General features: G+C 43.7%; 1 protein-coding gene across 2 annotated transcripts; it reads left to right on the top strand.

Annotated features, from left to right (window-relative positions):
- Positions 1-23,180: 23,180 nt before the first annotated feature.
- UBE2H (ubiquitin conjugating enzyme E2 H) lies at positions 23,181-67,968 on the top strand. Of its 2 annotated transcripts, XM_083183301.1 has the most exons (8): positions 23,708-23,811; positions 23,950-24,089; positions 43,988-44,073; positions 47,096-47,170; positions 48,169-48,208; positions 50,675-50,727; positions 62,606-62,734; positions 65,971-67,968. In XM_083183301.1, exons 2-8 carry the CDS (start codon positions 24,064-24,066, stop codon positions 66,093-66,095), a joined length of 534 nt encoding a protein of 177 aa, XP_083039427.1. In that variant the 5' UTR covers positions 23,708-23,811; positions 23,950-24,063; the 3' UTR covers positions 66,096-67,968. The 2 variants fall into 2 exon arrangements, with proteins under 2 accessions (XP_083039425.1, XP_083039427.1); XM_083183299.1 differs by lacking the exons at positions 23,708-23,811; positions 23,950-24,089 and adding an exon at positions 23,181-23,536 and having other exon boundaries at positions 43,997-44,073.
- Positions 67,969-72,089: the final 4,121 nt, after the last annotated feature.

Below are 72,089 nucleotides of genomic sequence, written 5' to 3'. Positions count from 1 at the left end.
TCCGAAGAACGGATCCAAGCACGGCACTGATGGGTCTTGTAAAAGCAAACTTTTATTCGTCTCTACGTTTCGGGGACTGATCCCCGTCGTCAGGAGAAAAGACCAAGTGCCGTGCTTGGATCCGTTCTTCGGATTTCCTACCTGCTTCATATCAATATTTGCAAAGGCACGAGGGCTATTATTGGAAGTTGGAGTGAGTGCCGATCCGTTCCTGGGTATATATATATATATATATATATATATATATATATAAAACTTCCTACAGTTTACATAGAATTTTAGGACCTTATTATATTAGGCGAGTTGCCACTTGTTTGCTTTTTTATTATTGTACTGTAGATCTCGTTTGACAGGACTTTTAGTTTGACCCTTTAGTTCAAGAATAGCTGGTTTTATATTAGTGATTAATACTAACAAGCATGACAAATATGTTGTTGATATGAATCAGCATAAAGACTACGTAGTACTTTAGTAGATGTTTTGAAGGGTAGTAATTAAGCAAGGAGTGTAACACTCATTAAGGACTCTTGCACAATATTCAGGATAGCACGTCATTGTTACAGCATTAATCATGCAGAAAATTCAGGTTACAAGGCTTACTTAAAGGAACATTAAACTTAAATAACAAAAATTTAAATCACATGTAGACCCCTGTAGTGGGTGATGTTAGGAAAGACTTGAAGGGCTATTTCCTGGGGTGTAGAATGTTAGGTCGACAGCTATTAGGTCAACAAGAGAATATCAACATGGTCGCAATATCTAAAAGAGGAAATCTAAGAAAAGGTTGTGACAGTGCTGATAATACGTTTTAATAAACAATATATTTAATAAAAATATTTAAAAACAGAATTATTTGTGCACCTGTACTCAATACTAATGCGACCAACATATGTACGTAATAGTCACACTTTGGATCAATGTAGGGTGGTATATATGGTTAACATATGGGGTGAGATTTAATAGGATGAGAGATTCAGAAAGTGAGAGATTTGGTAAGAAATCTCCAGTTTTTGTAAAGTGGCAATCATTTACACCTAGTTTTACAACTGGTTTTGCAGTGTAAATGATTGCCGCTTTAAAAAAAATGGAGATTTCTTACCAAATCTCTCACTTTCTGAATCTCTCATCCTATTAAATCTCACCCATGGAGTTCATTCCTAGTATACCCTGGTAGTATAATGTTCCTCAAATAAATAGCAGGATGTTCCAGCTGGGGGGGAAGGGGGGGGGGGGTAGTGGCACACCCCAATCTTTTCAGTGGATAACCTTTATTCCTATCGAGGAAAGGCTTATCAGTAACTTTGATGAGGAAAAAATTTGTGGGAGAAATGGCATTCCCATAAGGTGAATGAGATAGGTCCAGGGCTGAGAATGTCAACATGGTTGAATATATCTGCCTACAGCATGCAGACATTCATCATGTCTATGCAGATGACATGTCCACAAGATAGAAAAATATCCATGGTGTCCCACCGGTGAATTACACTGTCCCAGGCGTCCATGTGGCTGTCATTTCCAGGGGCAGACCTCTCAGGGCTGCAGGTTTGGTAAGTATTATAGAAAAGTTTTAAATCTGCGCTTTGAGGAAGGAATTAACACAGTGGGCCTTATTCTAGTTCACTCTTAGAACACAGCAGCCTTTATTAAACACATGCTGCATAGGGTAAAGGGGGACGGGGAGTGGTATGGGGGGGAGGGGGGGCGGTGTTGGTGGTCAGTTTTGCCTAGGGTGTCTAGCCGGCTTGCACGCTTTCACCAGCCCTGGGTATACCCTAGTGGTATTACACACTTTGTTTTTTCTTTTGGTAAGTATTATAATCCTAACTCTAATCCCCAGTCCCCAGGTACGAATAAGTAACATAATCTGTAATTAAAAGTAACATAATCTGTTTTTAAAATATCAGAACATACTATACAACAAGGGATAAGCTACTATAAACCACCTCCTAGTACCTAAACCTGGGTACACACTGGAGTTGTGTTGGGACAATTTGCCGTTTCTTAACATTATATTATCTAAATCTTTTAGTGTTTTTTAAATTGTTCTGGTGTGTACTGGCATTTGGGCTCAAGCAAAATCATCAAGCAAGACATGCCTCCCTGTTTCTGTCAATCAAGCAGCTTCGGACTCCTGATTTTTAGACATCTGCCTGATGCCCTATACTTGCAGCCTGTCTGAAACAGGCCCAAGTTCCCATTTATTAATAGAAACTGCTGGGACAGCTGAGCGATGCTTGCCTGCAGTAGTAAGCAGTAACATAGCATTGCTGGTGTTCCCTTTAAGTATGCGGGATACCACATGCATTCGCACCTGGAGTCTGATCTCAGGGCTTCCAGATGTAGACTTATCAACAAAATAAAAATAGCAAAATACAAGAAGTCACGAAAAAATGCTAATAAATTGAATTGTGATTTCTAACAATAAAAAATGCCTTATTTTAATAGTAAACCCTTTTATTTTATTGAATTGCATCTGCTATTGTCGTCCTGAGAGGATGATAGAACAGTTGATTAGGAAAAGAGAAAAAATAAACTCGGGTGGGGTGCATTTTTTTTATCTTTTATTTTTTATTAAGTTTTTGTTATGTGTATTTATTGATCTAAGTCTTATATCATTAATTGTGAGGCTTTAATATCTCAAAATTATAAAGAATATATACATTTAACTCAGTTGCCTAAATCCATGCAAATTTTTGATGTTTATATTAATATTGATAAAGGACTGGTATAACGTACTACAACTGCACCACTGACCATCACACATATAACGTAAGACCCAAGGGTCAATGTTGGGTTGTGATATTAATACAGAATTAATTTAGCAAAGAACAGTCAGTTATGTCCCCAAATATATTCATTTAATATAAATTCTTCCTAACTACATAGTGCAGTTTCCCCCAAAACCCTCTCTAGGATGATAGAAAAGGCAATGTTACAGGTTCCGCTGCTGTTATGCTTAACTATGCAACAGCCAATTTCCTCATGATTGACATCAGAGCCCTTGCAGTGTCCACCGCCAGAGATTCCACCAATGACCATTGCATTCTGCAGCCTTTCAAAAATACAGATACCTAAGTCTGGTGAAAATCCTTTTTATAAACAGGCTCCTGAGACAGGCTTCTCTGGGGAACAAAGATTTAGTACACTTCTTCACAAAATACAGTGAATGGTAAACTGGATATTTATAGGAAGCACACTATCCCTCTGATACTAACTTTTATTACATCTTTTCCACCTGCATAATTCTTGGTTGCCGTATCACAGTAACATGACATCATATAGTTGTACCCCGTTCTTCACAATACAGCCCACAGTACACACTACCTGATTTCTACAGAGACCCTGCAGGGTTGGAATGATCAATGGTGAGAGGTAGAGCAGGGGCTGTGCAGTAGTCACAGCATGGCCCGTGTTAAGGAGGTCCTGCCTCATTTGTACATGCTCAGACGAGGGAGAGGTTTATTAACGAGTGCACGAGAGCGCGCATCATTACCTATATTGACTCTACACACTAGGGGCCTTATTCTAGTTTATTGTTACGCCACTGGGTGGAAGCGCACCTGTATGAGCCCATACTGAGTGAGGTAGAGTTCAAAACATTCAAATGAGAACAAATAAGTCGAAGTGTATTAAGATCAGAGTGAGGATAAAGCCCCTGATATCGCTTAAGCCCCATACACACTCAATGAGAAAGAAGGGCCCTTGTAAGCGAAATATTTTACTGAGCGAAATCATCTTTTACTTTGTCATAATAACTCACCCAAATCACCCAAATCTAATTCTCTCTGCACATTTTACATCTGCCCCCTGCAGTGCACATGGTTTTGTCCATCTAAGAAGGATTTTGTCAGAAAGAGTGAACTAGAATAAGGCCCTAGATGACAAAGTAAAAGATGATTTCGCTCAGTAAAATATTTCGCTTACAAGGGCCCTTCTTTCTCATCGAGTGTGTATGGGGCTTAAGCGATATCAGGGGCTTTATCCTCACTCTGATCTTAATACACTTCGACTTATTTGTTCTCATTTGAATGTTTTGAACTCTACCTCACTCAGTATGAGCTCATACAGGTGCGCTTCCACCCAGTGGCGTAACAATAGCCACACAGACACTGCGGTAGCGGGGAGGTGCTGTGTAAGTGCAGGTGCCAGGGGTCTGCAGGGCTAATGTAACGCTGCTGCCGCATCTGTGCTGCGGTTGGGATCAGCAAATTTACTTGTCTGCGCTGCGGTCCCGGCTCCCCTCCTGGCTTCTGCTGCTATGAAAACAGACCTTAATAAAATGTCCGCCCCCTTACAGCAGACAGTTCTCTGAAACATTTTGTGATGGTCCATTTTCATAGCAGCAAAAGCCAGGAGGGGAGCCAGGACCGCAGCACAGACATGATCTGCCGGTTCCTGCTACGGAAGCTCTGAGTAGAGGGGTAAGGCCAGTGGCGTAACTAGATACTTGTGGGCCTCATAGCAAAATATATTAAGGGCCCCTATTTATCACCTAATGCTGAAAATGTATACAGCACATGATACTTTGACAGACTAAGTGGGCCCCTCTCAGCTCTGGGCCCCATAGCAACTGCACCCCCTGCACCTATTGTAGTTATGCCCTTGGGTAAGGCACAGGGGGTTGTTAACTTTACTGGGAGGTCGCAGCCAAAATTTTCGGTGGGAAGGGCGCAGATATGATAGTTACGCCACTGCTTGCACGTGAGACTATTGGAGCAAAGTACTATTTTTGGTACATTCACACATATACAGGACCCATTCTGCGAGTGTGCGAATAGGACCTACACCATAGTGCGAATAGGACCTACACCATAGTACGCAGAATGGTATCAGACTGTTATCTGATGCTGTTTCGGGGATGTGTTCTTGATGGGCTTTATTACTAATTACACGGGCCCGGGCTTGCTGGCTAAGATTGATGAGCAGTGTCCATCAATATCGGCATCGCCAGTGTTCACTCACCGGAGAACACTGGAGTTGTCAGCTCACTCAGCACACAAAGCTGACAGCTTGCTATGTATGTGTGCTGTCAGCTCTGTGTGCCGAGTGACAGAGGCCCAGAACTGCCCGACCTAGCACAGCTAGGTCACCCTACACACATCGCTATGTGTTGGGGCCCATTATTCTTTATTTTATCAGTGATTAGTGTCCTGCCTGCCTGTTATGTATTCATTTTGCTTCAATGTGTTTTCTTTTTGTGTGTATTTTAAAAATACCCCAACTATCGGGAAGGATTGTGAGTAAACTTTTTGAATATTACGTTGCGAGTACACCCACATTTTTTTTGTTTGGCTTTTGTTAAGACCATTGGCGAAGGAGATTATAAACCTGGTGGAAGAAAGAAACCAAGATAGGAGCAAACACATATTTGATATTTGACATATTTGATACACCTACCATTAAATACTACTTTATACAAAGGTGTTTTAAAGAAACCTTTATGGCTCTGATTTTTCCTTTTTTTTAAGTGATACCCTTTTTCCAACGACGTCCCAGGTCTATCCTGAGATTTGGCACACAGTTCCAAACCGGATTAGACCTGACTGACACTTTTTCACTGCTGTTCTGATATGGATTATTCCCAGGTCAGAACCATTACACTGCACACAGATGCAGTAATGCCAGGTGTCTCAGCAGCAGTAGAGATTTTAGTAGGAAACTCTGGGCAAGAATACAGATAACATGTGTCACACGAGATCCACTGGGACAGGATTGTTTTTCGCACGGCTGCCAGTAGCGCACGCAGGGGGGGTTTCTGAGTACCCAGAACCCCCCCAGGAGTCTAAGGGCTGAAAGCTGAGGATCCCCTCTTTCCATGGATACAAGAATTGTAAAAATCGGCCCTTGGGAACCAGAGATATCTGACTTCAAAGCAGTGGTCCCCATCCAAGCATGTTAATTGTTATTCCCAGTCAGATATTTCGGGTTCTGTCTGACTTAGAGTTTTTCTGAGGGTATATTCCAAAAGCTGGGACTCTCCCCCTTTAAAGGGCCCTAGTAGCTTGTCTCTACTGTTCCCAGAACCAGAGATATCAGCCTTCCAGCAGCTGGTTACTGCTCTAGCTCCACACACCTGGTATGTAGTTTTATATACTCGTTGGCGGAATGCTCTGCCTCCTGAACTCTGATCCCCTAGTCCCCAATACCATTTCGTAGGTGGGATTCTCTCGTTTTTAATTCCATTAAAATTTAAGAAATCTATTTCTGGGAACTGGAGATATCTGCAGTCAAGCAAGCTGTCCTCGCACCAGAAAATTATGAATAATAAGCCCACTCCACTATACACCCCTCCTCTGCGTATTAAACATCCTCTACCACCCTGGAAGTTATGTATCAGGGCCCCTTTATTCAGCCCAATGCCCCCTTCTCCCACCCCATCTCCCACCATCTGTGCAGTAAAGGGGTAATTAGTGGAAATTACTGAGCCCTACATGCTGAGCAGTTTATATTAACACCCCCTACCACCCGCGGGACATCAAAGCTTACCCCACCCCTACCGCTGGAGGATCGGTAGGGGCCCAAATACATTGCTATTCCCAGGGGTCTACACTGCTGTTGACGCCCCTGTATGTATGTATGTATGTATGTATGTATGTATGTATGTATGTATGTATATATATATATATATATATTTTTTTTTTATTATTATTATTATTATTATTTATATACATTTGGTCTATCTATAGTACTTTAACTGACCCGGTATACACTGGGTCACCTAAGTGTCCATCTCCGTGCTTTGCTCCGCCCCTCAGGAAACCCCCTTCTGAAAATCCTGCGTTTGCCACTAGCTGCTGCCAATTTGGACAAGAACAATCTCTGTCCCGTTGACAGTCTGTTTTGAGCGGGTGCTATTGATAACCAAAAGTGATTAACTTCTGGCCAAGTCCACATAAAAGGGTAGAACACCTGTGTCCGGCATAGCACATTTAAAACATTTAGGGGGTTATTCTAGTTCACTCTTTCTGACAAAATCCTTCTTAGATGGACAAAACCATGTGCACTGCAGGTGGGGCAGATGTAACTTGTGCAGAGAGAATTAGATTTGGGTGGGATTTTACTTCAAAGTGAGATCTATATTGCAGTGTAAAAATAAAGCAGGCAGTATTTATCCTGCACATAAACAAAATAACTCATCCAAATCTACGGTAATTCTCTCTGCACATGTTACATCTGCCCCCCTGCAGTGCACATGGTTTTGTCCATCTAAGAAGGATTTTCTCAGAAAGAGTGAACTAGAATAAGGCCCTTAGAATCCGTAGAGGTGCCCATTGATAGCTTTGGCGTATAATATTCCCGATGTTAAAGTTTATATTGCATTTCTATATAACTAGCTGTTACCAAAGTATTATAGAGACGTGTCTGTCTGACCATTTTAGCTTAACCTGGGTGCTTCCGAGAATGAACTCTGCAAGCTAGCCAGCTTGTGTTCCAGGACACTGGACCTGGACTAACCCTTTTCCACTGAAACCGACCAAGGTTATCACTGCAATAACCCAGGTTTTAGCAGCATTGGAAAAGGGGTATGATTGGGGTATGCAAATCTTCATTGTTATCTATTGGAGGAGTTGTGTGTCTATAACCCTTACTGATTGGACTTTGTTCAGGCTGCAACCCACCCTCTGCAATTTCTTACCTTATATAAAAAGACTTTAGCTGTGCGATTTGGGCTATCGATTTTGACTATATAGCAATAGCAATAATCCCAGCAGATGAGCGGCGGTGGCTGGCGATGATGCGGGAGCATGCATCAGCCCTCACCGCTTACTGGGCGACTTTCCAGCTGAAAGCAGCACAAACAACAAAACTGAGCTGCTTTCAGCTCAAAATCGCCCAATGTGTATGGGCCTTTAGACTATCTTGCTATTTGGCCCAATATACAACAAAATAGTCAATAGTCAATAGATTTGCATGCACAGCATATTTTTCTTGTTGATACTGACTAAACAGGGGCGTGCATCAGCATTGAATGTGGCTGAACACTGTGCGATGCAGACTAAGGGTGAGATTTAATAGGATAAGAGATTCAGAAAGTGAGAGATTTGGTGAGAAATCTCCAGGTTTTTTAAAGCGGCAATCATTTACACTTCAAAATCAAACTGGTTTAGCAGTGTTAATGATTGCCGCTTAAAAAAAACTGGAGATTTCTCACCAAATCTCTCACTTTCTGAATCTTTCATCCTATTAAATCTCACCCTAAGTTTCTATTCGATTTTGACTATATAGTCAAAATCGATAGCCAGAATCATACTGTGTGTCTGTGTTTAACTCCTCGGTAGCAGGTTCCCCACTGTTCCCTGCTCCATTTCAGTATAGATTGTAAGCTTGTGAGCAGGGCCTTCCTACCTCTATAGGGGTGTACAGACAGAGCGATCCTTCTAAGCGATTTTGACTACATAGCCAAAATTGCTTAGAAGGTTAGTAAAGATTACTGTTAAGGTTGGACAAATCGCCCTATAATATCGCCTAGTAAAAAAGGGTTGCCAGGCAAGAATATTTTGACTAGATTGCTGGCTGTCTAGTCAAAATCGCTGGTGTTCACTGCTGAGGGAGATATTCACTAGGCGATCTGCAATGAATACCAACCAAGTATGTTAATTCTAGTATAGTCAAAATCGCCCATAGACAAAATCGCTTAGGTAAAATCGCTGGTGCATTTAGTCAAATCGCTTAGTCAAAATCGCTGTTGTATCTAGTAAAATTGCTTAGTCGAAATTGCTTAGTCAAAATCGCTCCCTAGCAAAAATAGCTCCATGTGTACACCCCTTATGTCTGTCTGTGATTACCCCCAGTTTGTCCTATCACTGTTGATTCTAATGGAAAATGCAACAGTTCACACTCCAGAAGCCACCAAAGACAACAACAGCAGCAGCAGAGCACCCAGCACCTTTCGAGATACATGCAATGCTCTAGCTTCTCCTGCCTGTCGCTGGCCACCTTCCCTCCATTATCCCCATTGTTGCTGCTGGCAGCGTTCGCAGTGGTGGTGGCTGCGATGACCGCGCTCCTGTCTGTTTGTCAGGTGCAGCAGTGGATAGCTATGTATGAGGTCCCCCGTTAATCTGGCCCTGGGAGTAAAGGATTAAGGAAAGGGGAAAAAAAGGTTGGATGGAGGCCGGACACTAAAACTAAAACTTTGCCCCAAGGTTACAGTAGAGGATTCCTTTATAATTATAAGATAGTACAATCATTTCCAGTACAAGTGAGCTGACAGGAATAGTCATGGATTATGCTGGCATATGTTTCAATTTACGTATTTGCCAAACTTTGTTAATAAGTGTGTAAAATAAAGCATACTTGCCTACTTTAAATTTCCCAGAGAGGCAACACGTCAGGGGGGCGGGGGCAAGGCTGACATCACGTGGCCCCGCCCCCCATGCCGTAGGTAATTTCCTGGATATGTTTTGCTTGGATATGGTATAACTTACCAACAGTCGGGATTCCGATGGTCGTTTCTCCAACATCAGATCCTGACTGTCAGGAGCCCGACAGGGGGGGAAGCGCATTCAAGCCCCTTGCGGGCACACTGCTCTCACCACGCTGCAGGCTCGGTGGTGAGCTGCGAAAGGTTCAGGAAGGATATAACGGCACTAGATATATATTCAGAGTATATCAACTTTCTGTTAAAAATGATAGCATGTAATAAGTAAATATAACCAAAGAAACAATGCATGCAATAAGTTAAAATAATCATAAATGACAATTAATAAAGGGGGGAGATAAAAAAAAGTTTTGGTAAAGACATTCATAGTAATATCTCCTCGTGAGCATATGGATATCTCTTATGACGTGAGCAAATGGATAGTCACCGTTTTCTGTGTCCACCAGTACTGGGGAAGTCCAAGTGTGTTATTGCTGAGGAGTTGATATGATATCCAGTGAGTATGAAGGAAAAAGTCTCTTCCTTAACTTCATGGAGTCACCGGGTCCTTAAGGAGGTGGCGTGCCTCCAAACCATTTACTTGCCATGGTAGAAGGAAGGGGTCAATGCCGCTTGCTCAGATGGTATTGCGATAATGAACCTCCACTGGATTAGGGATCAAACACTTCCGGACATGAGATGGGTGACTACTCCTGTAGGTAGAACAATGGATGGGCAAGACCATCGGTGGCGAGCTGCGCCTGAGACCTATTCTTTTCTCATTCTATAGGGGTCGTGTTAGTTGGGATTAGTGTTAGTTGGGATTCCGATGTCGGAGAAACGACGATCGGAATCCCGATTGTCGATGACTCATCCATTACATTACATGTGTGGTGCAGGCTGCACCTGGGTGTCACCCACCTGTGTGTTGACACCAAAGTTCCAAATCCCACTCCGTGACAGGAGTCGGGTGCTGCACTGTAACTTTATGTGCAGCACCTGGTTCCAGTCACTGTGAAGATGCAGGCACTACATACATGGAAGTTGCCATGGGCAACTTGCATCTCCCAAAATCCTCAAGTAATAGAAAATGGGGTTGGATGTGACACCAATGCATGTCTACTAACATTTAACAAGCTAAAAATGTAAAATGCATGAGAGTGTAGCTGGGGGACTGGATACAAAGAGGGATCCCAGTTCTGCAGCTGAGGATCAGCACCCAGTCCCGGAGGCTAAGATACTGGGGGTGTTTAAAATATCCTTAAGCTGCAAGGCAAACATTGTTCTTGAACCAACAGCCAATCAGAACCTTCTCCTTGCTACAAGTGTTTTCGCCTGCAGGGGTAATCGGCAATACTGTGGGGGTAAAAAAGAGCAACCGAAAAATGGAGAAAGATGACACTACTGGTAAGTGTCAGAAGATGGCTGAAAAGGAGAGATGACAGGATCAGCAGAAAACTGATCAATATCCACTGAAGGAGACCTAGGGTATCATGAGCAGAAAAAATATTGTTCCAATAATCCATACCTTTGCTTGTAAATGAAGACTTTGCTCAAAATGTAGTAGAATGTTCAGAATAATCATACAGTTTATGACATAATTTGTTTATTTTTTTTCTTCAGTTGAATGTAAAGGTCAAGGTCTGATGTCTGAAACCAGTCCTTTTGTGGTGTGAAGTGAGTCTGCACTCTTCAGTCAATTATACCCATTGAATACCACCGCTACAAACCAGGCTCTTGCCAGGTTACCTGGGTTGCGACACGGTGTGAAGAGGTTCCAGTTACACAACATTCCAACCCAGGAAGCTTGCAGAATTGGTCCCAGAAAGGATCCATGTTAAGGGGTAGTGTGATTGGAAAACCTGATCCTATTTACAGCATAGAGAGCATAGAGCAGCATTCCCGGCACTCCAAGTGCCAGAAGACCATTTCCATTACACCCTTGTGCAGTATACATGGTACACATGTGCGATATACACAGTACATGTGTGGAGTGTACACGGCATCAACCCGCGAGCATCCTTTATCAGATGCAGTGAGAATTGGGTCTGTCTTGGGCCTAACCCAAATTATAATTCAGACCTAATCACTGGGTGCGAATGTTCTGCATAGATAAGCGCCACCAGTTTCCCCCCACCCCTATGCATGGCTGCGAATATGGGTGGGTCAGCGGGGTGTCATCGGGGTGACGTCATGGTGCAACGCACTGCAGACCTGCATTACACTTTTGGAAACACTGGCCCTTATTCTGGTTGGTGCGGATATGTCCGCGTGCGTTCGTTCCGCCGATGTTTTGTGTTTGCGCATGTGCAGAGGCATATCTGCGCATGTGCAAAAGGGACATACGTCCAAATTCCACATGAATTGTTTACACTACGAACAGGGGGAGGAGAGGGGCGTGAAGGGCTGTTTGGCCTCATTAACATATGCATACGCCCCGCGTTTCATGGGCGTTCCCATGCAAACGCTGGGCGTACGTATGGTAATGCGGCTGTGACGCACGTGTAGGGGGCAGACATATGGCATAGCCGGATGTCAGCTGCCCGCCCAGATCCCTGCTTTTGCACGGAGAAATGCCCGAGTGGTCTGAGCTCGCGGGAGCTGCCTGACCACTCGGTCCTGCATTCGATGGTCTGCGACCATCGAATGATGGGGGAGGTTCCCAGAGATGGAGGAGGTGTATATATGAGAAATCCACTCATGCTCCATGCGGTCAGCGGCTTACCGCATTCGGACAGAGTGAGCGATCCGTACGGAAGGCGGGGTTTAGGACGCACGGTCCTGGCCGCATATTCGGCTCCGGCCGCACAGACCAGAATAAGTCCCACTGTGAGGGCCAGGGTTGGATTTTCTGGAGTCCATCCATGGGTCCCTTGGAACCCACCGGGCCCCAGGTGAGCGCCTAGTTTGCCTAGTGGGAAATCCGGCCATGCTCCCACCCCACGGCCAAACTCGACTGCGTTTTTAGGTGACTTTATTGGCACAGACATGTGGTGCTCCACACTTCACATTTTGCTTATTCCTTAAAACATTCCATATACGTTTTACCAAGCTGAATCAGGAAGAAATGCTGATGAGATGTATTAAAATACAGATTAGGCGTAGCCCTGACCCTAACAGACACAGCAACTAGTGACACTGCTGTCCCTGTTGTGGTGATGTGGCAATGTCAGCTGCAGCTGCCAGAACGAACAGTGCTACTGTCCGTTCATGCATTGGTGCGCTATCTTAAAGACAGCAGCGCACGTTATGACAGAAGAGCATAGTGTAATAGATGAAATACAGCTCATAATGAGTGATTGACTTTTTAATTTCAGCTGCTTGCCAATTTCACCAGTCTGGGCAGTGAAGCATAGGGATTCCTTTCTATTTTCAGTAGCTTCCACTCAATGGTGCACAGCTTATGAGGCTCTTTGCCAGATTCTGAAGTTGGAGTAAAGCAAAAAGTAAATACGCACCTTGGTCAATAGGTAAATAGGTTGACCACCACTATTGGTCAACATTTAAAAGGTTGACACATCAAAATGTCTACATGCATTAGGTCAACGTATTCAAAATGACTTTTTCTCATTTAAAAAAATAAAGGTGATTTTCCATACTTTACTATACAGGTGGGTATAGGGTGAGATTATAATAGTGAGCCTGAAGCATGTTGAGTGAAGCGAGCCATGTAAGGGGATGCGGTACACTTATATGTTGTCCATTTCGACTTATGTCAACATAGACACAAAAACATACACAACTTATGTCGACCTTTTCATGTAGAGCTTTTGCTTTTGTCGACCTTTTGACCATGTTGACCTCATGCATGTTGACCTTTTGACTGTCAACCAATAGTGGTCCACCTAATTACTGTCGACTCTATGACCCGTACCCAAATAAACATGCTGCACTGCTGCTGGGGTTGATTTAAAATATGCTGATAAACCAGGGTCATATGTACATACTAGCAGCTTGGAGGTGAGACAGTTGTTGCTGTATTCACTAGCAACACCCTGTCCCAGCTACACACTCTCTTCTGCATAGATATGGGGGGGGGGGGGGTCATCTTAATTACCTGTAGCCAAAAAATACGGCTCTTTACATCCATGTATAGATTTTAGACAGTTAAACCGATACTTATATGTTAGTTGGGCACCCACTATAGTTAGAATGCTCATACCCCCACTATCCATGTCGCATGGAGTAGATTTTATATAGTGTGGTGAGCGCAGCGAGCCACCGAGCCCGAAGCGTGGCGAGCAGACGCGGAAAATTAAGCAAATAGCTTAGTGGGCGCCCAACTAACATATAAGTACCGTTAAACCTCATTACAGTCTAGAACTTTTACCCCCTGCCCTTGATTTCTGTCTTATTTGACCAGCTTCGCACAGCAAACATTTTTTATAATTTGAGGCAGGTGACTAATGGTGACTAATGGAAGACTGCTTTTAACACCCATACTGGGCACCATGAGTACCTTGTCATGCCGTTTGGGTTGGCCAATGCCCCAGCAGTCTTCTAAGACTTGATTAATGACGTATGTACTGAGGGAATTTTTTGGGGGGTCTTTGTGGTTATTTGGACAACATTTTGATTTTCTCTTCTTCCTTAAAACAGCATAGGGGGCATGTGCCAAACTTGAGAAGTGTGAGTTTAAGGTCACCAGTATTTCCTTTTTATGATACATAATCTCTCCTGATGCTTTTCAAATGGACCCAGCTAAGGTTCAAACTATTGTGGACTGGGTCCAACCAACTTATATCAAAGCTGTCCAGAGGTTTTTGGAGTTTGCGAATTATTATCGCAGTTTATTTCTTCTTTTTCTTCTATTGTTGCTTCTATTACCAAGAAGGGAGCATGTTTTGCATCACCCCAATCCAGATCTTCTGTTTATTTTCAAGATAAATGCCTCAGAAATTGGGGTTGGGGCTGTACTATCTCAGGTTGATAAAAAGTTTTTTACTCCTGAGTGCAATTACGATGTGAAGAATAAAGAACTTCTAGCTATCGAGTGTGCATTGGAGGAGTGTAGGCACTGGTTGGAAGGAGCGAGGTTTCAAGTAACCATCTTTATTGACCATAAGAACCTCTCGTATTTACAGTCAGCCAAGAGACATAACGTCAGGCAGGCCAGGTAGGCTTTGTTCTTTGCGTTTTAACTTCATTATCACCTTCAGGCTGGGCTCTAGAAACACCAAGGCCGATCCTCTGTCCAGGAGTTTTGCAGCTGTCCAGGAGGTTAACTCCTTGCAGGAGCCTATGATTCCATGTTCTCTGATTATTGTGGGAAATACCCAGGGCTTGTTTGACAAGGTTCTTCTTGCTCAGTCTGTGGCGCCTAATGCCACTCCTTCTGGCAAATTGTTTGTACCTCCTAGACTCTGGGAGAATTTTTTTTTTTTGTTTCATTCTTCTAAGACAGCGGCTCATCCAGGTACTTATGGACTTATTGTCCCGGGTGGTGTGGTGGCCGTCTTTGTGCAAGGACGTGGAAATTTTTTTCTTGTCATGCGACTTGTGCCAGAAATAAATCTCCTCATACTTCAGGTCAGCTGCTTCCTTTGGTTGTTCCTTTATAGCCTTGGACACATATCTCAATGGATTTTATTGTGGACCTACCTCGTTGCTCGGGTCATGATACCATCTGGGTGGGGGTGGACCGCTTTAGTAAGATGGCCCATTTTATTGCCCTGGTTGGTCTTCCTTCTGCCAAAAGGTTAACAGATTTGTTTCTTTCTCATATTTTTCGTCTTCATGGCTTACCACTAGACATTGTCTCAGACAGAGGCGTCCGTTTGTGGCTAGGTCTGGAGGTCTATCTGTTCTGCTTCGGGAATCAACTTGAGTCCATCCTAGGGTTATCATCCACCACAGCCCAATGGGCAGACGGAATGGGTCAATCAAACCCTTGAGAAATTCTTATGGTGTGGTCCATACACACTAGGAGATTTTTTATTTCAAAAGACTTGAAAGATATATCTGTCACCAAAGTAGTGTGTACACACTGAGCTATTTTCCCAAAGAGTGAGAGATTTTCAGGAGGCGAAAGACTTTCATATAAAAGGCTATTTACATAATGAGCTGGGTTTGAATCCCAAGGGTGGGAGCAGGGGCTATTTTATTCAATGCATGTCTGCTCTTGGGGCCTGATTCAGTACTGATCGATGGCCTGCATATATTCAGAGCCCAGCAATCAGGTAAACTCTGCCTCAACCAGGGTGAAATCCTGCCCATGTGCATGGCTGCGATTTGATTTGCAGCTGTGCACGTTGGGAAAACCATTCACCACTGAACGACTTTTTCCTTGTGCGCAGTTCCGATTAAGCCAGGACTACTCAGCACTGCGATGGGGCCGTGGGGGGACCTCCCAGAAAATGGCAGTGGCACGCCCCAAAACATCCACCTGCTGTCAATCAGACAGCAAATGGCCATCGATCACAGGTGTTCGGCAGTGGCGGCGGTAACGCATATATTGCCAGCCATGTATATATTGCTGGCTAATCAATATACATTGGTGGGCAGGGGGACCAGTAATATCTATATTGCTGGCATGTGCCAGCAATGTAGATATTACTGGCTAATATTAAAATGAATAAGCATTGTTGGCCAATTTGTGCACTGCTGCTGCGGGTGGGGAGTTGGAGCCGCCGCGGACAGGGGAGTTGGGGCTGCTGCGGCTTCTCCTCCTTGCTCCATGCAGCGTGAGACGGTAGTGAACAGAGCAGGAGGAAGGAGAGGAGGTGCTGCGGACGGGGGCAGGCTGACAGATGGGGGCAGGCTGATGGACGGAGGGGCGGACGGTGGCGGCATTTCCTTCCTGCTCCGTGAGTATACGCAGCAGGGGGAGGGAGAAGGGGAGGCAGTGGGGCGGTCGCTGGGCTAAAAGTAACTAAACTTTCAGCCCAGCGGCCGTAGGGGTGTACAGACACAGCGATGATGGCTGATAAACCAGCCATCATCACTGGCATGCTGGTTATCTCAGCAGACAGGAGACTATGCTAGCGATGATGCGAGAGCACGGATCATCGCTAGTCTGCCATCGGTGGCCCATACACACTGGGCGATTTTCAACTGAAAATTGCTCAAAACAGCCAAAATGAGTGATTTTCAGCTGAAAATCGTCTAGTGTGTATGGGCCTTTACATCTCCAAATGCCAAAACAACTGGGTTGGGAATTTTCCGTTAGCAGAGTTTGCTTATGATAACGCATGACATGTGTCTACCAAGATGTCTAAATTTTTTTGTAATCTCGGTCTTCATCCCAGGGCTAACTCTTTTGAGCCGGTTGCTTTTGGAGCAAGTCCATTTGGGTGACGGGTGAGAAAAAGATCTGGATTAGAGTTCGCAAGGCTCTTCTCTCTGCGATCTTGGCCGCTAAAAACAGTTTTTTTTGTCCGTCATAGGAAACCGTGTACCTTTAAGACAGGAGACAGGGTATGGCTACCAAAAATATTAGGCTCCGTCAGTCCTCACAAAAATTTGGTCACTGTTTTATTGGGCCATTCAGAATTGTGAGGCAGATTAATCCAGTGGCATCCGGCTCCAACTTCCGAGGACACTCCTGGTTCATAATACTTTTCATTGTTCACTGCTCAAACCGGCATTTCGACCTAAGTCCCAGAGACCAGCACTGGTGATTGAACAGGGCCATAAAGAGTTCATCATTGATAGAATCTTGGATTCTAAGATTACTCGTAATCGGTTATTCTTCCTTGTCCATTGGAAAGGGTATGGACCTGAAGAGAGGTCATAGGTACCCGATAATAGGCTTCATTCTTCATGTTTAAAGAGGAGATTCTTTAAGGATTTACCGGAGAAACCGGGTCTTAGGGGTCAGTGGACCCCTCCTCAAGGGGTGGTACTGTTAGGCAAGGACTTGGCCGCCGTTGCCTTTCCTCTGTTCCCCCGAGCTCCGGTGTTGGTGGTGATGCCAGAGTCTCGGCGACGGAGGCAGGCGGTGGCCATCTTCTTCTGGCAGTGCGCTCTGCTGCTTGTGTTGGGAGCTTTGTTAGGCGAAACCCAAACTTCCGTTGCACACTGACGGCCGGGCACGCAGGCTCTGGGACGGCGGCTGATGTCACACGCCAGTGGGTGGGCCTTTTGAATAAAATCCGGCCACTGCAGCTGTCAGATGCAGGTTATAGTTCTGTGCAGCGTTTTGTCAGCTTTGGCATCTTTTGTTCCAGCGTCTTCCTAGTCCCAGCCTTGAGCCTTGTCCAGCGCCTCCACCTGCCAACCGCAGTGTCTTCCTGGCCGTTTCTGTCGCACCATCTTTCAGATAAGTCAGGGGACATTACCTTGCAGCATTTTCTTTGTATTCTTCGTGGTAATATGTTCTGCATTGTTGCAGTTACCTGCAGTTACCTGCACAGGAGGGTTAGCTTGTCCCCAGGGTCAGAGGTTGTTTGTCCCTGTGCTGGCTACAGTTTCTGTTTGTTATTTCCATTCCAGCCGTCCATTATTGCACTTTTAGTATTGGGTTTGGTACTGTTTCCCAGTTAACATCTGTGCATTGTTGCACCTGTGGGTTCCATCCTCACACAAAGGAAGACTGAGTGTGTCCGCATCATCACCCTATCTTGCAGTATTTCAAACTCCTGTAGGTGTGTATTAACCCTCACCTTGATAAAGCTGTGGAAACAGCTAAATGCATCGGGGATACATTAAGGCCCTTATTCTGATCTGTGCGGCCGGAGCCGCATACGTTGCTCCGGCCGCACAAACCAATCCCCGCCTACAAGACGGATCGCCACGGCCGTCCGTACGCGGACGGCTGGCGATCCGCATGAAAATGGTGGGGCGTACGCCTCCACCATGGTGGGAGCTGCCCCCTGCATTCGATGGTCGACGACCATCGAAGGCAGGGCCGCACACTCCCCCCGCTCACGCAAGCTTAGACCACACGGACAATCGTCTGTGTGAAAGCTTGTATGGGGGCGGCGAGCTGACATCCGGCGATGTCAGCTTTCCGCCCCCATCACTGGCGTCATAGCCTCATTACCATGCATACGCCCCGCGTTTGCATGGGAACGCCCATGAAACGCGGGGCGTATACATAGGTAAATGAGGCTATCAAGCCCCTCACGCCCCTATACGCCCCCTTTGCGGCGTATAATTTTTGTGTGCGGCGAATTCGCCTGCACATGCGCAGAGTGACCTCTGCGCATGTGCAGAGTGAAAACATCGGCGGTACGGCCGCACGCGGGCCGTACCGCACAGATTAGAATAAGGGCCTAAATGTGGCTACTGAGTCCAGGGTGAATATATTCTGTGCCAATGCACACCTACGTATTGTTTTTATCAAGTATACTTTGAAAGTATTTTTTTTTTTTTTTTTTATTGTGTTATTCAGAGTAAACAGTAGGGTGACCAACTTTCCAATGGCCCAACCCGGGACAGGTCTGGGCGGGCTCGACACCCCCCCGCGCGCGCGCACCAACCGCCGCGCCCCGCCCGGAATGTCGGGTAAGACACTGTAACGGAAGCTGTTGCGCTATATATAAGACACTGTAACGGGATATGCTGCACACTATATAAGACACTGTACCAGAATCTGCTGCTCTATATAAGACACTGTAACGGAAGCTGTTGCGCTATATAAGACACTAACGGAATCTGCTACACAATATAGGTCACTGTAAATAAAATAAATAAATTTAATGGGATTTCCATTCTAGGTTTTGTATGGAATTATGTAATAAGTTTACATAGTGCTGTGTAAAACAAAATATAGTAACACAAGAGATTTCAGAAAGAGAAACTTCAATAAAAAGAGTTTATTGAATCAGATAGCCTATACATTTACAGGTCACAAATAGAATTAGGCCCCAACATGTCTTTGAACAAATGAAGGTGCATTAGCCACAAGTACAAACCTAGTAGGCCCCAACATGTCTTTGAACAAATGAAGGTGCATTAGCCACAAGTACAAACCTAGTAGGCCCCAACATGTCTTTGAACAAATTAAAGTGCAATAGCCACAAGTACAAACCTAGTAGGCCCCAACATGTCTTTGAACAAATGAAGGTGCAATAGTCACAAGTACAAACCTAGTAGGCCCCAACATGTCTTTGAACAAATGAAGGTGCAATAGTCACAAGTACAAACCTAGTAGGCACCAACATGTCTTTGAACAAATGAAGGTGCATTAGCCACAAGTACAAACCTAGTAGGCACCAACATGTCTTTGAACAAATGAAGGTGCATTAGCCACAAGTACAAACCTAGTAGGCCCCAACATGTCTTTGAACAAATGAAGGTGCAATAGTCACAAGTACAAACCTAGTAGGCCCCAACATGTCTTTGAACAAATGAAGGTGCAATAGTCACAAGTACAAACCTAGTAGGCCCCAACATGTCTTTGAACAAATGAAGGTGCAATAGTCACAAGTACAAACCTAGTAGGCCCCAACATGTCTTTGAACAAATGAAGGTGCAATAGTCACAAGTACAAACCTAGTAGGCCCCAACATGTCTTTGAACAAATGAAGGTGCAATAGTCACAAGTACAAACCTAGTAGGCCCCAACATGTCTTTGAACAAATGAAGGTGCATTAGCCACAAGTACAAACCTAGTAGGCACCAACATGTCTTTGAACAAATGAAGGTGCATTAGCCACAAGTACAAACCTAGTAGGCCCCAACATGTCTTTGAACAAATGAAGGTGCAATAGTCACAAGTACAAACCTAGTAGGCCCCAACATGTCTTTGAACAAATGAAGGTGCATTAGCCACAAGTACAAACCTAGTAGGCCCCAACATGTCTTTGAACAAATGAAGGTGCAATAGTCACAAGTACAAACCTAGTAGGCCCCAACATGTCTTTGAACAAATGAAGGTGCAATAGTCACAAGTACAAACCTAGTAGGCCCCAACATGTCTTTGAACAAATGAAGGTGCAATAGTCACAAGTACAAACCTAGTAGGCACCAACATGTCTTTGAACAAATGAAGGTGCATTAGCCACAAGTACAAACCTAGTAGGCACCAACATGTCTTTGAACAAATGAAGGTGCATTAGCCACAAGTACAAACCTAGTAGGCCCCAACATGTCTTTGAACAAATGAAGGTGCAATAGCCACAAGTACAAACCTAGTAGGCCCCAACATGTCTTTGAACAAATGAAGGTGCAATAGTCACAAGTACAAACCTAGTAGGCCCCAACATGTCTTTGAACAAATGAAGGTGCAATAGTCACAAGTACAAACCTAGTAGGCCCCAACATGTCTTTGAACAAATGAAGGTGCAATAGTCACAAGTACAAACCTAGTAGGCCCCAACATGTCTTTGAACAAATGAAGGTGCAATAGTCACAAGTACAAACCTAGTAGGCCCCAACATGTCTTTGAACAAATGAAGGTGCATTAGCCACAAGTACAAACCTAGTAGGCACCAACATGTCTTTGAACAAATGAAGGTGCATTAGCCACAAGTACAAACCTAGTAGGCCCCAACATGTCTTTGAACAAATGAAGGTGCAATAGTCACAAGTACAAACCTAGTAGGCCCCAACATGTCTTTGAACAAATGAAGGTGCATTAGCCACAAGTACAAACCTAGTAGGCCCCAACATGTCTTTGAACAAATGAAGGTGCAATAGTCACAAGTACAAACCTAGTAGGCACCAACATGTCTTTGAACAAATGAAGGTGCATTAGCCACAAGTACAAACCTAGTAGGCCCCAACATGTCTTTGAACAAATGAAGGTGCAATAGTCACAAGTACAAACCTAGTAGGCCCCAACATGTCTTTGAACAAATGAAGGTGCAATAGTCACAAGTACAAACCTAGTAGGCACCAACATGTCTTTGAACAAATGAAGGTGCATTAGCCACAAGTACAAACCTAGTAGGCCCCAACATGTCTTTGAACAAATGAAGGTGCAATAGTCACAAGTACAAACCTAGTAGGCCCCAACATGTCTTTGAACAAATGAAGGTGCAATAGTCACAAGTACAAACCTAGTAGGCACCAACATGTCTTTGAACAAATGAAGGTGCATTAGCCACAAGTACAAACCTAGTAGGCCCCAACATGTCTTTGAACAAATGAAGGTGCAATAGTCACAAGTACAAACCTAGTAGGCCCCAACATGTCTTTGAACAAATGAAGGTGCAATAGTCACAAGTACAAACCTAGTAGGCCCCCTATATAAGACACTGTAACGGAATCTGCTGCTCTATATAAGACACTGTAACGGAATCTGCTGCGCTATATAAGACACTGCAACGGAATCTGCTGCACTATATAAGACACTATAACGGGATGTGCTGTGCTATATAAGATGCTGTAACTGTATCTGCTGCGCTATATAAGACACTGTAACGGAATCTGCTGCGCTATATAAGACACTGCAACGGAATCTGCTGCACTATATATAAGACGCTGTAACGGAATCTGCTGCACTAATATAACAAGACACTCTGCTGCACTAATAAGATGCTGCTATATAAGACACTTGAATGAAATAAAATAAATATAAGGGGATTATTTCCATTCCGTTACAGTGTAACGGCCCGGGGGGGCCCCACTGGGGGGACTGGGCTGGGGAGAGAGGGAGGAGGGAGGCAGAGGGCCTGCCTGGGCGCCGCGGCCCGCGGCCAGACTGCACACTGCAGCCGACTGACTGGAACGTCCTCCTCGAGGCGGCCAGGCCTACTAGACTACTCTCTGACTCTCACTCTCACTGTGAGTGTGAGAGTCTCACACACAGGCTCAGGCTGAGGCGAGCCGCTCAGCACAGCAGCAGCACACTGACAGGAAGCACGACTCACGAGCGAGCAGCGAGCGAGGGTAGGCCGCAGTAGGCCAGAGTCTACTCACTCAGTCTCCTCGCTCTCCCTCCAGGAGTCCACGCACTGCACTGCGCTGTCTCAGATGCGGTGGACGGTGCGAGTGGTGACCCGCTGCCGCGTCTCTCCTCGGCTCGTGGGCCACGAGTCGTGGCGTGGCCCGGGCGGTGGTGGTGACGGACGGGAGTCTACGCGCCGTGGTCCATCTCCGTCTTCTTGCGCGCCTGCCCCACCCCAGCATGCGCAGCACAGCTTTATATGGGGAGTGTGTGGGAGGTGTCCGGCCGGGTCACGGGTGGCTAAATAACCAATAACAAGGAAGCGGGAGGCCGGAGGGTGGGCGTAAGAGTTCCCTCCCCTCCCCCTGACCCCCTCACACTCATTTTTATGCTGCGCGGCTGCGCCGGTAATTGTTTGCACGCGGAGGGATCAAAACCCGGGACTTTCTGCGTCCCGGCATGGGTTCCCCCGGGACGCGGGATTTCACTATTGAAAACCAGGACAGTCGAGGCAAAAACGGGACGGTTGGTCACCCAAACACGTCACTTGCAAACTGCTGCACACCATTCATTTAGCGCATCATATCTTTCCCTACTTTCAAAAGAGTTGCAATTTCTGTCCTAACAAATGTACAAGCCAGCAATAATCTTTAAATGTGTTCAATAAACTTAGTCTTATACTAGAATGAGGAAAAATAATTTGGGGCACGTCACCCTCATAACAAATAATTATGATTTAAAATGGATTGAGATACTATAGGAATGTCTCACACTGACCCGCACCCAATCATGGTGTGTTTTTACACAGTGACGCTTAATATTATCACCACTGAGAGAAGAAAAAAAGGGCAAATACTACAAAACCCAGAAGCCTCTGCGCCCCTCCCCAGCTACATGCCTCTCTCCGCCTGCCTGTCGATCTCGCCATATTAGTAGCGCTACTAGCGCTGGGAAGCGAGGAACAACAACGATTGAAAGAGAGGCTTGGCCAGCACAGCGCTGTCCCCGCCCCCTCCAGTCTGGCCCCGCCCCTCTCCTCTCTGTTTTTAAGTCTTCCTCCGCGACCGGCGCGTCACTGTTGGTGGAGTCACGTGACAGCGGTGCTCGTAGTCGGTTATATGATCTAAGTACTGACGGGGAGTCCCCGGTGAGCTGAGGAATCGGCACCCACAGGGGCTGGGGGAACCGATAGTGAGGCCCGGCCCCCCAGCCGTATAGCTGCACTTCACACCGAGGGAGCGTCAGGCCCCGCCGGGACACAGCAGCACCCCTCTTTCTCCTTCGCCATCCAGCCCCCCAGCCCTGTGCATCCAGCGGAGTGGGAGACCCCGGGGGGGAGCTGCAGCCATGTCATCTCCCAGCCCGGGCAAGAGGCGAATGGACACGGATGTTGTCAAACTGTATCCTTCTGCCGGGGGAAAGAAGGGGGGTTACCGGTGTACAGGGGGGCCAGCAGATTCGGAGGCGCCGTGTCACTAGCGTGTGAGACCCCCCCCCCCCCCTCCTCTCATTGTGTCTGCTGCCATCTTCTCCCCCCGCTGCTGGGGACGGCTCCCCCGTGCCCCCACCGGTGGGGCGGTTACACCGTCGTTTACCCTACACGGGGCTGATTTTTCCCCTGTAGTGGCCTCAGCATAGGCTGTGTGACTGACATATCCAATGGGAGGTCATTTGTGTATGTTCGACAATTATATCTGTGTATATGTATACAATTGTGACTGTATATGTATGTGTGTGTGTGTGTGTGTATATATATATATATATATATATATATATATATATATATATATATAATTTCTCCAATGTACTATAGTGACAGTCAGCAGGGATTCAGCTTACAAGTAGTTGCTGAGTGCCAGGGCTGACAGGCCGCAGATGCAGGGGAGCTTGTAAACATGAGGAATTGGCCAGGTTATAGGCTTCTGTCATGGCAGTGGGCTCCTGTGGCATCAGGTAAGCTTTTCTGTTGTGTTTTTTTGATAGATGTGATGTTATAGAAATACATTCTTCTAGATCTTCGCCTCTCCCAAGATTCTCTGTTTTGATAAGTTATGTGACATTTCCGGGGTGTTTACATAGCTTCTAATACTTTGAGACTTGTGTTGCTAATGTTTTATTGGGTTGTTGATTTCTAGTATATTAAACAGTTAATTTTAATGGTGTGTGTGTGTGTGTGTGTGTGTGTACAAGACCATGGTTAGTTAAACAAAACCGCCACCATATGGGTGCAATCAGTGCCCCCCCCCCCCCCCCCCCCCTCTCTATGGTTGAGTCCCCACTAATTCTTAAGGGTGGATTTGTTGTATTGTAGGAGAACAGAAAAGGCTGCTTAGGTTTCATGCTGGCTTGTGGTGGCAGAAATAGGTTTGCGCTGTGCTAGGCATGTTTTTCTATCCTTCTGTTACATGTCTAGCTAGAATAAAAAACCAAATCTATCAAAGCAGTAGTATTTTTCATTTGCTGCAGGTACATCATTGTTCAGTTTAAATTAGATCTCTAATCACTGGGAACATAGTGTACAAAAGACATTTTGACAGGAAGGTTTAATATATACGTGGCTCCTTCTTTGTTCGTTTCTAGCTTCAGACACAATGATTTCTGAAAGTGTCATTGCATTAAATGAACACAGAATCCTATTGGACTTGTTGGGTCTGCAATGCAGGACTCCAGCAAGGAAAGGGTCACCTGTCATTGTCTGAGAACAGGAGATTTTTTAGTAGTGGGAATTAAAATGTCTATTTTTATATTTTGATTCTACTAGCCTGTCAATTTACTATGTGCACTTAAGTTCAGGTCTGCAGTGAGCAGTTCTTGTGTTGGTTCTTCAGACCCCTCTAGCAGTCCCCTCCCTTATGGAAATACTAAAGTTGACTTAAGTATTTAGCTTTCAGAGACTGTGTGTTAGGGTCTGTCTGGCACCAGTAGCTTTAAGGGAGCTGTGCTTTAGGGACGATGATCTGAAGCCGTTTTGTTTGAATGTTATTCCTGTCCACCCTTTTTTAGTTTGCTACTCAAGTCTGTTTTACCCAAATGTATTAGGTGGATCGGACACTACAGCTGTTGTCTTGCTCCTAGAAAATGAGGCAGTAGGCCTTTCGTGAAAGGCTGTCTTGTTGAAGTTGTTTAATGGAGTAGGGGAGGAATGTGGCCTTGGTGTTTTTCTGATAGCAAGTGTCAATCTTTTACGCTATGAAATACAATGATTATCTTTGCAGTGCTCTATTCATGTATGCATAGGTGTGTGAGTGTGTATATTAATTTGCTCTTCCTTGGATGGGATAGGGTTACTGTACTTATCCCATTTCTTTTGTCTGAAGATATAGGCTCTGTTTAATATTGAGGTGGAAATGTTTTGGGCTTGGTAATGACAACCAGCCTGCAGAAATTCTGACTCACTGAAATGTTTTCATTCCCCCTCCCATTCGACCAGTCCTATTTGTATGCTTCCTACTTCTGAAGTCTTTTACAGCATAAATATGTCTATTTGTCAGACCTATTGTCCAAGTAGCAGTCATTTGATACTGTATGTAATTGGCGTTGATTCCACATGGAATGTAGATGATTTTAAGACTGCACAAGTTGTTTCTACTCTCAAACGTATTTTAATTAAGTTGCGGCTTTGAATAGCTGAGGTCTGGTGTAGGGGAGAGGTTATGTACGGGTTAAAAGACCTGGCAAGTATCTGATGTAAATACACAGCCCCCTGCCCCCTTGCTGTAACTTCCTTAATAAACTGTTGCATATTAGTAGAGCTGGAGTACTGAGCTGCTTGTTTTGTCAGCTTGCTGTCATACTATTGGCTCTTCTGTTACTACCCGGAAGCAGGGAGATGGGATGGGCCAAGCAAACAGCTGATCAAGTGACAAAGGAAAGTGTTGTGTACAGAGACAGACTGGCCATGCAGGATGTGTGTACATAGTTGTAAAATCACTTTTGTACTGCAGGCTGAAGACTGAACCTAATGCTCATTTTAAAACAAAAAGATAATGTTTTGCACTTCATAATTATGGTGCTCATCTAGTTTTTATTCATAAGCTTTAGGTGGTATTTTACTTGATATGTTTATGTAACTTTAGGTAAATTTGTGGGTTTTACATACATAGGCGTGTGGTGTATTGAGATCTCCCTTATTTATATGAATATTAATCTCATGGCTTACTGAGTATGCAATCATTAAGTCGACGGAATAAATGTTTACATTGGTATTTACCATGTTTACCCCCCCCCCCCAGCATTTGGGAGCACATTTTTTATTTTTGTTCACACCAGACAGACTGGACAGATAAATCTGTGTGTATGGCCAGCAATATACCTATGAGGCAATTACCCTACCCTCCTGGAAACATTGTGGGAGTCTTGTGGGTGATGGATAAATAAACACTTTTTTTTTTTTTTTTTTTAATGCATAAAAACTTTGCAACAGGCAATCTGTATGCATGTTGAGCACTTCACTATTACCAGTCCTTTTGAAGCCTGTAAATTATTAATCAAACTTTTAAACCTGTACCCAGTTTGCAATTGCCTAAACTTTTTTACCTAATAAATAAAAATAGTCAAATATTAGCATGGTTGGCATAGTGGTTAGCGTTACCCCCACTCTGCAGATGTTTAAATCTGGTGAGATGGGGTGTCAATCTGTCGGATTGGATCCATCAGCTGCACATTGTGGGTGCTTTTTAGCACACACGATGTGTTGGTCCGATCCGTAGGTGTGTGCCAGCATTGAAGCACCACTGGCACACACCTATGTGAAGGGGTTGGGCAGCATGGAACGCCCAGGGGATGTGGGTGCAGGGTCGGGACAGGGCAGTCAGTCCGCACGGGGGGGGGGGGGGAATACATGGGCAGCGTGGGGTCCGGGCTGCGTGAAGTGCCTGGAGGCTGTGGGTGCAGCGGCTGAGTGGGCAGTCCGCAATGTCTGGGAAGCACTGAGGGAGCGGACACTGCGAACAGTGGTGGCAGAATTTGAAAATTCAAAAGATAGACTGGCTGCTGATTGGCTAGCTCAGAGGTTCCCAATCTTTTTTGATTCAGGGCAACCTAGAGAATCAGAATTTTTTTCACGGCACCCCTAGGTCCAAAAAAAAAAAGAATTAGATTGGGTTTATATGCGATTCTTAGCGGCAGTTATGTGGTAAAGGGCAGGATTTGCTTCTGTTTGTACACATTCTATGATTGCCAGCCACCAGCACTGGTCTTGCTCATAAATAATTAACCATTAATAATTTGAGTTGGTCCTGGACCACCAAGCCGCGGCACCCCTGCATGTGTCCCGAGGCACCCCAGGGAGCCACGGCACACAGTTTGGGAACCACTGGGCTAGCTTTTGAATTTTCAAATCTCCAACTCTGCCCCAATCCCAGCGGCGGGGAACAGGATTGCATGCGATTTATCACATGAGATACTGCCACCCGGGAAGGTCAAAGAAGATCGGATGGCCATACACTGCTGTGACTTCTCGCAATAGGTTATGGCCACCTTTATTTTGTCCCCATACCAATAAGCTGTGGTATGTGAGTTTACTAGGACAAAAATGCTATAGTAAGCAGCCACTGCATAGCTGTCATTGCCTGTTTTTTTTTTTGTCCCAGTTTCAAAATCATAATAGTTTTCAAAAGATAACTATTAAAACATTATTTGAGGCAACAGCTGTTGTGATGCCTGTCTAAATGGATACAACCCAGAATTGTCTGGCTTATGAAAAGATGCGATTATCAAAGCTGATGAAATCCTTCAGTTTGGACAACTATAATCCTATAAAAAGTTACTTTTACAGGTAAAACAATATAAAAGCTGATGTCCCCATATATTTAAAAAAAATTATAATTTTAACCTGATTACAACATCTATATATATATATATATATTTTTTTTTGTCTTTTATTTAGTGGTCCTTTTTTATATTCGCTATTTGTAGTATAAGAGGTGTATTTATTTATGTTGACCATAACAAAACAATCAGATTCTCACCATTTATCTAGCACCTTTTAATAAAATAGCTAGACTTTGGTGGTTATAATTATTACGACAACTATGGACAACATCTACACTTTTGTAAACCATCACTTGAAATTAAACAATGTTTCCATGAATTTTATTCTTAAACTTTATTTATGTGGCGCCACAAGAGGGTTGCAGCGCAGTACATATGGCACACATTAGAACAATACTGTACTGTATATTCTTGAGCATTGTTACTTGTGAATAAGAATGTTTGTATTTAGCATTCAGTTTTATTTTTCTGTTGTCGCAGCAGATTCGTTGCGCTTTTCAATAGTAGACAGTGATAAAACAGAGTAACAGACAGACTTGGAGGTAGGGGGGCCCTGCTGCAAGCTTACAATCTAGAGGGAAACACAAGGACAGGCATCAGTAATAGCATAGCAGTCCTACCAAGTTGCAAGTCCAGAAGTGGTGCTATATAATGCATAAGTGCCTCAGAGGGTTATGCACGTGGTACTTAAATATGATAGGCTTGCCTGAAGAGGTGAGTTTTCAGGGAACACTTGAAAGTCTGGAGGCTAGTGGAGAGTCTTAGTGTGTGTGGAAGCGCATTCCATAGGAATGTTTAGGAAATATTTGCCACTGATGTTTAATACAATAATGCACCTACTTCTGTCTCTATGGTACAAAAGTAGGGTATGTCATTTGGAAGGAATTTGCATACTGAAGTTAATTCTAGAGGAGAGGGTCACCAGATACCATTAGATCACCCCTCCCTCAATGCATATCTGGAAAAGTCTGGTAAAGGCAGGGTTGTGCTTACAAAGGATCTGTGATGTCAAGTGACTGTGGCAGCCATGGTAATCGCCTGACACTACTTTAAGCAAGATCATGAATAGCTTGAAGAAAATATAAAAATGTAGGTACTTGTGTATTTTGGCGGCGCCCATCGCATTGCATACCATAACGCATACGTACGATAGTGCACGATGGCATACAATTTTGAAATTGTATGGCATACAATGCCATACGATGCGATTAAACATTGTATAAGCACCCTAATGGGTGCTTATACAATGTTAAGCACCCTAATGGGTGCTTACAATGTTAAATGCACCCCCACGCCACCCCCCCACTATAAACGTGAACCCGAAGCGTGGCGAGCGGCGGCAGTACGCGTCCTACGACCTTTTCATACCCCCGCTATCCACGTCGGCGTGGAGTTGAGAATAGAATAGTGTGGCGAGCGCAGCTCGCCACCGAGCCCGAAGCGTGGCGAGTGGACGCGGATACCTGTGAAGCCCGCGAAGGGACGCGTTTACCTGTGAAGGTATACGCGTCCCCTCGCGGGGCTCGCTGCGCTCGCCACACTATTCTATTCTCAACTCCACGCCGACGTGGATAGTGGGGTTATGAAAAGGTCGTAGGACACGTACCGCTGCCCCTCGCGTGCTCGCTGCGCTCGCCACGCTTCGGGTTCACGTTTATAGTGGGGGGGGGTGGCGTGGGGGTGCATTTAACATTGTAAGCACCCATTAGGGTGCTCAAAAGCACCCTTTAGGGTGCTTATACGATTTTTTATCGTATAGGGGGTCAAAATCGCGTCGCATGCCATCGGGTACATGGCATGCGATGCGTTCATCGTACGACGGACATCGGGGGCGCCGCCAAAATACACAAGTACCAAAATGTATCTTACAGTAAACAACAATGATTTGTTTAAAGAAAAAAAGTATTACTGCGATTGTAGCATTAAGTTGTGAAATATATTTGCATACACCAGGGGTTCCCAATCTTTTTCTAATCACGGCACCCTAGAGTATCAGAATTTTTCCAAGGCACCCCTAGGCCCCCAAAAATATATATATCAAATTAAGTAGACTGTGTTTATATGTGCTTCTTAGGTTCAGTTATGTGGTAAAGAGCAGAATTTGGTTCTGATTGTACACATTTTATGATTGGCAGCCACCAGCACTGGTTTTGTCCAGAGATAATTGATCATAAATAATTTCAATTGGTCCTGGACAACCAACCCGAGGCACCCCTGCAAGTCTCCCAAGGCACCCCAGGGAGCCTAGGCGCACAGTTTGGGAACCACTGGCATACACTGATTAGCTGTAAATAAAACCACTGACCGGTGAAGTGCATAACATTGATCTTATTACGTATCATCCTGTCAATGTGTGGGATAGAATAGGCATGTGAACAGCCAGTTATTAAAGTGGATGTGCTGGCAGCAGGAAAAATGGGCAAACTTAAGGATCTGAAGGACTGTGACAAGGGCCAAATTGAGATAACTAGGCAGCTGGGTCAGAGCACTTCCAAAATGGCTGGTTTACTCTGGGTTGTTCCTGCTATGCAGTGGTTAGTACCTACCAGAACTGGATGAACGGGCAAGAAGGGCCCGTTTCATTGTTGGTGGGGAGGGAAAGCTTGTTTGTATGATCCTAACCCACAGATAAACTGTTTTTACACAAACAGAGAAGTGTTGGAACCATGAATTGCCTATTACGGTCTTGCCGCAGACTGGTCTGACTTCCCAGGGTGTCCCCTATCCACCGCTGACAGCACATTACAATGTGCCATGGATCAGTGGAAGAAAGTAGCTTGGTCTGGTCACTTTCTTTTACATCCTTTGGACAGCCAGGTGTCTGTGTAATATACATTTGGAAGAGATCTTACTCTGATGCTAATCTGGTAGAAGAAGTTTCATGATCTGAGTAATGTTCTACTAGGAGTCCTTGTGGCCTGGCATTAATGGGGATGTTAATTTGAAATGTACCATTTCCCTTAACACAGTTTCAAAGTACAGGGTAGTACTACTTGGTGCGTTTTAGGAATATTGAGTAACATTAGTTCAAAGTGTTTACATCAGTGGGACGTTCCGGAAATAACAAGTCTGAGACATGGAGGCCGCACCTTGGAAGTTAGAGGACCTAAAGGATCTTCTGTGAAGGTCATTGTGCCTGATACCACAGGACACTTGCTGAGGTCAATGCCTCAACTGGTCAAAGTGTTCTAGAGACACAAGGGGGCCACTGTAACATTAGGCTTGTGGTTTTATGGGCCCTACACATAGCAATCAGCAATGTGCTCCGCAAGATCGCTCAGCACACAGTGATGTGCCTGTGCTGAGCGATCTGTCAGGGCCAGTGTTTTCTGGTGAAAAAGATCAGAAGATATTCTGCATTATCGAAGGTAAATGGAGAGCGAAAATAAAGTAATTGTACTTGAAAAGAAGAAAAAAAACTATTTTAATCAGTGGCTAATTGATCACAGTACGGCAGGTCTTTGTCCACTCTGCCCAGGCATGTCTATGTCCGCAAGCATGTTTTACCATAAAAACCCAGAAAGTGATTGTAGAGAAGAACCATTTTCAGAAATCATTGAAACCATGATTAAAGGAAGTTCCTGAAACTAGAAGACTAAAGCAATGGTTGTTTCCTGGCAATGGAAAGCGATGGGAATCGTAGTGGATGAAAATAAACTAGTCTCAAAGTTCCTTCCTGCTAAACGAGAACATAAATACTCGTCTTTCGTTTGCCAAGTAGTATTTGAAGCAGGGTAGTCGTTCTGTGGTTTGCCTTAGTGTCTCAATTCCCAACCACAAGGTACTACAGTCTTCTCCCACACCCCGAAAAAATAAATAAATACTTGTGAGTTACTTAAATGCTGACCCCTGTGGGCATGAGCTTGTATGTTTGAAAATTTTAGTTGCTCTGGTGCAGGCTCTGATCTCAACATATTCATTGAATTGTGTTGCTTAATTGGCAGCGTTACATGACTGATTTTTGAGGATGTTCTATGGAGTGAAAAGTGGAACATACCCCATTCCCCACCTCCCAACTTCTTAAGCTTCTAAAATTAGAATGGGTGATCTAAACGAGTCAGCTGTTTTACAGAAGTGCTAGGCTTTTACACAGTAGGGGTATAGAAAGTGCTACTCTATGCTTGGCTTCTGTCCTTATTTGGTCAACCTACCCAAGGCACCAGTGATGGTAGAGACTAAAAGTGCTCACACACTAGAAAGATCTGCAATCTTAACATCTGCGCATAATTTATCCTTAATCTTTTGTCTGTACTGGACAAAAAAATTTCAGACAAGCGCACACCAAAGATTTCCCTTAAGATCCTATGTGTGTTCCTATGGATCTTTTTGCTAAATCTTGTGATCTTTCATGCAGCATGTAAGATCAGAAGATTTAGCGTAAGATCAGAAGATTTGGCAAAAGATCCGCAGGAGCGTGCATTCCATCAATATCGGCCCACTATCGATAAAATCTGGGCGAGTGTCTTTTTTTTTTTTTACCAACCGATCGGTCGGAAATCAGCCAGTCATTAAAAAAATAATAATTCTAGAGTGTGGGCACCTTAAGGCCCACACACTGGGCAATTTTGACCTGAAAGCAGATCAGTTCAGCTCAAAAGCCGGTCCCGCATTATCCCAGCAGCCAGCTGTGCATACATGCTGGGCAAAATCACCCAGTGTGTATGGACCTTAACTATAACAAACAGATGTTGAGTATCTACTATTCCTGTATAAGGTGTGACTTGCTTTTTACAAGACACCTGTACCTCATCTTCCTTACTTAATATTGATTTATTATGTTAGAACACTGCAGAGTTAAACTTTGCTCTATGATATGGCAATATAAGTGGCTCCAGAAAAACCTATACAGTGTATAAAAAAAGAATCCTTTTTTAACTGGATACTTCATTTTCTATTTAATTTACCTTTTTTGTAGTTTTTTTTAATTTATTTTTTGTAAAATTCCAAAATGTAGCTATGCAGCCCTGGAAATTAATATGAGAGTCTTTTAATGATTGAGTAATGTTTATTGTGAGAGCACAGATGCTAAACCAGTTAGGATTCAAATGAGTGTGGCATTACTTGACTGTAGGACAGTATAATGGAACGGAAACATACAGCTGCAGAGCCCTGAGTTGTGTATAACCGTATTCTCATTTTTTAGTTCAGTAGATCTTCTTGTCATGCTAATACCCCTTTTACATCGCCGAAAAATCCGGGTCAGCGGCGGGTCAGACCCGGATCTTCGGCGGTGTAAATCCCTAACGCCGTGTCCCTTTACACGGGACTTCTAACCAGGTCCTGACCTGGGTAGAACACGGCTAGGACCTGGGTAGAGGGCGGTGTAAATGGGAACGCCGGGTCGGATGACCCGGATCCCATTTACATGAATGGGGAACTTCCAACCTGCGGACCGAAGCGTCCGCAGGTTGGACGGATTGTCAGTCTGACACTGACAGCCGGCGCTGCTGTCTGCTACACTCTGCAGACAGCAGCGAAGGCGGCGGGGGAGGGAGGTGAACGGATGCCTGTGTGCGGCATCCATTCACCTCCTGTCCAATGGCGGGGGTGCGCGCGGGGACTGGGGGCAGCCTAGCAGCTTACCTTAGTGCTGGGCTGCCCCCAGCAGCGTTCCGGATACGGCGGCGTCGATCGGCGCTTGAAGATGACATCGCGCTGTCATCTTCAAGCGCCGGGAAGGGGCGGGAGGGGGTAAATGCCCCTAAACGCCGGGTCGCACCCGGCTTCAACCAGGGTCCAAAAACCCGGGTGCGACCCGGTGTTTTGGTCTAAAAGGGGTATAAGTGTGAAAGACCTCTCTGAACATGATCTCAAGGTCGCTTTTTTTATGGTTTGTTTTATTAGACCTGGTCACTCCCTTTTGATCCGAGCACAACTTTTGTTCCACTTTGCTGCTCAGTGGTTAAATTGTACCTTCAAATATACACTGAGTGGCCCAATTATTATGACCACCCCCTCAATGCAATGTTGGACCACCTTTTGCCCTTAATACTGCATTGGTTCTTCTTGGCATGGACTCTGGGATGTTGGTAGGTAGTATGAGGAATTTGAGACATGGCCCTTTTTCTCATCTAATCCCAGTACAAATTTGTTCTTAAAATAGGCAAAGCGGTGTGCACTGCAGGTGGGGCAGATTTAAAGTGCAGAGAGTTAAATTTGGGTGGGGTGTGTTGAAACTGAAATCTAAATTGCAGTGTAAAAATTAAGCAGACAGTGTTAACCCTGCACAGAAACAAAATAACTCACACAAATCTCTCTGCACATGTTAAATCTGCCCCACCTGCAGTGCACCTGGTTTTGCCCATTTTGAGAACAACTTTGTACTGTGATCAGATCTGAATAAGGGCTCATATCCGATTAACTGCACTTTGCAATTCCTTAATATTTGATGGTACTGGATCCAGCTGCCTGATGGCCAGTTCGATATCATCCCACAGATTCTCAATTGGGTTGAGATCTGGTGATTGTGCAGGCCAACTAAGCAAGGTAAAGTCTCTGTCATGCTCTTCAAACCATCTGCAGACAATGCCAGCTTTATGACGAGGAGCATTGTGCTGCCGCAAGTATCAATCCCCGACAGGGTACACCATTAACATAACAGGATCTACTTGATCTGCTATGACACTCAAATACCCTTGGCCATTAAATATGTTGTTCCACAGAAGTCAAAGTTCCCATACAATGCCAAGAAAACATCCCCCAAACCATAATATTGCCTCCACCAGCTTGAAGTGTTGTGGCAATGCAGTTGGGGCCCATGCTGTTTTCTCCATATTCGCACCCTGCCATCTGCATGGTGTAATTGAAAATGCGATTCATCGGTCCATATGACCCTTTTCCAGTCATCTACTGTACAGTCCTTGTGCTCCTTTGTGAATTGGAGACGTCTGCTCTTGTTCAAAGCAGACAGAGGCAATCCCCACGGGCAATCCCCACGGGCAGCGGCTGATTGACAGTTCAGCTGTTGTGTTGTTTTTTTTTTGGGGGGGGGGGAGCCAGCCCCCCCCCCAAAAAAAAAAAAACAACAACAACACAACAGCTGAACTGTCAATCAGCCGCTGCCCGTCCCTGTGCCCCGTCCCTGCTCCCGGCTTGTCATAAGCCGGCGCTGGCTGGGGATTTCTATAGAAAAACCAGAGGGGAGGAGGAGGAGGGAGAAGGAAGTGCGGCAGAGGGGAGGGAGCCGGGCAGCACTGAAGCTGCCAGAGTTCAGCGATTGAACTCTGCAGCACTGCCCGGCTCTAAACCGTGGCAATCCCTATAATTTTTTTGGGCTTGCCAGACTGGGCACTGAGGCACAGGCTGGAAAATTCTCGGGACGGTCACTGAAGGGTTTACGATTCCCTGCAATTTGACGTACTGTTACTCTTTTGTTGGACAGGACATCTCTGGCAAGTCTCCTTTCAGATCGAGCATTCAGTAGCTTGTGACAACCACAAGCCTGACATTGGGCAGTATTCAATGTGAAAAATTCTCCGTGCATGGCGAGAGATTTTTTTCTCGCCCTGTTCCGGAGGGCTCGCTGCCACTCCTGCTCCCACTATTCAATGTGGTTAAGACTCGCCGCCACTCGCGGCGAGTCTTAACCCCTGCAGCGGATGAGCGTCCGCGGCAGGGAGCCGGGGGACGGTGGCAGCCAGGGAGATTAAAGTCTCCCTGGCTGCCCCAGAACATATGTGGAGGGGAGGTGAGCTCCCCGGGACCCAGGCAGCACAAGCTGCCCCCCCCTATAGCCAGCGGGGGACCCAGTATTCACTGCACCCGATCGTGCATATGTAATGATCGGATGCAGTGAATATATGAATATCTAATGAGCGGCTCGAGAGCTCCGGCTGGCTGCTCTGTGTAAAAAAAAAAAAAAAAAATTTTTTTTTTTTATTAAATATATATTCATGTGCTATAAGCACATGAATAAAAATAACATGCCCCTTCACAGAAAAAAAATCCTTTTTTTTTTTTTTTTTTTTTACACCAAAAAAAAAAAAAAACTTTTAGATTAAAAGTTCACATTCCAGTTCTCCATGAAAAGATGGAGAATTGCTACACGGAGAGACACGGCGAAAATCACTTTAAAAGACGGCGAAATATCACATTGAATAGGGTGGTTCACTTTTGGAGAGCAAAATGCTCCTTCCAACGCGAAAACAGCACACACTCGCCATAAAACAAGGCAAATTTTTCTCATTGACTACTGGCCATTGAGACCCGGTTTTCTGCTTGGTAGTCCACTCTCTGTAAACATTAATAACTGCTGCACTCGAACACTTTACAAGTGTGACCGTTTTGCTGATACTGATACTGGTTCGACAGTTCGATCGCCTACAATCATCCCGTGTTCAAACTCTGTTAAATCAAGTTTTTGCCCATTTCTTCGCAAGCAACAAAGTGCAATTGATGCTTCACTTGTCCTGCATTCCCTTTTTAGATTTATCTTGCCCTCTAGCAGCAACAACGTGAAGTTATGGCCGATCTGCGTAGAAGTGTCAAGTGGTCATAATAATTTGGCCACTCGGGGTGTATGTATGTGTTATTTTGAGACAAAAAAATCTGATTGTGCTTAAACAATTATGTTTTTACTTTTAAACTAAAAATACTGATTTCACTCAAGCCACTTTGACTGTTCTTCTAGAATTCCTCACCCTGTTTTGTGAATGGAAGGTTCCTGCCCTGTACCCACAAATATACCTGGACCTGTTCTTTTGGCTCAAAACAGTGCTTCGGCTTAAAGCTATACAGTGGGGATCGAAATTTTGGGCACCCCCAGGCTAAAATTCATTTGTATGTGCAAAAAGAAGCCAAGGAAAGATGGAAAAACCTCCAATGCATCAGATTAGACATTCTTATAACATGTAAAAAAAAAAAGTTTGCTTTTATTTCCATCATTTACACTTTCAATGTAACAGAAAACCAAAAAGTTTGTACTGCCCCCTTTGGCAATTATCACAGCCTGTAAATGCTTTTTGTAGCCAGCCAATTCTTTCAATTCTTGTTTGAGCATCTTTGCCCATTCTTCCTTACAAAAGTCTTCCAGTTCTTTGAGATTCCTGGGCTGTCTGTGACGCACTGCTCTTAAGGTCTATCCATAGATTTTCAATTATTTTGAGGTTAGGAGATTGTGAAGGCCATGGCAAAGCCTTCAGTTTATGCCTCATGATGTAATCCACCTTGGATTTTGAGGTGTGTTTAGGATCATTATCCATTTGTAGAAGCCAGCCTCTCTTTAACTTCAGCTTTTTCACCGATGGCATCAAGTTAGCGTCCACAATTTGTTGGAATCTTTTTGAATCCATTTTTCCTTCTACTCGTGAAATGATCCCTGGGCCACTGGCTGCAATACAACCCCAAAGCATGATTGAGCCACCCCCATGCTTAACAGTTGGACAGAGGTTCTTTTCATTAAAATCTGTGCCCTTCCTTCTCCAAGGGTACCTTTGCTCGTTCTGGCCAAAAAGTTCTATTTTAACCTCATCGGTCCACAGAACTTGATTCCAAAATGCATCAGGCTTGTCTATATGTTCATTTGCAAACTTCAAACGCTGATTTTTGTGGTGAGGACGTAGAAGAGGTTTTCTTCTGATGACTCTTCCATGAAGACCATATTTGTAAAAGTATGTTTTTATAGTGTACCACAACTCCAGTGTCTACCAGATCTTCCTGGAGGGATTGTGAAGTCAAACGTGGATTTTGACTTTCTTTTCTCACAATCCTGCAAGCTGTTCTGTCTGATCCTTTTTCTTGGTCTTCCAGTTCTTCCAGTTCTTGCTTTAACTTCCACTGTTCCTGATGACTGCCATTTCTTAATTACATTCCGAACAGAGGATAACGCTTTGCTATCTTATAGCCTTCTCCTGCTTTGTGAGCGTCAACTATTCTCAGTTTCAGTATTCTACACCACTGCTTAGAGGAACCCATGGTGCTGATTGTTGGGGCAAGGACAGATGAGTCTGCGCTTTTAAAACCTTTGAGATTGACATCACCTGGTCTTTCCACACGACGATTGAGAACAATCCATGACACTTCCAGGTCTCATCTGTCCAAAGGGGCAGTGCATGCTATAAACCATGCAGGGTGCCCGACCTTTTGCAGACGCCATTTTTTTATTTTTTTTTATTTTTTGAAAGTGTAGATGATGGAAATAAAATCAAACTTTAAAACTTTTCAAATGATAGGCATAACCAGTGCTAGCCAATCATAAACCACTAATTATAATCCTGTCAAAGTGATGATCAGTAATGCCACCTCCACATCGCAATGCCGGGTCAGATCACAGGTTCTTCACCATATAACATTAAACCTGGGTAGCCCATTATACACAGGGCGACCCGGTTTAACCCTTTTTATATCTCAGGTTGAATTTCCTGGTTGGTCGACCCGGAAATATAAGGTTTGGTACTTTCACGCTGAACCTCAACCTGGCAATAACCAGGGTTTGAGGTAAGCTATAGAGTGGTTAAAATGCACTGGTATTACAGACATGGGCTGATTATTTTCTAACTTGCCCTTATGCTTTCTCTGCAGCTATTGATGGCTGTTTACTACAATAGATTACCAAATATAATTTTTCAAAAAGCTTACACAGCATGTCTCAAATGATCCATAAATGCTTCTACACCTCAGTGTTGGATCGTGTTTTAGTAAACTAATGGTAAAACTTCTAGGCTCCTAGTTTGGGCTGTCAGCACCTGCCTACAAAGAAGCTTATTGCAAAAAATGTGGCAGCTCATTGTTTAATTTGCTGACTGTATGCTCTTACATGACAAAGCTGTGAGTTGGTGTTAATTGTATCCATTGCTTTTCATGATGCAAAGCAGTGATAATAGATGTAAACTGCTTGCCCCAAATGTCTTAACCAAATTCTACCAAACAAATAGTAAAGGTAAGACAATTTAAATAAAGGAAAGACTGGGCTAAAAATAACAAATTTGAATTAAAGTCACTTAAAAACAAATATAGATACAAACACAATACACAACTAACATAGAAAATTGACTACACAATCGGATGTGACTAAATCACTGATCTTTAAAAAGCTGCAGTATAGTGGAATCTGTCTGTCTGGGCACCACTGATGATTCAGGGCAAATACTGGTACCAGGAAAGAGAGCTCTAATACGTTTCTCCGCCTTTAACCATCGGTGGCTTCCTCACAGAGCTCTCTGTGTGTGCCAGTCAAGTTTTTCCATACCAAACGCCTCAAACCATGGGCCTGCTTCGACCCAGTTGTAGTTTAGCACAGGGCAAGGTCGCCTGCAAAAATGTGTGGGCAGATTGCTTGCACATCACCAACTATACCCTGACATGTGCCGGTCAAGTGTGGAGTTACAGCGGCTGCATGTAATTTTGTGCAGCCTTCACAGCCCTCCCCACGAGCAGTCTGGATAAGCCTGCATTTTCCAGACCGCTCCCACAAAACACTGTGTTGGCTCTGCCCTTGGCCAGCACTAAAACTGTTTCAGAGCGATTTCAGCACTTCTGCTTTGGGCTCTGAATGATACCCCATGTCTTTATAGTTCTTGCTTTGTGCACATTGGCACAGTCATGTTGGATAGAAAAGGGCCTGCCACAAAGTTTGTATCATGGTATTGTTCAAAATGTGTCTTGGAGCTAACATCTGTAATTGGGTAAGAAACTGGCTGCAGAACATGGAACAGAGTAGTGGTTAATGGTTCATTTTCAAACTGGGTCACCGTACTAAGCGGTGTACCTCAGGGTTCGGTTCTAGGACTAAAGTTATGTACACACGCTTCGATTTGCTTTTGATTCGATGTTAGATTTGATTTTTCGGTACTTATGTAGTATCTGGGCTGCCGATTTTTTGATTGTATGCCTTAAGTTAAGGCATACAATCAGATGCGATGCGATGCGATATCGCATCGCATCGCATGCGACCATCGGATGCGATGACCCGATTTTTCCATAGGAATCAATGTTAAAATGGACTGAGTCCATTTTAACATGGAATTCAATGGGAAAAAGGGGTCCTTTTCATACCCCTACTATCCAAGTGGGCATGGAGTTGGATATAAACCTGTGGCGAGCGTAGCGAGCCCCGCTAGGGGCCGGTATTCTGTGTCCCCTCGCGGGGCTCGCTACGCTCGCCACGCTTCGGGCTCGGTGGCTCGCTACGCTCGCCACAGGTTTATATCCAACTCCATGCCCACTTGGATAGTAGGGGTATGAAAAGGACCCCTTTTTCCCATTGAATTCCATGTTAAAATGGACTCAGTCCATTTTAACATTGATTCCTATGGAAAAATCGGGTCATCGCATCGCATCGCATCGCATCGATGGTCGCATGCGATGCGATGCGATGTGCCCGATTCGACCCGATTTAGAAATCGGCAGCCCAGATACTACATAAGTACCGATTTTTCTATTAGATCTGGCATTAGATCTTCCCATTAAATTTGGCATTAGATATTGAGTTCGATTTACATTCATGGTACATTGTACACATTCGATTTACTAGATCTAATTCGATATTTCCTTGGCTGCACAGTAGATTTTTCTGTTAGATTTTGAGAAAACTGGAGTGTGCATCGAATCGAAAGTGGTCCTAAAAACCATTAGATGTGGATTCGATTTTGCTTCTATAAGCAAAATCGAATGGAAAATAGCCAAAAATCGATGCATGTGTACAGGGCTTAATTATCTGGTTTATTATAGATCTTGGAGATGGTTTAGCAAGCACTGTTAATTTTTTCTGATGTCCCAAAACTGTGTTGGGTTATTCTGACCAATGTCACCCTTTTGCAGAGGGACTTAGACCAACTGGAGACTTGGGCTGATAAATAGAAAATTAAATTTAATGTAGAGAAATGTATGGTCATGAACTCTGGTAACAAAAACCAGTGCAATACATATAAACTAAATGGGGTAGATTTAGGTCAATCACTAGGGGAGAATGACTTAAGGGTACAAATAGGCAGACTTAGCTGTAGTACGCATTGTTAAGTAGCAGCAGCAAAAGCAATCCGGATTCTTGCCTGCATAAAAAGTGATATTAACCTGTATAAAGCATTAGTAAGGCCCTACCTTGAATTCCGTGTCAAGTTCTGGGCACCTGATCTCTTTATTGCAGTGTAAAAATAAATCAGTATTTACCCTGCACAGAAACAAAATGACACCCAATTCTAACACTCTCTGTCCATGTTACATCTGCCCCCAACTGCAGTGCACATGGTTTTGGCCATTAGAGAATTTGCGTTAGCAGGCTGAACCGGAATCGGGCCCAAACATTGTTCAATTATACTTATGAAGATGCTACTGCTTTTGGGTGCTGTCCTTGGAGCTGATTTAATCTAATAAGACATTCAATGTAAATCACTCCACGTGAGTGTCTGGGCTATTCTCCAGGTTGACACAATGCCTTATTTGGCAGAGCCCTTAATCTATTAAGCTTTCTACATACACCAAACAAACTATCCTCCAACTAGTTGGCTGGTTGCAGTGGAAATCTGGTAAGGTGTGGGAGCAAGTGACAACCAGTCACCAGTTTTATACACCAAACACATCTAACCAAATTGACTGACTGTGTTCACTAGTTTTCTGGCATTTTAGGATAGATAGATTGATTTTGGTACATGGGGGGGGGGGAGAATCCCAGTTCTTACCAACTACCACAGTTCTATTTTTTTGTAAATCGCGTAACCTTATATTTGTTACCTTGTTTCCCTGTGAGCACAACGTAATACTCCTTTTTTTTCTCATGTGATTGCGGTGATCAATCGCATGGAAAGTGCCCAAATTGCATGTGATTGACACCATGTATGATGAGATGTGCAGTCCCGTGCGCATCACATTGGAGCCTGTGAGTCGCACCTGCTGCAGAAACAATCTGTTGTATTGCTTCTGAGCCAGACAGGCTTGCTGGGATCCCATACAAAAGGACCACCTACAATATATCGCATGCGGTCATGTCTCCCCGGAAGGTCACTGGGGGATCGCGGGTGACATCTACGAGGGGAGAAGTCCCCTAGTGCATGCCCAGCTTTAGAGTACTACAGTATATGTACAAAATATTGTTCTTAATGGAGATAGAGGATTAGGGGCCAATGCTCCCTCTAATTTTATGAAGGCTGTGTGCGGCAAAAGATATTGGCTGTGCAACTTTGGAAGGAAATGTAAATTTTTGTGCGTCACACAACGTATAAAGGCCTAGGTTTCGAGTTCTGTTGAGTTAATAAAGCAATTTTGAATGTTTACAGACTTCACACACCACACATATAGGCTATAGCAGTGATTTTCAATTATTATTAAACTCGTGGCACACTAAACAAGATTTTAACCTTGGTGTGCTCAGTTGTAATGTCTGTGCGCAGGCTTGGCGAGTTGTGTGCACGCGCACATTAGAGGGAACACTGCTAGGGGCTGTCAATGCTGCTCTTTTGGGGTGTACACAAGGGCTGTTCGGCAGCCTGCGATACCCATTTGATATTGAAGGTTGCCATCATCGACCAGGACAGCATGTGGGGAAGGGAAGTGGGTTATGCTGCATGGAACTGCTTTCAATATGGCATCTCGTAGCAGAAATAGACTTGTCTGCCAAGTCTATTTTTACTTTCAATGCATCGGGATCGAATGCAGCTAACACTTTGATTAGTGTCCTTTTTGGATTTGCACAGTGTATACAGCATTACATATATTAGGGTATCTGTATCGCTTACCTTTTTATAATGGTGCTCAACTACTACAGTAGAATATTGTTATAAAAGGTAAATTCCTAAATGTCACTTCCGAAGAACAATTGATGATCTACACTTATTCTGTAAACTCTTAAGAGAATGTTTTTGTAATGGTTTTTCTATCCACTTGGTTACATGCTGCCAGCATTGTTAGGGGTTAATGTTCTTTCATGTTGATGTTGTATTTTTAGCTGATGTTATGTCTTGTAGCAGAAAACACAAGCTGCCATGTAATGACAGCAGCTCAGATTCCTGGAACAGCTTTTTCTTTTTGGGAAGAGACTCTGATGTGTGTAAGTACATTATGTGCCTGGATTCATGGTTACTGTATGCCGGTGCATGCTTCGGATACACAATATACAGACCTGGCATTCTAAATTTACCATATCCTGCCAGCTTTTACTACACACAGTGCATTTTGTAATTAAAACCTTAGCTAAAATGGTGTAGGAATGTATTGGACAAACAAAACTTAATTTAATCGAAAATACGGTAATGGCATACATTCTTGGGGTGAATTTCTCCTTTTTTTTTTTAATGGGATCCTTCCATAATCCCAAATATAATTTTGTACATCTTGAAGATGTTAATTGGTACTAGCACAAGCACCGTTGGATTTGACTGTCTTTACCATATGAATTTTGTTTCCATCTGTATGCTTGTCTGCAACACCATTCTAAATAATGAGTCTCTCTAGTATTTCTATTGGGGAAGCCAATTCTGGGGATAATAATACTTTTTTTTTTTTTTTCCAATCCTGGAATTGGCTTCCCTAATGAAAAAAAACCTCCCTGGCTGCCCCACATATTTACTTACATTGGCGGGTGTGGCCGGGAGCAGGGCGGGCGGTATGGAGGAGAGCGAGTCTGTGTGGCCTGCGCTGTGTGACCTCTGACCACGTAGCGCTGCGCAGGGCCGGGTATGTGAGAAGCCAGGCAGCTCATCCTTGGGGTCATTTATGTGGTGGTGTAGTATTGTGCTTCTGATTTTCCACATCTTTTACGATTGGCAGCCACTATCACTGGTTTTGCTGATCACTTTGACCATAAATATTTTGATGCCAGAGGCATGCAGAAGCACAGGGTTCCTAGGAACACGGTTTGTGAACCACTGTGCTAAGCACATTCATCGAAGTCCCTCTCCATTAGTGCTCTCCTTTTTGTCTCCTGTTGACTTGTTTATGATTGTATGTTGGTATGGGCTAACTTAAATCTATTGTTACGGTCTCTCAGCTGTAAAAAAAAATAAAAAAATATTCCCATGAGGTTAAAAGACCTACCATCATTTATTTATTTTTAATCCAAATTTGGAATGTATCTTGATTTTTCTTTCTATTATACAATATCTTGTATTTTTTTGTTCAGCAAAAAGTAGAATGTTTTCTTCTTAAACTAGCTTTTTTAGCATTGAAAGCAAACATGAAGTCACAATCCTAGGCGGACTGAATGAATTTATAGTGAAGTTTTATGGACCACAAGGAAGTAAGTATTGTATATTTGTTCTCTTGTTATACTGTATGTTGAATAGTATTTCTGTCTAAGGAATTAAAGTGGGGTGATTCAATTACTATGTGTTGATGCAGTATGAGTAACTAGAACACTAGATAAATACAAGCGTTAAATGTTATCTTGGTTCTAAAGTCCGTAAAGGTTGCAGAAGTCAAAGTGGTCTGCCTCCGTTACATGAATAACATTAGGCTACAGTCTCTGCACACCATAGTTTCTAAAGCCCAATTGCTGTAGATTTGTTGCTAATGCTTAGTTATATGAACAGATAGTCACCCTTGTACCATAGAGAAAATACTTTCTTGCAAACTCCGTGCTAATCATGCAGGAACTGCCACACTTCTCCACCCTGGTGAAGCTAAATTTCAGGGTGCTCTGTCTCCCCCCACCTCTAGTTGTGTCATCCACCCGGGAGCTTTAAAAAAAAAAAGTTCAATATTTTGTTATGCGAATATGTATTTACCAGTGTGTAGTTGGAACCACAATCTTCAACATCTAAAATTTTAAAAGGCAAGTTTTCCATTTCGGATAAGGTAGTGGATCACAATGTTAAACAAATTGCCATTCCCCTAGCTTTCATGTGGTGTTTAGCTGCAATACATGACTACAACCAAGGTGCTCATGGATAATAATGGTCTCTAGTTTCCCAGAGTGTCTGTTGGGGGGTAGAGGAGACAGAGAATCGAGATGGAATGACATTAGGAGGGCTGTGACCTCTTCTCTCCTTTTTACATTTTCTTTTATTTTTACATACAGATAGTGGTAGATGCTCAATTAGTTCAGTAGCATTTCCCAGGTGCATGAGGGAGGGGTTAAATACTGGGTAAGTAAAACAAGACATTTTTTCCCTCAGCACACTGAGCAATGCTAGTAACCAATCTAGAACACTACATGATAATAGAATTCAGAGATATTGGTTACATATACCTGCGCAGGTGTATGCTATGCCCCCAAGCCAGGCTTGGTGTGCTGAGGGAAAAAATGTCTTTTATTTTTAAATGTATTTTTATTGAGTTTTTAGGCAAACTTGTTTAAAGACTTAATGGTCCATACACACTGGGTGATTATGCCCAGTGTGTAAGGACAGTGTTGATAGCTATCATCGCTGGGGGGAAAGCTGCTCAGTGCATACATACTGAGGCACTTTCCCCCTGCCCGGTACCGTCAGCGGGGGGAGGACTGTTTTGCAAAGCACATCGCTATGCAAAGTGGTCCTCAAAGCCTCTCATCTGCTGGCATTACCAGCAGATCAGTAACATTCCCGGTGATAATGCACAGCAACGCTCATCGCCGGGCTGTACACACTGAGCGGCTTTGAGCTGAAAGCAGCTCAAACATGCTGTGTGTGTGTGGGCCTTCATTTAAAGTGGGTCTGAGGAGATTGGGAATAAATCATAGTAGCCATGTGTACTGTGTTCTCATCCTGAGGCAATGAGCATTTGGTTGCTTAAGATCTGGGGTAGCCAACCCTAGTCCTCGAGAGCTACCAACAGTGCATGTTTTGCAGGTCTCCTCACAGAATCATAAGTGAGCTAATTAGCTCCATCTGTGGATCTTCTAAAATGTGTCAGTGATTAATGAGTGCAGCTGTGCAGCAGCAGGTTGTCTGGAAAATGTGAACTGTTGGTAGCTTGGTTTTCTAATGTTTCAGTTTCCTGTTTGTTAGTGGTATTCCGATTTTTAGAGATGGCTAGGTCATTTGAATTGAGAATGAATGTTCCAACGCAACATTCTCCAAGGTGTCTGTAGATTTCTCTACAGAAGTGTCACTAGAGCCAGGAGTGGATGACACCAAACAGCTGGTATTACCATTAGAATGGGTAAAGCAAAACCGTTTGTTGGATGAATTCATGAAAGTATTTGTCCATATCCCACGCATTTTTTTGCTGCAAAAACTGTAATGAACCCAATAAATTATTATAAGATAACGGATAAAAACTATCTCTCCTTAAGATCAGATCTTTAGAAACTGAATTAATCCATGCTTGCCATTGAAAAAATATTAGACCTAAGACGCAGAAAGCCTAGCTAGTGGTAAACAGTAGGGCAATACTTCTTAACATAAAATACAAGTAAACTCTGATAATACAAAGACCAGCTAGATGGCACAGAGAGTATGTTATTGTAGAGATATAAGTAATAGTATAATGTTGCTTTTTTGTTTTTGTGAGGATTGAAATAAATGCATATTGCACTGTATAAAAACAGCAACAAAACAAAGTAACCCATAACTGGAGCAAGTAAAGAATCAAAGCAAGCATAAAATGACTTGCATGTGAGATAACTGATACTCAGTCCAGCTGCCAGTCTGGTACTTGCAGGAAATAAGGTACTCCGGATAAAAACCATAGACACACTTCCTTGCTCAGATAACTTCTTTGAGGTCAAGGTTCTGAAGGCAGAAAAGGTGCAGGGTCCTGACAACAGTGGAATATATCCAGTCTCTGCTAGAGGACAGTTGCAGCTCCACTGAAGGTGGGACTGCACTAGTTAACAATGGATGAATATATAGAGAATCTGTATTTTTTGCACCACCATAGAAAAGGTATTCAGTGGTGTAGGGTTTGGGTAGTCTGTCAAGTCCTGCAAAAACCTACAGCCATGTCTGACCCATCAGGGGGTAGAAACACAGAGGTAGCTAGTCAGCAGCTCAATCCTTTTTCCTGCAGAGGCGGTTTAGAGTAGAAGGGGGTCAGGGAGGGGCTGTGTAAACTCATGATTGGCACCATGTATTCACTTTTTGCTGAAAGGGACCAGAGAGCCACTGCAACAGGAGATGGAACAGATGGTAGGGGCTATGTGACTCTGCCCATGCGTTCACTAAATCTACAATAGTGCATCTCTTCACTTTACAGAGTAGTAGTAGATGATGATGAGTATTCAAATGTAGGGTGGGGTGGGTCCTACTTGTGTTTTTAACCATAAATAATATGTATTCTCACTGTACTTTAATCTCTTTAGAAGCACTCATTATTTTATTTTTCCTCCTTTATGGCAGCACCATATGAAGGTGGCGTGTGGAAAGTTAGAGTGGACCTTCCAGATAAATATCCTTTCAAATCTCCTTCTATAGGTTTGTAGTGCTCCCCTCTTTCCCATAAGTCCTACAGTTAATTATCTATAAAAGGAAACTGCATCGGGGAGTTGAATTATAGGGGTATATTCTATGTATGGCCATATTTCCGACTGTTAGAAATATTGGCACTTTTTGACATAAATAGGTCTATTAAATCTTCAAAATTCAGCTTCTATTTTTGACTCTCCAGATTAAACGTTAAACACAGGTGGAATCTGCATGGATAAAAAGACATCCAAAATGGCTGCATTAAATATTTGTGCCGATTTTTATATTTGACTGTCGACAATATTGGCACACATTGAATACCCCCATAGTCTTTAAACCAGTGATGGCTAACCTTGACACGCCAGATGTTGAACTATACATCCCAGCATGCCCTGCTACTGTTTTGCTATTTGGCCATGCTAAAACTGATGCAGGGCATGCTGGGATGTGTAGTTCAACAACAGCTGTAGTGTCAAGGTTAGCCATCACTGCTCTAAACTGTAAGATGTGGTATATTTTTCATAGGCGAAATTCAATTGCCTGTGGTAATTTACCGCTAGCTAATTGATCCCCTGGGCTATCCAACTAGCACCGAAGATCTGAAGAAGGCAATATGGTGCTCCTTGAATTGTAATGATTGCTGAATAATAGTCTATGTGATAGGTAGTTTGTCTGTGGCAGAATGTAATCCGTTAGCCAGTGTTGCTGATCTGCACTTTGTGAACCTTTTTCATATTTCTGCTACAGGAGTGATCTTTGAATTACTACAGTCTTTGAAAACTATGCATTAATTCAAAATTGACATTAGTGGTCTCATTTTGATGACCTTTCCATGTTATAGTGAATAACCAATTTAGTGTGGTGAACCACAGAGTTAAGCAAAATGAGGAAATGTTCTGCCAGTCGGAAACGAGAATGAATCCCCTCCTAAGAGTTAAAATTTCATTAACAACGGTAAACTTGATTTTTATTTATTTTTAATGCCTATTTGCCTTTTTTATTTTTAGGATTTATGAACAAAATATTTCACCCCAATATTGATGAAGCGTAAGTGTTTTTGTTTGTTTTTAATTACTATTTTTCTTGACTGTATCTCTTGTACTTTTGTAGCACTTTTTTGTAGGACTTTTGTCTGCATGCTGTGAACAGTTACACTTTTATTTCCTTTCTAAAAATCATGTGTTACTAATTGTATGTCAATAAAAACTAATTTTTATCGGAACAGTGTGCCCGTGGTTGTGCTGAGTGGGGTTTTGCTATTTTTAATAGGCAAAGCCCCACAATCTAGTGCAAGCACTGGATTTCCCTGCATGCTATAGGGACGAGCAGGACCGCACATCGCCATCGCTGCAAGGCATACACATGGAGTGGTCAGTACTCCATTTCTAAAGCCCCGTGCACATGGGTAGATTTTGCTCAGTGATCCTAGTCAGATTGCTTACAAAAGGGGCTGAAATCGCCTAGTGTGTATCCCCTTTTTTATTGTAGTAATTTATTAAGTTCTTATATTCCGCAGCACTTTACAGATACATTATTTAAACATTCACATCAGTCCCTGCCCCAGTGAGGCTTACAATCTGTTCCCTACCACATGTACATGCACACACAGACATTCTAGGGTAATTTTTTTTGTTGGGAGACAAATAACCTACCAGTCGTGCAAGCACGGGGAAAGTATACAAACTCCACCCAGTTAGGGCCATGGTGAGAATCCAACCCATGACCGCAGTGCTGTGAGGCAGTAATGCTAACCATTACACTGTCCATGCTGCACAAATGAAAAGCAATTTTAAAATCTGATAATTTATCTTGCCTGATTAATATCTTGGTTCCATTACTGAAAGGTCTTGGAGGAATTTGTCATTCATCAGTAAGGGGAAAAGGCCACATGACAGTCCAGAGACTTTTTTTTACGTGTTGCAATCTCAGCAGTTTCCAGCTCTTATTTTACCCAAGATGCCATGCACCTTTCTGAAGTCATTCTCTCTTGACCAGAAAGACTTGGTCGACGTTTGGGGTTTATCATGTCCAGGCATCCTACTTTGATGCCAAAATGATAGTAGGCTGTCTTTATGCGTGAAGTATTTTGGGTGGTTAATATCTACACCACAAACTCGTAACAAATGTACGTAATAACCTGGCTTTTAACCTAAACTCTAACTACAATGATTAAACAAACTAAAGGAACACCTCTGATAACTTTCATTTGATGAAAGGAAAGCTATATGCAGACCATTATCAAAACATGGCTACAACGCTGCATTCCTGTATTCAGGTTTTTCAATCTATATATACTATATATTTCAAAATGTCCTTGTATTTACCAAAATACCCCTACAACATTTATAAATTAGCTATATCTCGGAAACCAGAGTAAACATTTTATATGTCCTCTGTTCGCATGCTGAAATCAATTAGAAGTAACTTGTTACTGTAGCACAGTTATCAGTTTCACTAATGGTCATAGTGAAAGGATGTGTTGTATTAAGACAGTGGTTTTCAACCTCTGTCCTCAAGGACCCCCAACAGTGCATGTTTTTTCCAGGTCTTCACACACAATCAAAGATGAAATAATTAGCTCCACCTGTGATTTTTTAAAATGTGTCTTGACTAATGAGTGCACCTGGTCACCTGCCGGGTGACCTGGAAAACGTGCACTGTTGGGGGTCCTTGCGGACCAAGGTTGAGAACCACTGTCTTAATATATCCAATGAATTGGCATGGTTGCGATTTTGGGCTAATGGAAAAATCTTACTAAAGAATTATGTATGATCCCCAGTAGTATTTTATTTACTAAATATTTTTTATATATCAAAATTAGTTAGAATTGCTATTATTCAAAAGAAAACCAATAAAAATGACTTTGATAGGGTTTTTTTTTAACAAAACAAATTTTATGAGAAATCCAAGACAAGTAATTTTATGATAGTCAATAGTAAGAAGAAAATATTAACAACAGTTTATAGGAAATATATTCAAAGTTAATTATGGGGTTTCTTACATCTAACAAGGTGAGAAGCTGCTCAAGGAACTGTGCCTGCATGGTAATTTGTCCTTTGCAGACTTGGTATAGCCTAGATGAAGTCTTACCTCATAATGCTGTCACACGAGGTTGTGCGATAAGTGAAATGTAGTCAAGATGTCCTAAATGTAAAATGCTGACATTCCTTCCACACAGTGAAAGCAGCCAAGGGTTAGGTTTCGGGAGGAGAGGTTTAGATTAGGTGCTATGGTAAGGGATTAGGCATACTTAATGTAGCTAAATCTACCGAAGTCCTAATCAGTTGATCAATGACCCAGGTAAATCATGATGGATTGCCAGGAACATTTTGTTGACGTTCAAATAAGGTTAATATAGCCATCGGCAAAATTGTGAACATGTCAACAAAATTTTCAAGACTTTCGCACCTCAAGCTTGACGAGCATTTACAAAAGGAAGAGTGGCCTTTAAATTGATTTTATGCTTGATACATTAGTTACATTATTCTATTTCTTTTGTTTGCCATTCCACAGGTCAGGTACAGTGTGTCTAGATGTCATCAATCAAACCTGGACAGCTCTGTATGGTGAGTTCCTCTGCCAATACTGTGGAGGTTACCTTTCATTCAGTGTGGACATTGATGTACCTATGCTAAATTGACATATAACCATTATTTTTTATCTAATTGCAAGTGCTCTATACATCGTATTTGAATCCATATATAGCATCGTAAGTTGATGTTTATGGTACATTGGTATGCTAGGCTTAAGTCAATGTAAATTGCACCAAACAGGCAATACCTTTAGTCTAGCCTCTTCATTTTATATTCAGGCACAATTCATTTTATTTTCATTTTGGTGCTAGCTACTGCAAAGCTTGCCCATACACTAGGGCAATATACATTTGATTTGGTCACTTTGTGTTTGTGATGTTAAATCAGTTAAACTGTCCAAATTGCAATTATTTGACATCAGGTCACATGTGGTGTACGGTTCCATCCGCATCGCATTTGAGCTAGTGGGTCACAAAAGCTGCACATAGGATGTGCCTCATGGCACCCAAGCCAGGCAGGTTCCCTGGCATCGCATACGATACATTGTATGCAAAAAGGATAACCAAATAAAAATAAAGAAATCTGCTCCGCCATCCCAAAGGCATTGTCTCTGCAAGCAAATGGAACAGGATGCCTATTCACTGCTACAGAAGATAATGATGATCAAAACTGAATATTAATAGGCAGAAAGATGAACATAGCTAGCACCAGGAGAAGCACAAACAAAACTTTAAGAGCTATGTGTGCAAATGCTAGGAGCTTAGGATGGAAAATCACAGAACGAATTGCAATAATGAACAAGGGATGAACTGGATATTGTGACTATTACTTGGTACAATGAAAATCTTGACTGGGACATAGCTATACCAGGATATACTTTTATTTAGGAAGGACACAATGGGAAGAATTGGAGGGGGGTAGCAATCAATGTTCCCTCTAATTTTACGAAGGTTGTGTGCGGCAAAAGATTTTGGCTGTGCAACTTTGGAAGGAAATTTTAATTTTTGTGCATCAATTATATATAACTGAAAAATGACGTTCAGCATTTGTGTTAACTATACTTAAAAATTATATTAAACATTTAAACATTCAAAACACAGCACACAATGTAGTTATTGGGTGAAACACACATTAATTGAGTCCACAACTGTAAAAAGGGACCACTGCTGCTTTGTGCGCTCAGTTGTAATGTCTGTGCGCACGATTGTCGAGTTGTGTGCGTGCGCACAGCTTAGAGGGAACACTGGTAGCAATGGATGTGAAAAAAAGCATAAAGACTACCTTAATACAAAGTATTGAAGAAAATACGAAGGCCCTTTGGGTGACAATAGAAACAGGGGAGAAGGGATTCTTCGTATAGTGCAGTGATTCTCAACCTTTTTACCTTGTGGCACACTAAATAAGATTTTAAAATGGCTAAGGCACACCATGAGATCCCCACAGGGCAAAACACATTCCCCCCCCCCCCCCCACAAGAAGAAACCCAAACCCCACAGGTAACAAAAATAAAATACATGGCCCTTTAAATAAAAAGAAGAGAACAGTAAATAACAGTTGAACTGGTTGTGGCTGTAAACTGGTTTGGGCATCTCTAGACCTGGGGGCACACTTGATAACCGCTCACGGCACAGTGGTTGAAAAACTCTGGTATTGGGTGATCTACAGACTTCCAGGTCATGAAGAGAAACTTGACAAGAGCCTATTGCAGGACATCAATAAAATAGCATTAAAAGGAGCTGTAATACTCATGGGAGACTATATTCTACCTGAAGTAAACTGGAAGGTGTCTGTTGCAAGTTCCACCAGAAGTAGGGACATTCTAAATTCCTTGTAAGGAGCATCTCTCCAACAATTAGTGAGGGAGCCCACTCCTATGGACGCAATATTAGACTTAATGAGCCCATACATGCTCCGTTCCTGCTCCGTCCGTTCTGTACTATGAGATGCGCGCTCCCGCGCATTTCATGGTACAGTACAAAAAGTGTTGTGAAAGCAAAAGTTGGCTTTTAGGAAATACAATTAGACCAAGAATAATGAAGACAAAGAGGTGTACCTAGTTAGACAGGAGGCTAAGAATGTAATCAGATGTGCAAAAGCACTGGATGAGGGGGGCGTGGCCTGGCACGCAAGCGGTGAGGTCGCGCTTTTCTGGAGCTCCCGCAAAGCCCCGGAGTTTTTTTGCTTTATACCTACCCCAAACTCCCCCCTACAAACCCACCCTACTCTTACCCCAGCTCCACAGAGACACCCGCCTGCCCCGGACCACGGCTGCGGAGCCGGGCAGCACTTTTAAGAGCTGCCGCGGGTTGCGGCCTGGTCCGTGTACGGAAACCGGGGACTGGATTTCGGCGCCGGAGACCAGACGGAGGCTCGACGGACAACATCGCTACCCCACCTACGAGTCGGGGCTCCCTCCCCGCCGGCCTCCTGACACCGCTGCACTCCTGTGCCACAGACCGGCGGAGACGCCCGTGCAGGAGACGTACACCCTCCGCGACGACGGCTGTCCTTCCCGTCAGCCGCCGACAAGACACTCACCCGGCGGTTACTGGGCAATGCGGCGGTGAGTAAAGCGGGTGCAGGGCCTGTATCCACCCGCCCGCTTGCTCCTCTCCCCCGGCTGCGGCTGGACCCAGCCAGTATCTCCCCCCTGCACGTGGCCGCCGCCATTTTCTCAGCCCCCCACTCAGTCCTGAGGCTCTTGTACAAGTAGCAGCTGTGATCCCCAAAGTGCACGGGATAAAGCCACATCACGCTATATAGCAGTGGCTGGGTCCCAGGACAGCACACAGGTCGGCGCAGAGTGCAGCTCCCTAGCTGTTCCCCAGTTCCTGCTGTTACACCTGGAACTTGCTCTCTCCCCCTCCTTTTCCTCCATAACCCCAGACTACAAGTTCCCTTGGGATTGGGGCCTGAACCACCCATCAGTTCTGCCACCAGGGAAGTGGGGCAATTTCCCCCCCCCCTGGTTACTGAAGCTGCCTGTACACAGCCCATCCCTAACCACACGCAGCCCTAAACACTGAGTAGTCACAAGAGTCATCACTTGCAGCTTTTTCTCTACTGGCTCTAATGTGATTATTTAATCTCCAAGGCGGCCACTCGGTGACGACTTTAGCCTGACCACCTCACACATGTGATTCTGTCCAACTGCATATACCCCCACGGTGCCTTTTGCTACTAATCCCCTGCTTTACCGAAAGTGCCTGATCCCAATATGCCTCCAAAGAAGCCCAAAGACTCGGCCCCAACCAAAATTACCATGCCAGTTAAGAAACCCGCGCAGAACCCTACAGCTCAAACAACCCCCTCGAAGCAAAGTTCCGCCTCTCTGGGCGCACACGCAGAGCTGAGCTCCCTTCCCGAATTGGCGGGGATAGATGCAGACTCAAATGAGCCCGTGACAGTGAAGTCTCTCTGCCAAGTTTTCTCTGCATTCCAAGCAGAGATAGCCAAGGACCTAAAGCAGACCATTCGGGAGGTTAAAACCGAACTTGTAGCGATTGGCGACAGAACAGACCACCTAGAGAGAAAGATGGAAGAACTGGTCACTTCACATAATGACCTTATATCCTAGTATGACCGGCAGCAGCTCGAGATTACACAATTTAAATCCAAACTTGCTGACCTGGAGGACAGGTCTAGAAGAAACAATATTAAGATAAGAGGCATCCCGGATTCGGTATCCAACTCTGAACTCGAGGACTTTGCCACTGCCCTGTTCCGCAGACTCCTCCCCTCTGTTGACCCCAAGGATCTCCTCATTGACCGCATTCACCGCCTACCAAGACCCAAATCTATCCCAGCTGATCTCCCTAAGGACACCCTCCTCCGGGTCCACTTCTTCACAGTTAAAGAACAACTCCTGAAGGCAGCCCGCGAGGCAAAAAACTCCGGCACACTGGGAGGCCTCCAACTATTTCAGGACTTCTCTCCTGCTACTCTGGCTAGCAGAAGGGCGTTCGCCCCCATCACCCTGGCACTTCGTTCTCACGATATAAGGTACCGCTGGGGGTTCCCAGTAAAGCTGCTTATCCATCATGACGACACCATCTACAGCGTCTCTTCCCTAGAGGCAGGAATGAAACTGCTTCTGGACTGGGACATTTCGATCTCGGGACCCCAGGGGCAGAAGCGCCCACAACCCCTTCAGCAGGATTGGGTCGACACTTGAACACCTATGTGTCGCCACAGACACCTCCACTTTTTGATTGACTGCCCAGACCTCCCTACCGTGTGCATCCCTCCAAGCGGGAGAGGACCTAGCGATAAGTATCTGTTTTATTTAACAGATGCTGCGGGGTTCTGGGCAAAGTATTATGTTGACCGTTATTAAGAGATGTTTGTAGTTAGTATGCCAGAAGTTCTATTTACATTGGTTGCGGTTTCCCTACCTCTCGGGAATCTACATATTTACGCTGGCTAGTTACAAATAGTAAGATAGTTTTGTTTGCTTTTTTGATGCCTTCTCCCTCCTGGATTCCACAGGTGGATTGTTAGTCCAAATTGTTATGTTTTATTTAAAAATGTCGTTACCAGAGGGGCGGCCTCCCCTTCTCCCCCCTCTCTAGAGATGCCAGGCCGCCACCCCCACACTCCCTCACACTACTGCATGAAAACCCCTCTTCTTTCCCCTGCAGTAGTCATGCGGGTCCAAGTTGAAGGACCCTTTTTGGTTTTTTCTTTCCCTTTACTTCCTTTTCTATCTTTCTCTACACCTGTCCCCCTGCCACCCTCCCCCCTCCCCCCCCCCCCCCCCCCCTGGACCGCATTACCCACCAACAATTCATCTTCCCTAGTATACAGAACATTCTCAGCACCTCCTAAGCCTGTACCATGCCCAAGCTAATTTCACTAAATGTTAAGGGGATGAACTCCCCAAACAAGCGTAGGTTGGCCCTGTCAAATTTTCATAAACTGAAAGCGGACATAGTGGCCCTCCAAGAGACGCACTTTGCTTCCCCTAACCCCCCTGTATTTAAAGACTCGAACTACCCAACAGTTTTCTACGCCAATGGCCCCTTTAAACGTAACGGAGTCGCTATCCTGTTTAATCGCCACACCTCCTTCACCTGCCACTCCCAAACTGCCGATAAGAATGGCAGATACTTGATTCTTACTGGCCTACTGGAAGACAGACCGACGTCGCATTCCTACGCAAACTTTTCACTCTCGTACAAAAAATTGCAAAGGGCTCCCTGATATTAATGGGCGACTTCAATCTAACTCTGGACCCTCTGCTTGACAAATCCCGACTTTCCCCCTAGCCACCAATCCCATTTAAACAACCAATCGACAGCCTTACGCAACCTTCTTTTAGAATTCGACCTGTACGATACCTGGAGAACAACTTACCCGACTGGTCGAGAATATACTTTCCACTCCCCAGTCCATAACACCTATTCTAGAATTGATTTCATTCTATGTGACAAATGGTCCCTGCAACACACTGCAGGAGTCGATATCCTTCCCATCACATGGTCAGATCACGCCCCTGTTATGTGGCAATGGAACTTTCTCCCATCTAAAATCCCTCCCAGACCATGGCGTTTGTTCCCCCACCTCCTATCAGACCCAATAGCCAAAGATATCATCTCCAAAGCAATAAGCGATTATATGTCCACCAACCAGGTGACGGATACTTCTGTAATTAACCACTGGTGTGCGTTCAAGGCAGTCGTCAGAGGGGCGGCCATAAAAGCCGGCGCCACCCTGAAGCGCATCGCCATTGCAACCCAAAAATCCCTGGAGTCCAAACTGTTAGAACTCGAAAATAAGAACAAAAAGTCCCCTTCCAATTCCCTAAAGACAGAACTGGCCTCAATACGTAGCCAATTGCAAAAACTACTCTTGGCCCGCACCCAATCAGCTCTAAATAGGCTGAGACAAAGATTCTACCTAGCGAGCAATAGATCAGGCAGAATGTTGGCCCGAAAACTGCGGGCACAACGGGCACAACAAGCTAGAAACAGAATCAAACATATAATATCTCCCAATAAAGAAAAAATTAGCAACCCTAAAGATATCGCAAATCAATTCGCCGACTATTATTCCAAACTTTATAACCTTTCTCGAGACCCCTCCACAATTCAGCCCACTAATGCTACCATTCGGGATTTCTTAGACAATTTACACTTCCCTTCCCTTAACCAAAGTCAGAAATTTTGGCGGTCATCAGATCACTCCCCCGCAACAAAGCCCCAGGGCCCGACGGGTTCATAACAGACTTTTATATCGCCTTCAGCGAACCCCTATCTCCCTACATGAAGGATTTGTTCAATGAACTCTCCTCTTCTGGCCACGCTCCCCCGGAGCTACTAGAAGCTAGAATAGTGACCATCCCGAAACCTGGTAAAAACCCTGCCGCGTGCCAAAACTACCTCCCGATAGCCTTACTAAATAGTGATATCAAAATTTTCGCCAAACTAATGTCATCCCGAATTAACCAGTTCCTGCCCTTGCTGGTGCACCCGGACCAGACGGGGTTCGTTCCAGGGCGTCAGGCCCCGGACAATACCAGGAGAGTGTTCAACTTAATTGACTCCCTGTCTAAGGAGCAAGGTCTTCTTCTATCTCTCGATGCTGAAAAAGCATTTGACCGACTGAACTGGCAATATATGAGAGAGGTCTTATTACGCTTCGGATTTAAAGACCGGATTCTGACGTCAATTATGTCGCTTTACAGCACCCCGTCGGCCCGGGTGTTTAGCAACGGATTTCTTTCCTCCCCTTTCTTAATTTCCAATGGCACAAGGCAGGGATGCCCCCTCTCGCCCTTAATATTTGTCCTTTCCATAGAACCATTAGCTATGTCTATTCGAAATAATCTTAACATACCAGGCCTCCAAGTTGGTCCCACTAACCATAAACTTAGCCTCTTCGGGGATGATGTCCTGCTCTTTGTGACGGACCCCATCAATACCCTCCCAGTTATCCACACAACTCTAGCCTCCTATAGCGCAGCCTCTTATTATAAGCTCAATACATCAAAGACCGATGCCCTCCCAATCAATCTATCGACCTCCCTCCCATCATTAAAGGCCAATTATCATTACAACTGGCAGGCAAACTCTATAAAATATCTGGGTATCCACATCCCCCCAAACATGGTATCAGTTTTTGAGGTCAACCTATCCCCTCTCTTAATTTCCCTTGTATCTCTCTCCAGGTCCTGGCTAACATTTGAGGTCTCTTGGATGGGACGGATGGCAGCATTTAAGATGTCGCTACTCCCTAAGTTAATGTACCTGTTTCGCACCATCCCATATATCTTCCCTAAAAAGTCCCTGCAAACGGCTACCTCCATCCTGACAAAATATGTTTGGTCAACAAAACCCCCGGCTATGGCCCGCTCCAAAATGTCGTTGCCTAGAGCATTTGGAGGACTTGATCTACCTGACTTATACCAATATCAAGCAGCCTGCCTCCTGGCCTCGTCTAAATACTATTCCGAAAGAGAAGCTCCGGTGGCGTGGGTGTGCATTGAGCAAGCCTTCTCCCCCCAAATCCCTCTCCCTGACTTACTCAAGATTCCAAAGCACATTAGACCTCCCCTAACTGACCTTCTCCCTGCAACTATTGCCACTCTCCACACATGGGACCAGCTACTTACCACTCTCCGGGCTACGACAGCCCTTATCACTACACTACCCATCACCACGGTGGCTTAGCTAATACCCAATCTCAACCTGAACCGATGGAAAAGTGTCGGGATTAATACCCTAGGAGACGTGTTAGACGCCCACACAATACTTACCTTCACCTCCCTTCGAGAAGCATACTCTCTCCCCCCCCAGGAACACCACCACTACCTACAACTGGCCCATTGGTGGAACGCCCACTTCTCTAGCCGCCCTGCCCCAGAAACATATAACCAAGCAGCCCTCTCTCGACCCACCCTAACGTCATCTAGGGGGGACATCTCCTTTTGGTATGGCACCCTGATTACCCCCTTTGAGTTCACTAGGACCTCTGCCCACAGGAAATGGGAGGCAGACCTGGGAACCCAGATATCTGCTCCCCAGTGGCGTAGGATCTTTTTAACCTCCTACACAATGTCTCGCTGCCTTAACCACTCGGAGATGCATATCAAACTAATCAATCGACTTTACCTAACGCCAGATCGACTTCACACATTTTGGCCTACATGCTCTAATATGTGCTGGCGGCAGTGCGGTAATGTGGGCAATATCTACCATATCTTCTGGTCCTGCCCCAAGCTCAGGGAATACTGGGATGAGGTCTTTAAGTTAATCTCCACAGTGCTTCAGTTGCCCCTCCTCCCCGACCCACTCATAGCCTTACTCCATATATACCCCCAAGGGCTCCCAACAGGGAAAACGTATGTCCTCGGGCACATTTTGATTGCGGCCCGAGCAAACCTAGCCCAACAATGGAAACAGGCGCACCCCCCTTCCCTCCTCCAGGTTATCTTAAAAACGAATCACCATTACTATATGGAGACTGGCTTTGCCCCCTCCCTGTCTAAGCCCTCCCCACTCCACTCCAAGTGGGCCCCCTGGAGGAGTTATATGACAGACGGGTCAGAGGCCGAGTCTTCCACCCCTGACCATCCCGGGCAGGCGCCACTGTTCAGTCTGAATGAACTCCCAGACCCAGATTCTCCCACGCTCCAAGAAACATAAGTGCTACCATTAGACACGAGCTCCCAGATACGGAATACTGTACAGTTGGTTCTCTCTCTCAAGACTCCATGTTATACTGTATGCAATATATCTGTTGTGTACTCGGCTCTGCGTAGTGCGAGATTGTCGCTATGTTATATTTGTAACTTTCGCCCTATTCATTGCACCCACTGTATTTATTGTATTGTTCCCCCAACTGAATGTAGTCCACCCCCCTCCCCTCTAACCCTAAATATCCCCCCTTTTCTTTTGTACCCCTTATAAAACTTTATGTTAATAAAAATTTATTGATGGAAAAAAAAAAGCACTGGATGAGGTGAAAATGGCCCAGTCAATGGGTAGGGGAGTATACTAGGAGATCATGTCAAACAAATCTTATTTACTTTTTTGACTGGGTGACTAAAGTAATAGAACATGGGGGGCTGTAGATCTAGCTTATCTAGACTTTCTTGCATCAGACTGTTAAATTAACTTGAAAGCTTGGGATTGGATTCTAAGATGGTTGAATGGATAAGATCTTAGTTGCAGGACAGAAAACGGAGAGTTGTAGTAAATGGAGTGCAGTCCCAGGAGGGAAAAGTTACCAGTGGAGTACCCTGGGGATCTATACTTGGACCAGTGCTTTTTAATATCTTTATTGGTGCAAATGGAATTGAAGGTAAATATGCCTTTTTGCAGATGACACAAAGGTATGCAACAGGAGGGGTAAAACAAATGATTATCTAGGTAAATTAGAGGAATAGTCAAGATCTTGGCAACTACAGTTGTATGTAAAAAAAATAATTCTAAATCATGCACTTGGGTCTCAAATTCAAATAATAAATAATATAATAAATATAGTATAAATGGCAATATAATGGAAACTACTGAGAGGGCGAGGGATCTGGGTGTCACTTTCAGGTGACTTAAAGGCAGATAGACATTGTAACAAGCACAAGAAGGCATGTCAGATGCTTGGTTGCATAGGGAGAGGAATCCGCAGTAGAAAGAAGTACATAATGCCACTGTATAGGTCATTAGTACAATCTCATCTAGAGTACTGTGTTCAGTTCTGGGGGCCATATTGCCAGAAAAATATAAATAGGTACTTATGTATTATCTGGGCTCCCATGTTAAATGCACCCCATCTTTTCATACCCCTACTATCCAACTACGCATGGAGTTGATTTTATATAGTGTGGCGAGCGAAGCGAGCCACCGTGCCCGAAGCGTGGCGAGCTCAGCGAGCCCCGCGGTCTCATAAGAAAAACGGGAGCCCAGATATTACATAAGTACCTATAAATATATTAGAGACTGTATAAAAAAGGAAACTAAAATGGTGCATGGCCTACATCACAAAACGAACGCTTTTCTATTGCAAAATGCTGGGAAAAGGACAGCTGCACTCATAGGTAAGCATTAATAAAGAAATGGCTGCAGACTTCGTGGTGTGGCCCACATGGACTAAGGCTGACATGTCCAACGCACCCATTATAACTATACCAATGTACTCTGGGGTGCCATGATTCAAGAACGTTTCGATACTATTGCTCTAATGTCATCTTTTGTATTCTTTCTACATTCCCAAAATCTATACTCTTTATTTTCCAACAGTAAGCAGCAATATAACATTTTTTTCATCTAGTGTAAAACCTTAATTAATAATCATGGCCCTAGTTCAGGGGTGGGGAACTTCCGGCCCGTAGCCAGTTTGTGGCCCACCCACCCTTCTGTCTGTATTAGAGTCAAGCAAGGGACGGGGAGTCTCGCCGGCTGCAGTTGAGTGGCGGCCGGAGGGGGTAATCCTGATATCTTTTTAAAGGTGATAATTTTGATTTGGCCCCCAAATGGATTTCTTCCATTACAAATGGCTCTTCTATGAAAAAAGGTTCCCCACCCCTGCACTTAAACAAATAAAAAAAAAAAAAACCTTTTTAATCCTTCCAACAACTAAAAAAAAAAAAACCTTGCAGTTCCTTATCTCTGCTAAACCATAACACTTTAATTTGTAACCCTAACTTACTGGTAATAACTCAATTAAAATAAATTTAAATTATTGTGTAACTACAAATGCTTAGTTATTCCTAAAGATTTGGTGAAAGTGGTCTGTAATGAAGGCTCTTGCTCATTAGTAACAAGTAAACAAATGAGCAAGAGGAGCGGAACTACATGGGAAGTATTCTAATACATTGGTAGAGATGGGTGTCTGAGAGCCCACTTCCTTCGGAATTACAATTTTTCTGCCATCTGAGGCATGTTGTAAACAGAAGGGTAAATACTTTGAATGATGCTTCTTTCTGAAATAGGGTGGAAGTGAAAAAAGTACAACCTGACAAGTGGGCCTGTTCATTTTAATTGGACTGTATGGCCCCAGAAAATTTAAATATTCAACCCTCTTCACGTAGCAACTGTGGATAAAAAAAAGTCAATATTGCTTTGGTGCGGAGACAGTTGATCAGAAGATCTTCCCGGCCGCAACTCGTGGCCACGCCCCTTCTCATCCCGCTGCAGGCGGGACATTGAATCCCGCCTGCATGTTCTCAGTCGAGCTGACCGAGAACAGGGCTGGTTCACAGCGGTCGAGCAAGCTCGACTGCCGTGACCCTCACATTGAATACCCCGCCTAAGGCTTCATCACATATGCTTAAATCAAAATAGCGGTGCTAATTAAGTGCTGTGCTCAAACATTGATAGCCCTTAACTCTTTGAGTGCCAACATCTGAGCTATGCAAAATATCTGCTAAAAATGCCAGTGTCGCTCACATTTGTTATATAAATTCAAATTAAAAAAAATTGTGTGACAAAAGATTATTTCCTATATAAGGTAAACCTTACAGGTCATTATGATGAATGAAAATTTTTGCTTGGCAAATTTCATACTTGTTTTGACAAATTCAGTTGGCACTCAAAGGGTTAAACCTGCACCGTTGGCATGCCTTGAGGACCGAGATTGGGAATGCCTGGTATATGGAGACATGATTGATGAGATGATATGGAATTTAAGGGATCTTTTATAAATGAATGATTTGCGTAGTTTTTGTATGCAGTGCATTGCCCATTTACTGTATTGTTTTGGTCAGCCTGAGCAAAATCTTTTTATCCTAATATTTCCGTGTGTGTTGGGGTGTTTTTTTTTCCAATTTATTTTAAGTATTCATTTACTAATCCGTACATAAATGCTTTCAAATCTACTGATTCTTTTTCTTTTACTTTAAGCTATGAAAGTGACTGATATCCATGGTCTTATTTTTAGTGCAATTCTAATATGCAAACCTGTTTTCTTCCAGATCTTACCAATATATTTGAGTCTTTTCTGCCCCAGCTGCTGGCCTACCCAAACCCAATAGATCCACTTAATGGAGATGCTGCAGCTATGTATCTACATCGACCAGAGGAGTACAAACAGAAAATTAAAGGTGAGTTTGCACTGCTTAGCAGGGATTACTGGAAGGTAACAAGGTTGGAGTGGCGGTCACCGCATAAGTCTATGTAATAAGTAGAGACAGGATTATATGCAACAAAAAATGCTTGAAATCTGCATGAAAAATACTTAAAATATGCATGAAAATCTTCAAAATATGCAAAATAAAAAATACAAAATATATAGTAATTTATAGTTTTTTATTTAAATCGGCATACAATTAGTAAGCAGTATATGACCAGCAGTAAAATATATATTTATACTGCCCCCAGCAGTAAAATGGGTATTTATAATGCCCCCAGCAGTAAAATGGATATTTATAATGCCCCCAGCAGTAAAATGGATATTTATAATGCCCCCAGCAGTAAAATGGATATTTATAATGCCCCCAGCAGTAAAATGGATATTTATAATGCCCCCAGCAGTGACACAAATACTCTACTGCACTGTAAGTGCCAGTAACACTCACCGTTGGCCCACTCTCACTCTTGTGTGGTTGAGAACACGGTTTACTGTAGCTCAGAAGCGCCACGGACTCCGGCTTCCAGCACCCGCACGGCGCGCAATGATTTCCCGCGTGTCAGCAGAGGCGGGGCAGCCTGTAAGCGTGACGGGTGTGGGATGTAGCTGGAAGAGCTTACGTTACACACTGCACTATTTAGCAGCGTATCAGCTCTTCCACCCACATCCCCCCCCGCCGCGCTGACATGCCGCTCAATCTATCCGCTCGCTCAATCCTTTACTCTGATGGGCGCTTCTGTCAGCCTATCAGAGGAGTTGGCTTACAGATAGCAGAAAAAGGGGAATGGATACTGTTGTACTGGCCACGCTCAGCCGCCGACTCTCAGTGTTCCTCCGGCAAACAGTAAAAATATGCACAATCAGGACATTTAGGCGAAATATGCAATTACTACTGAAAATCGGACAAATATGCAAATGCATATGCAAATGCATATAATCCAGTCTCTAGTAATAAGTAACTGGCTATCTAGTAAGGTCTCAATGAAAACTGACCTATAGAATTCAATAATTATTTGAGTAAATGTGTCATCCTACATCCTACACTTTACAGTTTCAGAAATGCAGACAGATGACTGTCGGTGGTGCTCCCTAGAGTAAATTCAAATAGATTATATACAGTAAGAGTGAAGAATTGAATGTGTGGGAGCACACTTGCCGAGAAAATTCTATTTTAATTAAAAGGAAAGGTGCATATACAATCGCTATTTCCTGGAATATAACCAATGGCGAGATATTCGCTAAAAAATGTTTCGATTTTATTGAAAATCCTCAGTTCAGATGAAACAGTTGTGCTGTATATTGTAGCAGCTGGAAAGTGTCCAATGCTAGTGTTGGAAAGGGGATAGAACAGGGCTTGACTAATTTCTTTAAAATCTAGGAGCCAGGATGAAAATGTAGGAGTCAGATATACTAATAGGAAAAGTGCGTGCTGAAGGTGCGCACCAAAAATTTACACACTCCATAATGTCCATTACACATTTATACCAAACATCGTAATGCTCCCATATGCTACACACTGCCTATTATGTAGAATACCACATTCCATAATTACATATTATGCCACATAATTTCCGCTTACCTACATGCTCGTTGTTATGGGTTTCATGCTCGATGCCAGGGGTTAACTTGCTCTGCCATGGGTAAATTTTTGTTGCTATGGGTGCCACTGTAGGAGCCCCCCAAGCCTCTCCATCCCCGGGGCAGGCCTGCAGTAGGCTGTAGTTAAGGCCAGAGGTGTGCTATTGGAGTGGTTGGGTCTCTTCCTCCAGGCCCTGGGGCTTTGACTGAGCAACTGCTGGTCACCAGGGGAAGGAAGTCTCCTTGCTCCCACAGTGGCTGCGGGTTGGTGGTGGCAGCGGCCGGGTACATGGCTGCACAGCGGGTTGCTGTGGCTGTGCGTGCTTGGATGCTGCCTGCTGGGGCTGTGTGCGGGGGTGGCCGGCTGCTGCCTGCTGGAGCTTTGTGCGGGGGTGGCCTGCTGCTGCCTGCTGGGGCTTGTGCGGGTGAGGCTGGGGCTGCTGCCTGCTGGGGCGGTGTGTGTGTGTTTGTGTGTGTGTGTGGCTGCGCTGTGTGCGGGGGAGGCCGGGCTTCCGCCACTGTGTGCAGGGGAGGCCGGGCTGCTGCAACCAGATTCTGCTTCCTCCCCAAAAAAATCTGGTCACCAGGTAGCAGAATCTGGTCTTAGTGGTGACCTGGTGCCTGGGACCCTGGTTGTTACCAGGGTTAGACTCTGGTACGGCTTTAATGTGAATGGGTGACTTAGGCTTTTAATGGGATCCTGGTACAATGACCTATGGAGAGCTAACTGACCAGTGCTTGAAGATGTCCTCTCCAAGTTTCAGAAGATGGAAGACACGCCACTAACTCAGGATCAATTTGTGGTGCGAAAAGGCTTTCAAGCAGACGCTATACAGCAGGGGCCATTTGCATTGAGGCATAATGCCTCTAGGGCCATTTAAAAAAACAAAACTTACAAATCATCCTGCAGCTGCCGCGGGTTACGAGTCGCCAGTCTGTGTGTTCCGGTGGCTGTGCAGGGAGTCTCATACAGGGGAAATCTTGTGAGAGGTCGGTAGCTCTCGCGAGATTTCGCCTGTACTTGACTCGCTGTACAGCCATCGGGCGGGCCACAAAAACCGGCTCCGGGCCGGAGGTTTCCCACCGCTGCTATACAGCTTGAAACAAAACAGACCTGGGTTTTTACTTGAAAGTATTTGATACCACTAGGAAAGAATACTGTTTGTAGAGGAAGTATTTTTGTAATACTGTTTGTAGAGGAAGTGTGCGTTTTTATTTTTTTATTTATTTTTTATTTTAAAAATGCAATGTGTTGCCACTATTCCCGACGTGGGAAATAGCGGCGGCTCCCTATTCAATGCTGTCATTAACGACAGCATTGATGTGGGATCACGGCAGAATGGACCTGACTTCAGAAGCTCTCGGGCCCGTTCTGCCAATAACGGCGTGGATTGTAGTTATCCAGGCCGCAGATCGACAATCCATGGTCGTTTTCAAGGCCATGCCCCCTTTGCGCAAATCTGTAGGTGGGACATTGAATCCCGTCTGTCGTTATGCAGTCGATCTGACTGTAAACGAGCCAGGATCACGGCTGTCGGCGGTGATCGACAGCTGTGATCCCAGATTGCATACCCCCCTATAGAATATTGAAATGTGTTCTTTACTATTAAGTACATTTTTATTTTCCTCTAGAATATATCCAGAAATATGCAACAGAAGAGGCGCTTAAAGAACAGGAGGAGCGCACAGGAGACAGCTCGTCTGAAAGCTCAATGTCTGACTTCTCAGAAGATGAAGCCCAGGACATGGAGTTGTAGTAGAAGCAATCTGCTTTTTGGAAGCGAAAAACAAATACAAAGACTTCTTTCCTAACCATGAGAAGCAGACTATAATATTCATATTTAAACAAAGCAATTTTTTTTATTACTAAACAAGGTTTTTATGAATAATAGCATTGATATATCACCCTTTAGGTATTGATTTTCCTGATCATTTCTCAACCCAATGTGCATAGCATATTTTTCCCCTCCCCACATTCCATTTTGGTAGCTGTGTGCATGAGTTCAGCAGTCCAAATTGTGCGCTACTTGAACTCTAAGGATAAAAAAAAAAAAATAACAAACCCACAAAGCAACAAATAACTCTGGCTGCTGTGATGATGTAGTTTTCAAGTAGTGTTGTCATTTTCAGTGCCCTGCCAAGTGGATCATGTTTTGGACTCTTTGCTGGAATATTACATTCTCCAAAGCCTATTGGTGAACACTGAGGGATATTGTACTAAGAACAACTTAAGATCACAAAGACAAACATTAAAGGAATATGTGTGCTTTAGTGGGGCACCAGTTGGTGTTGACCCCCCCCCCCCTTTTTTTTTTCCCCCCTCCACGCCCTTTTTAATACCTGCATTTTTGTTTGGAAAAGCCCATACGAGCAGGAACTCATCATACCCTGTCTCAGGTTTTAAGTATATATATAATTTGGCTTTTTTTTTTTTTTTATAAACATGGATATATCCTCCTATTTTAATGCCAAGGTGGGAAATGGAATGTCTAAATTCCTAGTGTACTGGTGAGTACCATCTTGCAGGAATTTATTTGTTAGGATGGGGTTGGGTGGGCTGATCTTGTGGTGAAGTGATACCCATTGCCATTGTGTCCCTTTACAAATAAGGGTGGTTAATTGTATGACTTAACTTACTTTCAAATATAGAGATAACTACAGGTGTGAGTCTTGTTCTTCTGGAGCTCTGTTCAGATGTGTGATTAGGGGCTATAGACTATTCCTCCAAAAGAAATGTTCCCTACACTTACAGCCATGTTGGTCATAGACCGGTTCTTAGCATTAAAGAGTGTGCTCTAATATTTGCCAGTTTAAGTTCAGTATGATACATAATTATTACCCTTTTTATAGTTTTCTTTAATATTGCAACGCTTTGAATTTGCATACTACTAGTAATTTGTAGGAGTGATAACCTATCACGCCCTTATTTTTGGGATACACAATTGTATAAGAGGGTGTTTCTTTGTTCATTTGATCTCCCTATATGGATTACTAAATAATTGGCAACCACATTAATCCATGCTAAAGATACTAAATTTAAATGCAGTTGAGCTGTGATGTTCATCTGAAAATGCCATAAGCAATGACCATGTTGTCATTCTACAATTCTGATGCTTTTTACTCTTAAGCTCAGAGTACATTTGTAAGATGCATTTCGGACTTGCAAATTCCTTGAATACTGAAAGTAGTTCAAACTGGCACATTTAGGCTTACTTTTATTTTTATTTCATTTTTTTTGCTATGGCAGGTCTTTTCAAATCCAGTCCATCCTTGAGCAGGTCTTGTTTTCAGGATTTCTTTGTAGAAACAGATGTGTTTTCTGAACCCTGCAAAATAGATGAAGGAAATTTACGAACACATGACCTGTTGCATGTTTACAACAAAAAACCTTCTACATGATACTTTTAGAATGAGACCCAGCATTAATGGGAATGCGGTCTTTGACATGGAAAGCTCTTGTGGAGCGAATGCTACATTTTGAGAGGTGAGCACGCAGGAACGGATTTCACACCACACTTTCATTTGGGTTTTGTTGGGACTCTTTATATGGAAAATAACCCCCAATGTGTTGTGATAAAATAAGAATATATTCATGTTTAATAAAAATGCTTTATTTGAAGCTGTAGAATAGCTACAGAAGAAGTCATTTCATTTAAAATACTCTGTATGTTGAATCTTTTCTCCCTCTCACGTTGCACAGGATGTTTGTAGTGTGGGGAGGAATATAAAAAGGGGAAATGATTAAAGTCATTTGGGAGAAATGGTTGGCATACTATTTACTTGCAGCTTTAGGAGTCTTGCATCCAAAGCAATGCATGCATACAGACTTGTCATGTGTTCTGTGAGTCTTTAAAATCTTAATTTTTTTTCTCTGTTTTTAAGATGTTATGCTGTATGAGAGTACTTCAAATATTAGTAGCAATGTATAATACAGAAGGAAAATATCTATACAAGTGATGGCAAAAGCAATATGGTGCACTACAATGTCACTAATTATTTGAACTAGCCTAATTCCTAAGTTTGTACTTGTCATATACAAGTCACTCAATAATAGTTTAAGCCAGTGGTTCCCAAACTGTGTGATCGACACCCTGGGGTGCCTCGGGATGTTTTCGAGTTGGGGGGGGGGCGTTCACACCCAAAACTAATTATTTATGCTCAAAGTGATTGGCAGCCACCAGCACTGGTTTTGCCCATCTTAAAATGTATGAACAATTAGAACCACAGCTGTGTTCCCCACCACATAACTGAACCTGCGGGTAATAGTTAAGCACAATTTACTTTATATTTTTTTTAGTTATTCATAAAAAAAACTTATTGACAAGGGGTACCTTGAACAAATGCTGATATTCTAGGGTGCCCTGGTCAAAAAAGTTTGGGAACTACTGGCTTAAGGCTATTGTAGGATGCCCCGCACCACCTGCATTGACAGGAAAACATGAAATGCATGGTTTTCATAACAACCCTGCTGCCCATGGAACAGTATCTTAACACTTAATCAGTTACCTGTAAATGTGTGTATGTGTGTGTGTGTATATTTATATATTTTTTTTCTTTTGTCTACTGATATTTCTAGTAAGTTAGTCACTGATTGTCAGCTTTGTTAAATCTGAGGTTGAGTGAATGTAAAGGGGTGTACACACGGGACAATTTGGACTAAGCCCTATGTGTAATCAAGATGTAGTTAGCCGTTAGATTTAAATGGCTAACTACATCCTGCCTTCCCCAGCCGTGACAAAATATACAGTGCAGGCTGTGTGTAGTGAAAATATTCTTGCCTACACTGTCTTTTTGGGCTGGCGATAGTGATGCTGCGGGGCAGTGTATCTCTATTGGCCGCTGAGTACACACAGGGCAATAATATCTAACCTGCTAGGCGTTTTAGACTATTTAGTCAACATCGCCTAGAAGAATTGCCCCGTGTGTAAATGGCTTGAGTGACCATTTTGACCCACCCATAAAAAATAAGATAAAGGTGTGTGTTTTTTTTTTTTTTTTTTCTTTGTGAGAATTGTTTACCTGCAATACAGGTAATTGGAAGGCTTTATGTCCACATACCTTTTCATTGCAGATAGATGAAGCTGGTTTTAATTACTATTAATAACCGAATGGAATTTGATGCTGGTTCTATAGCCTGATCTATAGTACTCTTTAAATTACATGGAGCTGTAAGAGTTCTCCAGTGCCTAACTAAATCCATAAATAAATGAGCAGAAAAATAGAATGTTAACATACACTACAAGGCAATACTGGGCAAGTACATGATATATAACCCTTGCTGCATCAGCAGTAATGAAACTCACACCGCACGGTACCAGAAACCAAAGGTTAGGTGCTGTTGTGTGGAGTAGATGATGTAAAAAACAACAAAACTAATGCATGAGGGGAAAGAGTCCTGCTTATATTTTAAACAGGAGTAGGGGCGGAAGTCAAAAAGGTTGACACCGATGGGGTAGACTGCTCTCAAAATATATTGGTCAGTTAATTGTTCTAAACCTAGTGTATGTGTACATGTGTTTAGCGCATACTACATGGGCCATTAAATTATATGTTTCTAGGTATATAAGCATCGATAAGAGGGTTAGGAGACTGGTATTGATGAAGAAGTGGGCTTTGAGAGCCCATTTAAAATTCAGTGGAGAACCTGAGAGGTTTATACAAATTTTACTCCACGGTGGTACATTTTTGCTCCTTTTGTGTTAAAGTATTTGTGTTCTCATTATGTAAAATAGTACATATATCACAACATGTAGATGTAAGGTGTTTCGGAGCATACTTAGATATGCGTGCATGTTCCACATCATTCGATGGTCGGAAACTATCAAATTATGTAATTGTTCCCCCACGCAGGCTGCAAATGGATGTTTATGTAAAACATCCATTTGAATGGTGTGCGGGTGTACTACCATTCGCAAGGTGGTATCTAGTTGACTTGAATCAACCAGAGTAAAGCTGGCCATACATCCTACAGATCGATTGGCAGATTGGGCTGGTTGGAACAAAATCCTGGTAATGGATGAGCGCAGATGACAGTTGACCATTTGCTTTGAAATGCTGGAAAACTGCCAAAAACTGTCATTCAGATATTACCAGTTTTTTTTTTCTTTTCTAACCAGCCCAATCTTACAATCGATCTGTAGATGTATGGCCACCTTTAACTTCATTATCTGCTCCTACCTCCAATCTCTGTTTTCACAACTCCCAATCCATCAAATGTATAACAGATCAGTATCCCTGCAAAAATTGCTTTCACTTAGGTCTGGCAGGTGGTCACTGAGGTGAGTAGTTAGAATGTGGAATCGAAAGTGTGGCTTTTATGGAAGGGTAGCAAGATCAACACAATTGGTATGGGAGAGCAGCCACTGTGAGAGTTGATATGGGAGAATTTTCACTGTGTGGGTTGATATGGGATAAACACAATGTATATGGTATTGACCCAAGCATGTCACATTAACCCCTTGAGTGGTGGGTTTTTGCTGGGGCAGGACATGTTTGGCCTGCCCCAGCAAAACCCACCACAGATCACAGGAGCTCACCTCTGCTCCGGTGTTAGTATGCCGGAGCTCTCCTGCCGACTGTCAGTCATCAATGACCACACAGGCGGCAGACTCGGATGTTTCACGGCGGCTCAGGAGGACTCCCGAGTCCCCCTGAGCCACCCCGAACATCCACGATCTTGCCCCCTACGTCACTGCAGGAAACTGTATGGCGGCTGGGGAGGAGGGGGTCAGGGGAGCTCCGACATAAAGAAAAGGAGGGGTGCCTACCGTACTCACTGATGGGGTAGGTAGGATACACATATAGTGGTTTCTTTTAAAAGCCAAGTTCCTCCTCCTCCAGTGGAAGTGTGAACCTCAATAGCAGAGATATATGCAAAAAAGGAGGAGGACCGGTCTCCATAAAATTTAATAATGGAACAACTGCTGAGTGACACATAGGCCAATAGCCACATACAGAAGGTCTTTATCCATTATTGTTTTATTTGTTGTGATTTTTTGAACCTTCTGTATGTGGCTATTGGCCTATGTGTCACTCAGCAGTTGTTCCATTATTAAATTCTTTTATTGAGACTGGTCCTCCTCCTTTTTTGCATATACCGCTGCTATTGAGGTTCACACTTCCACTGGAGGAGGAGGAACTTGGCTTTTAAAAAAAAAACGCTATATGTGTATCCTACCTACCCCATCAGTGAGTACGGTAGGCACCCCCTCTTTTCTTTGGCTGTTGAGACTGTTACCTTTGATGTGCTGGCAAAGATACCTCTATATGCGTCAATGCTCCTGATTGTTCAGTGAGTACGGTTTGCTGTCTGGATATTGTCCTCCACCATTTGGTATTGTCTTCAATGTTTTCTACACAGGTGGACCCATAAAGATACCGTTATATGTTTATAACACACCACTATTTAGTGAGTTTGGGTACGAGATTCCCCATCGAGTACTTTTTTTAAATTTATTCACACACACACACACACACACACACACACACACGTATCTTCATTTTGTACATCAACTTACACTTGATTTATTTCATTTTTTCATATCTCTACATCATGAGATCATATTCCACGGATACACAAGCTCAGTGCCATCAGACCTTCATTTGTTCCGAAATATCTACCAGAGAGGATTGCCTTGTGGTCCTCCATCTTGGTTTGTGGCTGCAAGGGCGGATAGCGCCTTGGGACTTTTCCTTACATGTGTTTTGACTTGTTTGCAACATATCACTTTGCTGGGTTTTTTTTTTTTACA

The sequence above is a fragment of the Crinia signifera genome, chromosome 4 (genome assembly GCF_055691185.1).
Source record: "Crinia signifera chromosome 4, ASM5569118v1, whole genome shotgun sequence".
In the NCBI taxonomy this organism is placed as follows: domain Eukaryota; kingdom Metazoa; phylum Chordata; class Amphibia; order Anura; family Myobatrachidae; genus Crinia; species Crinia signifera.
This window is presented reverse-complemented; position numbering and strand designations above follow the sequence as displayed.

Bases quoted from the DNA above. Each gene is read 5' to 3' on its own strand.
- UBE2H (XM_083183299.1), top strand. From the start codon at position 23,484: ATGTCATCTCCCAGCCCGGGCAAGAGGCGAATGGACACGGATGTTGTC. The intron at 48,209-50,674 runs GTAAGTGTTTTT...GCCATTCCACAG, and splicing joins CACCCCAATATTGATGAAGC to GTCAGGTACAGTGTGTCTAG. The intron at 50,728-62,605 runs GTGAGTTCCTCT...GTTTTCTTCCAG, and splicing joins AACCTGGACAGCTCTGTATG to ATCTTACCAATATATTTGAG.